Source organism: Neopsephotus bourkii, unplaced genomic scaffold (assembly GCF_033783945.1).
Source record: "Neopsephotus bourkii isolate Nb327-2 ecotype Australia unplaced genomic scaffold, CSIRO-AGI_Nbou_v1 NB_1630, whole genome shotgun sequence".
NCBI classification, from domain to species: Eukaryota; Metazoa; Chordata; class Aves; order Psittaciformes; family Psittacidae; genus Neopsephotus; species Neopsephotus bourkii.
The window spans coordinates 8,849,467-8,921,555 of record NW_026902105.1 but is presented as its reverse complement, the minus strand read 5'-3'; the positions used below and the strand labels follow the sequence as shown (position 1 = coordinate 8,921,555).

At 41.0% G+C, this 72,089-nt stretch overlaps 1 protein-coding gene and 1 long non-coding RNA gene across 3 annotated transcripts in view; one reads left to right on the top strand and one right to left on the bottom strand.

The window, feature by feature from the left end:
- Positions 1-19,626: 19,626 nt before the first annotated feature.
- LOC133223055 (uncharacterized) lies at positions 19,627-59,026 on the bottom strand. 2 transcript variants are annotated; one of them, XR_009728452.1, is made up of 3 exons: positions 58,798-59,026; positions 27,925-28,075; positions 19,627-20,741 (listed from the first exon to the last, which is right to left on the bottom strand). It is a non-coding gene; the product is annotated as an uncharacterized LOC133223055 (long non-coding RNA). The 2 variants fall into 2 exon arrangements; XR_009728453.1 differs by lacking the exon at positions 58,798-59,026 and adding an exon at positions 41,878-41,972.
- Positions 59,027-66,414: 7,388 nt separating this feature from the next.
- RAD21 (RAD21 cohesin complex component) overlaps positions 66,415-72,089 on the top strand; it is an 18,794-nt gene continuing 13,119 nt past the window's right edge. Inside the window, exons 1-4 of the mRNA XM_061373428.1 lie at positions 66,415-66,588; positions 68,335-68,464; positions 70,656-70,755; positions 71,715-71,821. Of these exons, the coding sequence (XP_061229412.1) occupies positions 66,445-66,588; positions 68,335-68,464; positions 70,656-70,755; positions 71,715-71,821 (481 nt within the window). The 5' untranslated portion in view covers positions 66,415-66,444. The remainder of the gene's footprint in view (positions 66,589-68,334; positions 68,465-70,655; positions 70,756-71,714; positions 71,822-72,089) is intronic.

Genomic DNA, 72,089 nt, shown 5'->3' with positions numbered 1-72,089 from the left:
TTCAAGATCTTCTAGCTCCAAACCCTCTGCCATGGGCAGGGACACCTTCCACTAGACCAGGGTGCTCCAAGCCCTGTCCAACCTGGCCTTGAACACTCTCAAGGATGGGGCAGCCACAGCTTCTCTGGGCAACCTGCGCCAGAGCCTCAGCACCCTCACAGGGAAGAACTTCTGCCTAATGTCTTGTCTAAATCTCCTCTCTTTCAGTTTAAAGCCATTCCCCTTTGTCCTGTAACTACTTGCCCTTGTAAAAATCCCCTGTCCAGATTTCTACCTTTAGATACTGGAAGGCTGCTCTAAGGTCTCTTTTAGACCCTGAGATCTTTTTCACGCAGCAACAGGCCTAGCATGAAACACATGATTTTTTTTAAGACTCATTTTATTTCTTTGAACACAGTCATTAGAAACAGCAGATGCTGTTGATCACACCTGACGTGCTTTGGGGAAGTAAATTTCACCTCACTGTTTGTATAAAGTGAGGGTAGCATTTATTAGCTCAGCTGAACTGCTTTACCCAGTGGAAGCTGGATTGCCTAAGATGCCATAAATTGCAGGGAATAGGGAACTAAAAAGCTGAAGTTGTATTCCCATTGGATATTGCAAACGAAACTGCGCTTCATTATCCTCCCAACAATAATGACCATCTTCCCAAGCAAAGTGGCTTTGTATTTCTGATTATAAAGGGAAAAAGACAGATTTTTCCATCATATTTATGTCTACAACCCTTTCTTCTGGGAAAGCAGATATGATTTCCAGGCACATTCGTAATTTACATTTAAATCTTTTCCATTAGGACATTTAACATATATTCATATAGAATGGTATAATTGTAAAGTATTTCCTTCTGAATTAGTTCCTGGGTGCTGTGTAAGGAAAAAATATTCTGGTTTTGCTATTCAACTTCAAATTGATTTTCCTGATCATATCCAAAACAAATAGCTTGGGGGGGGGGGGGGGGAATGACAAAAATCATTCTTTGGGCAGAGCAAAGGCTTTCTCAGGTATCACAGTTTCATCTCTACATTTTCCCATTATTATTCTATTACTTACAATTTCTCTCCCATCACTAACACTCTCTGGTCTGTATCATAATAGCAGCTTCTCCCCCAAGAGGCTTATGTTCAAATGAAGATAAAATACACTGGAAAAATCAGAAATGAAGCTTTATTTGTGTGGAGTTTTTGGGGAAGAAATATTTGCTGTATTTAGATACAGACATATATCTGAGCATGGACATGAAAACATCTCCCCTGACATGTATAATGTTTTCTTGTTTGGCGTTATGGAAGACTGACTATGGCACAAACAACAACTTTGTGACCTGGAGCTCTGAGGTCTTTCTCCATCAAAATGGACAAAAAGGACTGATGACAGCTAGGGAATTGAAGAGCAAGACCAGCGTATCATTACTGACAAAGAATATCCGTAGGATAGGAGGCATTATCAGAGAAAAAACTATTTTGCACTGGTGAAAGGAAAAGAAGTTGAATATAGCAGAGTGTGCAGGGGAAGTTAATATCCATGGAGATGAGCGATATGTTTAGACTGACAGCTGGGAAAGACAGTTTTGACAGACATGTATTAGATGAATTAGAGTAGGATGATGCAAGTATATATGAGATTTTTTTAACCTTCCTTTTTCACTTCCACTATTTTTCAGCTAAGCATGAATTTCCCTTACAATCTCAACTCCTCTTGAAACATTTACAATCTCAACTCCTCTTGAACAAGGCTTCCACCAGGCTCTGGAGACTGGGGCAGGTGAGGAGCTAGAAGATGTTTTCTAAGCAAGGCAGAATACAGGTTTTCATCGCTGCTTTCAAAGGCTGGATGAGTTTGCATTCAATCCCCTGAAATCCGAGACTTGTGGCAGACATCTTAGTGATTTGGGGAGGATTTTTTGTGTAAGCTTGATGACATGCAAGTCTTCCAGGCTCTCTTTGGCTCAGCAAAGGGTGCTAACTGTGGGGTACAAACGACCTCTTGAAGTCCAAATCCTTTGGCAGCTCAGCTACAAATTTGCAAGTTATTTAGAGACATTTCCTAATAGGATGTTGTCAGCTGAGTACTTGGAGACTGCAGTGACAGCACTGAGCAAGCTGGGCACGAGGAAAATGAGAGTCCACATATGAGACCATGTGAACATTGCGAAGTTTGGCTTGAAGACTAAAGAACCAAATGGATTTCTCAACATTTCTTCAAACCTGATTCTCCTAATGTAGCAGTTATCAAAGCCAAGAGTCACACTAACATCACCAGAGAAGCTCTGTAAAGCTTGGCATGCTATGAATTGCTGATTTGAGCTTTGTAACCCAAGAATGTATTCACAAATAGATTTTTGGAAATAGAAGGACTTAACTTCAGGTATGAGAAAATCAGAAATCCCATCCTTCCTCTAGGCCTGAGTGCTGGGCTTTCATCAAACATGGGCTAAGACATGTTTATCATGGGGAAATGACAAAATTTGACTTGCCTCAGTGAGGATGTAAGATCTTACTCTTACCCTAGGCCAAATCTAGATTGAATTGCTTAAATGCCTTCATTTGTAAGTAGAACCTCTGGGATCTAGGAAGCAGAGGTGCATTCACTGTTACAGGTGTTTGCTTTACTTGTCACATGAAGACATGTTCCCAGACATCCACAGGACTCCTGTGCAAGCACCAGTTTGGATCCTGCGTGTGCTGCTCTTAACCTGATAGACAGAAAGTCTTTTTGAACTGAGGGATTCTGTACAGCTCTGGAGAAAGGCAAGGCAGCAATAGCTGGAAATCATTACACTTACGCCTTCTAGAGGTTCTTAAAGTCAAAACCCTCCCTGAAATGTAATAACACGTTTAACTTGGACTGAGAACAGAAACAGAAATAGAGGCATACACCAACTTGCATAATATTATGCCCATTTAATTGAATTAATTTAGAGACAGAAATATGACAGGATACTACACATCCAGCTATAGAGGATAGAGCTGTTGCATGCAGAGCAGGAGGCATCATAGCTTTTCTCCAGCCCACCTGCCTCTGCCCATCTCTGCTGGCTGCTCCGTGCTTGCTCAACCCATCCCTGTTGTTCCTTGCTCTGGGCTGAAACTCTCCTGCTGGAGCTGCAGTTGTGTCCTGCTGCTCACACCAGCATCACCAGCGTTTCAGCCTGCAGGCTTTCCTGTGCTGCCTCCTGCATTGCAAATGGGCTTTTGCCACTCTCCCCAGTTCCCAGTGCTTACATTTGAGATGTCTGAAATTAAATTTCTGATTTTGTGTCTTCTAAAGTCATTTATCCAAACCACTGCACATTCCTACAGCCCAACAGGGATGGAAGATGCCTGTACCCTTTGTGACACTGCTCCCTGGGGAAGAACAGACCAAGTACCATTCGGTACCTTCCCAGCTATTCCAGCTTCCCCTGCTGAGCTGTTAAAACTCCCCTCAATCCTCACCATTTCTTTCCTGGCCCTGGGCACAGCCAACTCACAGATATGCAGCACTATGAAAATTAAATTAAATTGAATTTAATAGCTAACTAAGTATCACCATGGGCATTTTCTGACTGCATAGTACTGGGAGGGGGACAGCTGCCATGTAATCAGCAACACAGCAACAGCCCTTTGATCAGACATCAGTGACAGACCCAAAACTTGGCTTTACAAGATGTCATAGACATCAGACTTCTTTCTGTTTAACTCGATGTAAGGATGGATAGATTCTCCCACCTTCATTTTGCTGATCCTGAACATCTCTCTTTGGATGTGGTAAAGGAGTGTGTAGGTATTCTTTTAAAATACTAAAAGCTCATAGAAGTGTTGAAAGTGTTTTCTGCTTTTAAATGTCTGTGGTATCTTTAATTGGGTTTATATATGGCTTTATCTTCTTTCAGTACAATGTCCATACAGGCTCTTCTTTTTCTCTGCCTGTAACTGATGTAGATACAGTCTGCAAATAAACCATTATCTGCAATAGCTCTAACATTTGGCAGAGTAGCTCTAGGAGGAAACAAAGAAAGCATTTAAAATAATGAGCAAGTTATAAAAATTAATGCTTTTCCCTTGATCATTTGAGCACAATAAATTACAGATCATATTACCTGGAAAACTCCCACTCCCATCTAATAAAGGGTCATAAACCTGAATTGCAACTGGCCTATTGCAGATCGGTTGCTCAGGGTGATAAAGTTCTGAATATTCAAAGTCAGCATTTCGTCTACTGCTGCACTCCAGAAAAACAAACAAGAAGATGAAGTGCCCTAAGAGTTGTTACAGCCCTGACTGATCTCTTAATTGTGGACACAGAGAGCACACAGGGATTTTGAGGTTCTCCTAAGACTCCAGATGTGGACCTCTCCCATGTAGAGCCTGTATGCCACCTTCTGCGGGAAGTGGGGGAGCTTGGGGCATCTATCTCTTGGTCTCATCACCACTATCTCAAAATACCCCATTACTTCAACTCCTTTACTGAAAGCTCTCCTCCCTGCAGCCCTTCATTTTTAATCTAACTCGCAGCCCTTCATTTTTAATCTAACTCCTCAGGACAAAGTAAGCCACAAGGTTCAGAGTACATCTGAGCCTCTGCAGAATATAGAAGTGGGAGAGGTTAAGAAGAGAGAGAAGGGGATGGCACTGGTTGCATGAGTTGCTCCCAACATGCTGTTTGACTAGAAAAAAATGAACAATTGCAAACTGGTTTTTGCCAGCAAGGGAGATATAGGATCTGTCTGAAGAAACCCTGTCCACATCCTTACTGGTGCATTTTCACTTGTCTTGAACATTCCTGTCAATTTTCCTTTGGAAGTCCCTTTTCATGTTACCACAAGTTCAGGCTTCTTTGGTCATTTCACCTCTTTTCAGACCTTGTGCAGCTTCCCTTTACTTTGCTTAGATCAAATTATATGTGCTCCCTCTTTTTTCCAAATTCTGGGCCTGCAAGAGAAAGTTTTTGCACATTGCTTCTTCATTCCTTCTTTTCTGCTAGGATTTTTCCATGGCTTCAATGCCTTCTCACATAAGCAATCTTAGAAGCCCTGCTGTTTTCCTGTATTGCATCTCTCCCACTGTTCTACAGTGCTTGCACTTGAATTACAGGTTACCAAGGTTAAAAGTCTCCATTTTTTTGTGTCAATCTTTCCAACCTTAATCTGGACATAGAGCCCATGTTAGAAAACTGCTGATTCTATGTTCGCTGTGCATACACATTTCAGGTCATAAGGTTTTTTTTCGGTCAAGGGCATTGAGAGTTGTGTTTCCCAGATAACATTGGTGTGCAAAAAAAAAAATAAGTCTTTATTAGATTATCATAGAAAAATTAGGTATCATAGAAAAAAATCTGTGATCTTCATTCATTTTTGGGGCAACTCTACTGATGGACTCACCATGAATGCTTTGTTATTACATTACTAGTCTAACGACAATAAATATAAACCTGGCTTATGGTTATTTACAGATAACCTACATAAACTCATCAAACCTCATAATTTTAACACAGGTTTTCCAAAGTGTCATGCTGGGCAACCAGGGGATGTGCATGGTCTTGTGGTGTCTTTTGGTGCAACTAGAACAAATATTCTGTTTGCCAAATAGGAAACTAACTTGCACACTGAAGCTTAATAGCTACACTGCAGTGGAACAGCACAAGATGCTGCATTTTAATTGCCTCTTATCCAGGAAATGGCACAACATAATGAAGTGCTTGGATTCTGGCCATGACTCCAGTCTCCTGTGTGGTTCTGTCCTTAAAACTCGATACCAGACTTCAGAAGCTCTTTCTCGCTTTCTATCTTCTAAAAACACTTGCAGGTTCTGTTTTAGAACAGCTCTGCTTTCAGATGTCTGTGGGTGCACAGGGCACAGAGAGTGCACAAGCATCACTTGCAGACAGTTGATGAGCACATGTGTCATGAAACTGCTGATGACCTATGCATAGTTGGAAAGTTCCTCTTTACCTTTCTCCTTTCTCTTCTACACTTTATGTCTCATTCTGTGGTACATTTTGCATACACTCATCCTTTCAGTGAGGATATTTTGCAATACCCCTTGCTGAGGTTCCACAAAGTGAAAAGCATCCATCTCCATGTGCCAGACAGGTTCCTGCTCTTACAGGGTGCTTGGCTGTGGGACAGCTTCAGGCAGCACTTCTTTTACTGGCTTTCTTCATAGAAGACTTTTCTTGTCTGCAAGTCAAGGTCTTTTGCCTTGGCCTCCCCAAGCCTTTTTTGGCCTGGAGACCAGATCAGTGTCCCTGTGCTTGCAGGCACTGGTGAGATTTCCTTTCTGATGCTGTAACCTCCCTTCTCAGGCATTGCACAATGGGAGTTGTACACTTGAGTCTGCAGCACAAAAAAAAAAAAAAAGAAAGTGCAGACCTGAGACAAACCCTAGTTATTAATTAAACCTCACAGTGGCTATGGGAAGCAAGTGGTTATTACCTTACCTGAGGGACAGGGAAATTGAGGTAGTGTCCCCAGGGTCACACTGTGGAAGAGACTAATGAATAATCTTGTTGCTCAGACCTGAGCCCTCATTTCCAGACCATTTTTGCCTCTTAAGTTACATTATGTAGAGCATCAGAATTACAGTGTAGAATTATATTAATAATCACTGCTCAAAAATGCGGCACATCCAGCAATAACAGCTGGGGGAAAAAAATAATAATTTCTTTTTTAATGTATTTCCTTCTGTTCCACAGTGTTTGATATTAATTAAAAGAAACCCCTGAGCAGTGCAGAATAATAAAAACCTCAGCCAGTCACAGCTGACAATGTGCTAAAACTTTGTGTGTTAAACTTCCAGGCATGGCTTCTGGTTTAGGCTGACGGTGCGCTCTGCGTTGGCCTGTTTTTAAGATCCACATTTTCTGGCAAATCAACTGAGTCACCTGAGGGGGTCTCAAATCCAATCAAAGAGCAAGTGATTTCTTCAAGCTTTGCTGTCTTATTATTTCTTAGTTCCCTGTCAAATAATTTATATGGAGCTTTACCTACATTATAGTTCACTGGTGCGAGTAATTTCAGGGGGGTTTGGCAAGATAAACCTCCAGTGAAAAATATCCTTAGTTAATAGCTAGCATTAAAAAAAAAAAAAAGACAGAATAATTTTATCATTGTTACAAATTGTGAGTTAATTTTAAAGCTCCGCTGAAGTTAAAACAATATTATTTCAGGTCCCAGGCCCATCAACAGCCGTGGATGTCAAGTGATAGGGTGCATTGTCTGCTGTGAGACTATATGGGTCTTGATAAGGCCGGTTGGTCAGGAGAATGCTTCATCTCCTTTATTATTACTTATTATTTATGGTCAGCTTTGGACTCGCAACTGATCTGGAGCTGTAGCATACGCTGAGGGCCTGTAGATGAGCAAACTTTCCAATGGACCATCATCTCATAAGCAGTCTGACCCTCCTTTCATAAAGCTGTGATCCAAACTGAACCAAAAGCTTCTCTAACTCAAAAAACTTTGCCCTTCTCTCCACCTTACTCCTCAATGTGGTCCCATTTCACAGATTCACTTCGTCTAGGAGAGTTCATAACTGTGTGGTGCTCATTAGAGTGTAATTGCCTTGGGAGACCTGTGACTCAGACCTTGCCTGCACATAAAAAGCAGCCCAAATGTAATCTCTTGTGATGCTCTTGGAGATGTACATGTGCAGTCTCCCCCCCACTGGCTTCCAATAACCTTCAGTCTCAAGGCAATGTTCATGCAGAGCAGCCCTGCATGTCATGGATCAGAGAGGGAGATGGTGACTTACATTTTCTCTTTCCAGAGGGAGCTGGTGAAGCAGTTTTTGGTAACAGACTACAGCAGGGTGGCACAGTGCTGAACTGCGGCAGAAGGCGGCCCCACACCAGCAAAGGACTAGCTCTGCTGGTCAGTGGCATGGCCCATGGGGAGGCTGTCCTCATTCAGATACATACCGTGCAGCCCTTGAGGTGAAGAAATTAGGTTTTTAATAGCATAATCCCAACACAGGAAGATTCTGACCCAAATTCAGATGAAATTGCACTCTCCTGATGACTTCTGAGAATTTCAACGTTTTAGAAGTCTTGTTTTTCTCTCCAACACTGATTTTTTGAAAGCTGCTTTATTTAATAACAGCATTTACAGCCTGTCAAAGGGTTCAAATATGCCTGTCTTCAGCTTCAGAGACAGATTACCCTTAAATCATGAGGCCACAATCACTTCCTTCTGGCTAAGGCGTTTTCCTGGCAACGGGACTAAGAAGCCTTTCTCAGCCATCAGGCTCCCAACAGCCCCATTGACACTGTGATGTGGATTTTGTCCTCTGGAAGGTCAGAGGAAGACTCCTCATTATTACTTATGAGTCACTGAGTTACTGAAATCTCTATCCCATTTCTGCATAATTCTTTAAGCATGATTTAAATTTGATAGAGAAGAGGAAGATGTCCCATTTTCCTCTCAGTTCCTCCAGATATAAAGTTCCCCCTGATACACAGTTCCCTCATATTAGGCCTCTGAGAAAGAGATCTGCTTAAAAAAGAGATTAGTAGTTCCTGGAGAAATAAAGCCTCTTTCCTCCAGATGATATAATCAGTAACTCATTCTAATACTTAAGTCTTTTTTCCCAAGTGGACCAGCTGCACCAATCCATTTCCAAGATCAGCCTTACCCACAAACATGACAGATGAATGAAAAGACAGGAAGTGGTTTTTCTAGTAATTTGAATTTTGCACACACTATTGTTCATGAAAGTACATGTGAACTCAAGGGCAATCACTTACATCCTAATTCACAGATGATGTAGACATAACTAAAAGCGAGAACTAACTACACAGCAATATCAAACCCAGCTGTTTATGGGCCTGAAACAGAGAACCACTCCTTGAATGAAGCTTTATTTGCATATGCATACATTTCTGAGGTGATAAACAAGGCCAGAATAAAAGACAGAAGACCCACAGGAGTTGTGCTTCACTCTGGAGTGGCAGCTGAAGACCAGGTGAGATACCCGAGTAAGCGAAGATGTCTGTGTTTAGGTAATACATTGACATCCTTCATATTTTAATGGATAATCATGAGTTATTTTATATATCCATGTTTCCACTGCTGAAGACAAAATCCTTTAAGGTTGGGTTTCTTTACCTCTACATCATTTTTCACCATCTTCCATTAAAATAATTGAGAAAAGAAATTATAAGGGAGGAAAGATGCATAGCCAAAAGTTTCTCATATTTGAGGCCTGCAGTGAATTATTTGTTCATGTGTCTCATTTGAGCCCTATGATTCTTTAAGCAGCCAAATGTGTCCAGCAGTTAAAAAATCAATAGACTCCTGCTGAGGAGTAAGTCTTTTTCCATCCCCTGCGCTGATTTGTTCTGTAGCCTCTGACAAGACCACTTTCCTCTTTGGCTCCCACTTTGTCCGCTTTTAAAACTGTGTGCAGTAACAGCCCAAAGAGTGCAATGGGAATTCCCGGTGCTGGGGAACAGATTATCCCTCCCCACTTAACAACACTGCGCACTTCTAGTAGCTTCTAGCAGCAGCAGATTAAAGATATTTGCCTCCCTTGGTCTCCCTACCCTTGCCCACTTTGGCCAGCACTTTCTCTGGAGAGCCCTGTGAGATCCTCAGGGCACCATAAAGCAACTGAGATGCAAGCTCTAGAACTTGTCTTGCAGTGAGACCCCTTTTCCCTGCCAAGCCCCAGTGAAATTAGGAGCTGAACAGGCATGTGCCAGCAAAAAAACCTGCTACAGAGCTAACCAGGACCTATGTTTATATTATCACTGTAATTTAGAGCCAAATCTGTACTTATGTATATGGGTAACTACAAGCCTTACTGGCTTTATAATCACAGTATTTCTGAGAACTGTGACAGCTGTGTGAAAAAATGAAATCATTTACATGGATCCCTATGCAAGATCATAAACCAGGTTTCTTCCAGACTTAATACTGCTTCATAATGTCTAATGGTTAGCACCCATACTGTTTGGGTTGCAAGAATTGCAAATTTGTCACCCTTATGGCTTCCACCAACAGCAGGGTAAGAGCAGCAGTTTTAATTAAAGGTTATATGCAAACATTTCTCACCATTTCTGTGTGACAAATGGTCCTCCTCACCCTGAGGGTTTCCCTGCTGCTGGTCAGAGCAAAACGCTTCCCTTTGCAAAACTGCACAGGTTTTCTTAAAACACACAGGAAAACAGCGGTGATTCTCACAGCTTCATCTTGGACTTCTGTGTGGGAAGGAAATTTCTTTCTCTCACCTCTATTTTATCTGTTTAGGGCTTCACTCTAGAGATGATTCTGTGTAGAGCTAAGGCATCTGTATCTTCACATCATTAGTCTGTAATTGCTTTAACACAAAGACTGTTTTCTTCTGCCTAGCACAACAGATGTTTCAACATTAATATACTCAAAAAACAACCTAAATCTTGGAAGTATTTTCTTTTTAAGACATTTTACAGCATTATGGCATATAGTGGTATAAAATGTACAAAGCTATAACTGTGCAAGCCATGTTAATGGTCAAATAATGTGAGAAATCTTACAAATAAATACGTGTCTAATTTAAAGGCTCTGGATATGTCTGCTGTCTATTGTGTTTCTTCATGGTGTTGTGGTTTGGTTTTCTTCTCTCATATTAGCTTTCATTTCTGATTCTTACTTTTCCATGCAGCCTGCTAAGATAGACTGTTCTTCATCTTGCCCTGTAGCTATCTAAACCATACTCTCAGCAGGCAGTTGCTATAAAAGTTGATGTAAATTTGTTCCATAAACTGAAAGAAAGTTTTGAAGTGATCATATCAGCATATTACAGTAGATAAGTTGGATATCATCTGTCCCTCGTGTCATTCTGCTCAATGCAAATTCATTACCACGTAGTCTTGGATCAGCACAGATGATCTATTTAGTACAGTTTTCTGTAGGAAAAAGCTCAGCATCTCTACGAATCCTTCAGATTCTGTGCTGATGTGGGATCTGGTGATAGTACCTCAGTGGGAATCTTATCTGTATGAACAACTTAAAAGTCTTTTTATTGCAAGGTAGAATAATGAGTTTTAACAACATTAAGTAATTATTCCAATTGCTAATGGCCCGGAAAAGAGGAAAAATACCTGTTTACAAAGGTTGTTCATATTCTGAAAGTTGGGAGAATGGCTTTGAAAACCACTGTATATAATTCTAGACTCCACAAGAATGAAGAAACAAGGAACAGGGAGAAAAAGGCTTGGGGAGCAAAATAGCACCTTCCAGTGCTAGGGCAAAGGAGACTGAGAAGACAAAGCCAGGATCTGCAGAGTTGCCTAGCAGGAAGATGAGAGACAACGGTCATCAGATGGAATAAGGGAGACTTTGCTTCATCGTAAGGGAAAATGTTTTCTTCACAAGGACAGTCAGCACTGGAACAAGTTACGCAGGCAGTTGTTTGCAGCATCTCCTTCCCTGCCGGTGTTCAGCTAACCAAAGCCCAGAGCAATCCAGACTGAATTCAGTGCTTTCCCTGCTTCAGGAGGGAGATTGGGCTAAAAACATCCCGAGGTCCTTTCCAGTCTCATTCAAGTTTGGGCTTGGCAAAATGGTGCCTCAAACTATCATTTATGTATGTTATGACTTGTAGTTTGTGCCATGAAAATACAGGCATGGGACCTGTAGACTGCAGTACACAGTTATGGGGGAACAGAGCTGGCAAAAGAAAAAGAACATTGTTTATTCCTTACCGAAAAAAAGAAGTCAATGCCGAGCATCTTTATCAAAACCAAAACACTGACATTCCAGCCCCTCTTTATAAAAGCTGGAGTAAGTCCAATGGAAGAGAATGAGGGAAAAAACAATTCCAAATGCTATTTTTGTGAAATATGGATATTTTCCGTTCCCAGACTCCACCCTGAACTGCTCTTCTCTGTCATAGGGTGCCATGCAGCCCAGCTGCTTGGTGAAACAGATGGAGGTGGAGACATCTTTGCCTCCAGCTGGCCTGGCCCTTCTCAGCACACTCTGTTGGGGTACAGAAGCTGGAACTGATATTCTCCTCGTCTCTCATGTCCTTTCTGAGTGCTGATCCAGAGAACTATCGAATAAAAGGTCACCACTTTTTTCTTCTAGTGCTTTCTGCATTGTTCTTTAATCCAGACCAAAGAAATTAATATTATTTTTTTTCATTTTCCCTGGGCAAATTAAATACATAAGTTTACTTTGGACTTTTTACAAATAATGTGTTGAAAATAATTCCCCTACTCATAAGCCCCAGAGAGGATTGTGTGGGCAAGATCCTCAGCCAGCACAAACCTCCAGGCTCCATTGCTTTACATGGAGCTGCACCCCAGCTGAAGGTCTAGTCTGAAACACAGGTATCTGGTCTGTCAGTCCAGCTAAACCATCCTCCTCCTCATGCCAAGGCTGACACCACCTGACCTCGCTAGAGTGAAAAAGTTCACAGTCAAACGCTGCACATACAAACCCCTTGCGTAATGTACCCAGATGTCTGGAGCCAAACAGTGGGACATCTGTTTTCATCAAGCAGCCTTTCACACTTACTGGATATACTTGGCTGTCTTGTGTTGTCATTCAGGTGCTGTGTTTCAAATATATGCAGGCAGTAATGTATTTATTTCAGTGCACGATTATTTAACTGCAGGCAGCTGTGACATCCAAAGACTGGCATGCACAATCCTCTGGAGTGCCACATCCACATTTATTGAAAGTTTCCACACCAATATACCCAAGCCACTGGTTGCATATGTTTGGAGCTCTGCACCTGTGTATAACTGCACCAAGATATCCCCAAAAAAGAGTTAAGGGATTTGTTGCATTACTTGCTTTTTAGTGATTGAAAGGTAGGCATATGCCCATATGGGCAGTCCTTTTCTGTTGCTTTCAGAAGGAGAAAGAAATATCACATTTACCCTTCTTGGCACATCAAAACCAGCAAAAAGGAGCAAGATGTATGTTGAAGAAAATTATTGCCTATTCTTAGCTCTCAGCACACATTCAAAGCTCAGAACTTCAACAGTTCTCAGTATAGCAAAAAAATCCCAATGTGAATCTCTCCTGATAGTTGTTAAGGTCCCCCTTATTCTTCCAAACTATACTAAATTTTCCATTGCCTTATTTTCCAATTTGCTTGTTGTTCACTTCTAACACCCTTGTTACATAAGTTGTTTTTGCCTGAATAACAATAGTGAATGAGGTTGCAATTCTGTTAGAAGATGTTCCTAAATGGTTTGTTTTACCATCTCTCCCAGTCTTTTTTTCCTGAGCTTTTCCATTGCCTTTGCCTTCATTTGCCTTGCAATCAAATTACTTGGGTATTTAGCACGCTCTTCATCCTCTTAATTTGTATATGCTATGTTTGAACTTACAAAGCCTTAAATGATTCTCTAAACAACCCTTTGCCTTCCACAAGTGTTATTCCAGTTGCAGCATATTACTGCATGCAGTCATCAAATGAGTAGCAGTTCTGCTAATCATTTCAATTAAGCTGTTTCCACATCTTTCTCCTCAAAAGTTCATGAAACCGTGATGTCTGCCCAATTGTCAGTGGTGACTTTAAAACTTGCCATGTAGACTGAAGAAAATAATAATTTCTCTGACTTGTTCACTGTTCATTTATTAGAATGGCTTTAAAAGACCTTAAAATAATTAAAAAGAAAAAAAAAACATTTATTGTAATGGTTTAAATACACATTTAGAGTTTATGAAATGTGTGGAAGTCACTAATCACCTTAGGTATCTGGATGGACCTGGGAAAATAGCAATAACAGATCAGTTTTCAGATTAATCAAAGAATCCCAGAGTGGTTTGGGTTGGAAGGGACCTTAAGGGTCATCCAGTTCCAACCCTCTGCCATGGGCAGGGACACCTCACATTAGACCAGGATGCTCCAAGTCCTGTCCAACCTGGCCTTGAACACTGCCAGGGATGGGGCAGCCACAGCTTCTCTGGGAAACCTGTGCCAGTGCCTCAGCAGCCTCTAGTAAAGAACTTCTTCCTTTAATCTAAATCTGCCCTCTGTCAGTTTAAAGCCACTATCCCTTGTTTTATATTACTACATGCCTGTAAAAAGTCCTTCTTCATCTTTCTTGCAGCCCCCCTTTATTAATATTCCTTCTTATATAAGGTACATTGACGCCAATTAACACAGAAGCGAAAGAAAGTGAAAAGACAGAGAATCAGACACTGTGCCTGACTGACAAGTGCAAATAGGTCATTAATCCTAAAATGTGGTGCTTACAAAATATCTAGCTATTGTGATCCCAGTCTGTTTTTATTATTCTTGGGAGAATACACCATTATGTCAGCAATGAAGAAAAAGAAGCATGGTTTGTGGGTTTGTCTACGGAAAGAGCAGAAAGCAAAAGGATGTTACAAAAGGGCTACCACAAGCTGCAGCTGTTCGGTGCTGCCAGATTTAAAGACCCAGCTCCAGAAGCACAAGCCAAGAATAAGAGCCACAAACAAATGTAGTTTTGCCAGCAAGAAAGTCAACAGGTTTCAACTTACACTAGAAAAACACTCCCAAAAGATTCTTTCCCTTGCGGTTTGATAGAACCGCAGTGTTATATGTAAGGATGCAATGTAATAATGTTACCATTTTCTCCTTTTTGACGAAAGCCCTCTGTTGAAGAGTGGAATACGTGTAGAAGTTGACATACAGATAACTAAGAGGCACAAATTTACTGTGCCGGTTGACAAAAGGCTCCAGTCCAGAAGAGCACAGAGCCCTCCAGCTCCACGCCTGGTTGAGAGCCACATGGTGCAGAGCCCAGTACTCTGTGCCCTTGAATAATCTATCTTAGGAAGTCTAACAAGCTAGATCATTCCAAGGCACTTGCTGAAATCTGTTCTAATAGCTGACAGCTCAAGGTGTTACTGTCCCTTGTTCCTTATTTATTCTTGTTTGCAACTTATCTTCACTCTTCTTTTAATTTCAAAGCAATTTTGTGCAGAATCTGTATGGATGTGCAGAATGGCGTGAACCAGATAAATGTGAGATGAGAGCTAGAAGTACCAAACACTTCCTGCTGCCCTCTGGGTCACAACATAGATGTGTACTCAGCTTAAAATTGTTGCTGAATTCTTAATAGTTCCTCCTCACTGTGCCAAACTGTCCTGTACACCAACGGGGTGACAAAAAAGTGATGCTCCCCCTGCAAATAATTTAAGCCAGATACACAGTGGTTTGGAGTTGCCATGTCTCAAGATGCTGCCACATACTTCCTTCTAGCAATAAAGAACCTATTGAGTAGTCAATTTTCCCGTTTTTATAGCTAAACGGAAGGGGAAGAATACAAAACTGGTAGAGCTGAAAGATGGCACTGTATATTGGGTGCCATGTAAATGTGGGCTTGTGTCAGGAATTATTTTTTCTCAACCAAGCACAGAGGGCAAAAAGCCATTATTCACTCTATGCATACAGCTCACAGTATGAAATCACTCCTAGCAGACTGAAGACAGAGCTGGAATTATATCTGGTGTTTCCATACATTAGTGGTTAATGGAAGAAGCCCAGAGGTCCGTTCCTGTGGAACCCAGTCACACAAGTGAGCATTGTCAGAGGCAGCTTTGGTGTTGACGGGGTCTGTCCTGCACAGGCACAGTGGAGGCGCTCCTCTGTGCAGCCCTTACCCTGAAGTAGTATGTGCTATATGCTCCATCCACTCACAGACTGTCAGCCTACACAAGGTCAGTGCTACATAAGCATCAAGGACACAGCTGCCTACTACTATAATGTACATATAAAAGATGATTTTTTTTATTTAAAAAGTCGACATCTGCCCATTTGAACAGAGAAATTTAGACTTGTGTGTAATTCAAAACCTCCTTCAAGCAACAGAAAGAAAAACAAGCATATTTTTTGATCAGAAAACCTGACGATTTTGTCTTGTCTTTAATCCTCAAGATGTTATCATAGCCCAAACTAAAAAAATAATTGACATAAATAAAGCATTAAGATTTCTTTCATTTTTAAGGGTAAGAACAGTTTCAGTCAGAATCAGATGAAGGGCATTCACATTTTTGGTGTGAGTAGGACACAATTGGCAGGCAGGGATGCCATCAGAGACATCCCACCACTGCTGCCTATCACCAATTGCACTCTCAGAGGATATGACCTCTCCAATCTGCTGGAATAGTCACTTGCATAATTAGTCCCCACATATTTTGTCAAAACTCCTACTAAAATTTACAGACTGGGTTATTCTAACTGGGGTCTGAACTGGATGACAGGGTTTTCACACACTGAATTTGTATCAGCAGGTCTGGAAAGGCAGAAACTTTCAAGGTGGGATGGTACTTGGCTGCTCGTACAAGCAGAGGGGATCAGACTTAGTGGTCTGTGTTGGCTCTGAGCAGGCAGGATACTGCCTTTGCTTGCAGGAGCCTGGGAATAGCTGACCTCCTTGCACCCTGCACTGGAGCACAGAACAGAGATGACCTGGCCTGGGCTCAGCAACCTAACATCAGAAAGGGATGCCAAGGAGCTGCTTCATTTGGCCTTGGAGACCAAGTGTGATGCTGAGCTGTGACAAAGAGACACAAACACTCCCTTGAAGACTGCTTTGCCATCTTTCACGCACAGTTGCATTGCAGCATGTTTTACAGCCTGTGCGTCTTCTGAAGACCTTGTCTGTTCATTGGCTACAGTGCCATAACATATTTACTTCTTGTAAATGATTAGCACATCTTGAAAGTATTTTTCTAAAGCTGTCTCTTGCACATGCCTCTATGCCTAATAAAGCTCTGTGTTGTTTATGTTAATGTTAAGCGTGCATTGCTGTCTGCTTAACTGTGAAAAACAGAAATGAAAAACAGAGAGGCTCCTGTGACTTTGCCAAAAGGTTTCATGTAAGTATTAAAAAATCAGCAAGCAACCAACACATCCGCATGTTCCTAGTCAGAAAGCACAGAGTTTTGCATGTAAGTGGTTATTTAATAGAGCGAATAAATCAATCCTCCCAACGTCTTTCATCAGATTAACAAGATTCAATAAACCTCATGTGAATTACCTGTTTCCTTACATCAGGTGTTTAAAGAACTGAGCAAAATTAGCACTGAAAACATGGTTAAACATCAGTAGCAAAACCCCATGTTCACTGTCCATGAACAACATGTTTTAGCAGCTGCTCCTTAAAACAGAACTGACATAACATTAACCCCACTATCACCCTTGCTTTCTTTCATCCTGGGCTATAACTGCTTTCACACTCAGCCAAGTCAGTTTGCAGTGTTTGGTGCTTATTTCCTGTGTGGTGTTAGCAGATTTCAGCAGGCTGCAGCAAGGCACATCATCTCTACATGCCACTTTTGAGACCCGCATTCAAACAAATTTGAGACACTGACCATGTTGTTTCTTAGGTGGTTGACAACTTCTGTAAGTGCTGAAAGTGCCTGTGAGTTATCTGTGCATCCCACTTGATGGCCAACTTTGACGTCCTGATATGCGGGAAGATGCCCTGTCCAGACAAATGGGGGACTACTAAGAGGAGTACCACTGGGAGGAGGTCCTGGGGCACCAGAGGTGACTGGGGCAAGCTGCCTTCAGTGACCTCTGTCTAATGTTTTCATAGAGATGTTTTGGAGTTATTGCTGTATACCACATCTCTGCAGAGTGACTTGATCTCACCATGTCACACCAGTACTCTTCCAGAAATGCCAGCATGAAGCATGAAAATATGGCACCAAACACAGTATCCATTGTCTCTCATATCTCTCAGTGTTTATTCTCGGCTACCTACCCAGCGCCGTGCGTATCTCTGCAATGATCTTTCACCACTCTCTAAAAAATGTCAACACATCATAAACACACCATGTGGTGTTCGGAAAATGTCCTCTAGTGTATCCAAGTACTTTATCACCTCTACACATGGACAAAATTAAGCATCATCCTGGGCAAATAAAAGCCTTATGCTAACATAACATCAGCCAAGGAAATGTGAAGGCAAGACTAGGAAAGCAGTACTTCAGCACTGCTTCTGCATAGAGGGTTTGGAGATGTGGAGTGTACTGCCAGCAAGACCAGCGCTACACACACGTACAGGTAAACCCTGTGGACCGAGGCAACCAAAGCTGCATCACACTGGTTTTCCCCATTCCTTTTTGAACAGAGGACATTTGAAATGAAAGAGGAGTAGTGGTAAGGTTAACTGCAAAGTAGATGATCCATGAGGGTAGAAAAAGTAGTGTTATAAATAATGGGTTGTTGAATTCTTAAGGCTCAAGCACTTGTTAATCACTTCTAGAATACTTTGATATTTTGTGTATAAGACCAATCAACCTGCAAACCATGACATTACCACTCTGACAGACAGCAAGACCAGCAATGAAAAGACGAATCCATATGCATTTTGGAGGCTAATAAGATTGCTTTCAAGAAATGCATGAGTTTCTTTAAAGTAGGTAACAAAAATTACTATTAGATGCAACTATTTAGTGTGCACAAAACTGATGATCAGTATCCCCACATGCTTAGAACACAAGGTTTTTCATATGTTTTTAAAATATATGTACTTTTGCATATTTTTGCATATGTAAACGTTCTTTACAAAGCATCCTTTAATAACATGAATGAAACATTGAAGATGTAGAAGCATTAAGTATTAAGCACTACAGGATTTAGCAAAGAACATATATAGTAGTTCTAAAGATGCCTTATCTAACTAGTAGGCATTTTTCTTATTTACAGGATATGTCATATTTGGGTAGCAAAGGGCAATATTATCTCACCCAAATGCCATTGTGCTTAATGTAACCAGCCACACTTCAGTGAGGCCATAGTCTGTTGTGTTGATAACCTTCTCTTAAAGGATATATCCACCTCTTAAAGCCTATACACTAAAATCTGACACGAGGATGAATACACCATTTCAAATTCTCTAATGAAATTCAGAGGTCTATCATCCTCTGCCATATCAAAACTCTTAAGCTAAGAATGGATCTTACCTTAGTTCTGCCCTTAGACTGTGGAGTTCAACCATCCAGACTATAACACTAGGTTTTGTTTATTATATTAATTTTGCTGTTCAGTCTTTACCATTTTTGTTACCATGATAGCTGCATTTCTAAAGAAATTTGATTTTTTTTTTTGTTTCCCCTATATAAATAAATATTTTCCCTGTTATAATTTTTATGCTGATTTTCATATGAAGTAAGGATCAACAGCCAGGTTTTTATTATAGAAGATACACTAATAGGCCTTCTGGTTTATTTTAAGGCAAAATCTTTTGCAAAGAAAAAAGCAGCATTACACTGTAAAGGAATTAGAGAGATCTGTGCAAATACTTTTACTACTTTAATTGCAGCACATCAGAGGAGATGCACTATTACCATCACTGAATAATACTCATCTAGCTTTCTCTGAAGCCAGTAGGTAGACGACTATTGCCATCAGTCAGAAACAAATTGGGCTTTGGTTATGTACCTATTTAAGTAAATTGCTTGTTAGCTTCTCCCATCAAAACTGCAGTTAAGTTGAGCCTACCATTGCCAAACTGAGATAAAGCTCACATTCATTTACAGAGGCAACACAGAAGCATAACAATTGCAGAACATGAATTGTTTTGGCTTCTCTGCGTCCTTCATCCACCTGCAAAGGCAATGCTGGGCATGCACTGAGTTTGCAGGTCTCGGAACAGACGTTTGCCTGCCCTGCTCTGCCCAAATTTGTCTTGACCTGCCTGGTTTTCCTGTTTTCATTTAGTTTTCTTCTGACATGCAACCAGTCCCAGTACTGGCTCAGAAGATGCAGGTTTCTTGGACCTCTACAAAAGCCCCAAGATCTGCAAAAGTATCCCAGAAGCGTGAGAGCATGAACAAACTCCAAGCACCAAACTGCCTGCTTGTCCTTGCTGCCTTCTCTGAGAAATAACTGAGAAGTTGGTCCAGAGTTTCTAATAGATTTTATCCTGAAGAATACAATATGCTTTTTCCTCAGCACATTTACCAAATTGAATATAAAATTTGCCCATGCCAAAAGCTCTTAAAAAGCCCTGCATGCAATAAAAGGGTTAATAATTCAGCTTCTCCTGTGCCTGCAGACATTAGTTTTTATGGCTAGATGTTAAGTTTACAGTTACATACATTTTATATGCACTGATCTTTACTGCCTAGACAGTTCTGAATTTATGAAACATCCTCAGATCTTTTAGCTATTTCAATGTAGAAATGGAAGTTAAAGCACTGCATGGTACTAACATAGTTTGTTGGGGTTTCTTTTTAAAAAAGGCAAATTACAAAGCAGTAAATCCAAGACACAGTTAAAAATTTTAATTTTCAGGAAAGAACATTGAAATGAATGAACACCTGGAGTGACACGTACCCCAGGGAAATCTGCAGACACTTAGAGATCTAAAAATTGGACAACATTAAGTGAGTGAGGAATAACCGGAGAATGAGACAAAAACCCCTTCCTATACGTACATACTTCTTAGACAGTTTTTCTGTAAAGCAAACTCTTCTCCCAAAGTGAAGCTGCAAACTCTGATATAAACATCACTTCCCCTCCACCCTCGCTAAAATATTTCTGTAATTTCCAAACAATGCCATGTGTTCTGCTACTAAATCGGATCAAGAATCTCACGCAGCTTATCCCCAGTGTTGTTGTCAGAACCGGTTCTGGAACATATATTTCATCAGCGGGGTCTGTGTCTTGAAGTGCAGTTTATTATTCTGGGCTCACGGCAATGTTCAGCACTTTGGATTCAAAAGCTGCTGACGGTTCATTTTCATTTCTCAGCCTCTGCATTTCTGTGTTTAAATCCAGTTGAGCTCTGGCAAGCTGACGGCTCGGGGAGCACACCTTCAGCTAAAGGTACAGAGGAAAAGATTTTTATTAGCAGAAGAAAACCATCAAAGTAAATTACACCATAGGTCTTTAAGGACAGATAGATACATTTGGGTGGAAACATTAAAGTAATTGCCATAAAACTCATCAGAAAAATAGCATTTTCAAGTGATATAGCCTTCTTTGCTAGCTACAGGGCAGCCAAAGTAATCCTTCACTGGAGAAGCAACCGCTGGATGTATATTTATTAGCTACCTAAATAATTTGAAAAGGAAGCAAAAATAATTAGGATCAAAAAGGGAACAGTCTGAAAGCTGAAATATACCATCAAATGCAAGCCTGCAAATTAATGCAGACTTAATCTTGTAAAGCGGTGCCCTCTGAATCAAGCCAAAAGTCACTTAAGCACACTTTCCAACCATAAACATGTCACTCAGGACCCATCAGGGTATAACCACAGACAGTTGTTTTAATGTGGCACGAAACAGACATAGTACCCAGCAGCTTGCAAGACTGCACCCTTTATGCTCATTTTGTATATCCTTGAGTGTAAGATTTCACTGCATGTACCTTCCAATATACAGAGAAACATAAGCATAGAGATCCAGAAGTCTGCTTCTCTACTTACATACTTATATAATGACTATTATAATTTAACTATTTGTATAGCCCAATTTAGAGAGACATTTTAAGCTTAAATGATACCATTATGGCTAAAAGCACCTCCAGCCCACTCATCAAGTCAAAAGTACTTTTAAAATTAATTCCTCAACCTCTATGAAAATTTTGTCCCTATGAAGGTTTTTTTCCATCATTCTCTTTTTTTCTCTAATGTTTTCTTATTAGCAATAACTACCAGATCTTGCAAAGCTGTTAAAAGAGAAGTAAATGTCATGGAAAATGCTGGACTCTTCCTAGGGATTATTGCATGCCTTTAATTTCTTAGTAAATTCAGGTTGATTTAGGTGTAGGCAGGAGTCCTGCTGCAAGGATAAAAGTTGCCGACGCCTATTAGCGTCTCAGAAACTCAGGGAGGGGGTACAAGAGTTAGGAGACATAAAATATGAACTAATTCCAGCATTCCCAGATGTTTCCGATAAATGCAAAACAAAACCATAATGTGATTTCATTACAGTCAACATCAATTCCCATTTTAATCCTATTACATGATCAGTGGATCGTGATAGGTGATCCTGATAATTCTGTCTAATGTTTTCCCATTAAGTTCTTGCTTTCAGTGGTTTATATTTTGCCAAACACAACCATTTAGGCTATATTTTCCTTCTTTACTCTAGCTGGTTATGTTTCTGTTTTGATTTTGGGGTGTTGGTACAGCCAGTTCAGCTGTTTCTGAGAAGTACAGAAGGGGAAAAATGTCAGTAACTTTGCAAGAGCTTGAAATAATACTTTAGGTGCTTTTTTAGTGTGTTCTTTATATTTACATATAGCAGTAGGGAAAGGCAACTTAGCAAAATTTGTGCTGTGTCCATGAAAAAAAAAAACACCATTCTGAGCAAATGACAATATTCTAAAACACGTATCTTTTTTGTATATATTCTATATACATTTTCTATATATACATTTTTATATATTTATATGTAAATACAATATATATATTTATATATATAAGGTATTTGTACACATGATGATTGGCAGAACTTAATAGATACTTGCTGAAAATATCACTGGGCATCCCATTTGCGCTGATCATGCTTTGTCCCCTCTGAAGCAACTTATAAATACCAGGTGTGGCAAGCACACTGTCGGGAAAAGATTCATAACTCAGTGAATTTTCACTGCAGAAATCACCCTCTGACAAGGGAAAATAAACAGTTAAATTGTGGGCAGAGGGGAAACCTTCTTAGCTCCAAAGAATTTGTTCCTCTGATTCTCAGCTGCTCCAGTGCAAAGCACACTTCCCTGTGATTCCTAACCCAAATCCTCCTCCCTCTGTCCTGGCCTCCTGGTTTTTGCCAGCCCACATCACTCCTGGGTGGTCCGCAGAGAGCCAGTGCAGAACTGCAGAAGCCAGCTTTGTTACTGCTCTGCTGGAACAAGTTGACTCAGTACTATATATTCCAATAGAACTCAGTCCACATTGATAAATTGCTGACTTAGCACTCCAAATGCACTGCATGCCCATCTGTGAAAATCAGAGTAAGATTCACGTCCAGAACCAAGAACTGAACCCACAGCTCATGATCTACATTACATGATCCGCATTACAGTAGTGTAGATCATGATTAACACCCTGATCTCACAAACCCCCAAAGTGTCCTTCAAATCTTTGCCAAGCAGTTGGTCTAAATGTTACCAGTTACTTCTTGAACTCATCCAGTGAAGTCTTATGCTGTGTAACTTACAGTCTTTGTATCAGTGCTACTGCCTGTCCTTTGTGGATCTACTAAATGGAATTAAAGTAATGTAATTATTTTTTTTAAGTGTTAGAAGAGTACATTGTCTGCAAGACTAAGTATTCCAAGTTAGGGAATATGAAGATTAAGGTTGCTCCTTATAAATTGTCACTTGGGGAGAGATGTCCTGGACTGATGAGATCTAACTGTGCCATCCCTCTTATCTTGAAGTGCTCCCCTGCAAGTGGGTTTGATGTAGATGACATGAGCAACAATGACTGTAGTCTGGAAGGCTGTAGCTTCATAAACACATGATGGTTACCTGAACTGACCACCACTTTCATCAGTGATAAGAACCATCAGAGATTAGCATATGTCTGCAAGAAGAACAGGGGGAACATTTATTTTAGCTCTTTGGGAACACAGGAATGACTGATTCCTGTCCCTTTAACAGAACCATAGAATGGGAGGAATGTGCAGGGCTCAACTTGTCCAACCCCTTTTCTCAAGCAGGGCAACCTATGGCCAATTGCACAGTACCATGTCCAGATGTTGACCAAAACCTTCCCAGAGAAGCTGTGGCTGCCCCATCCCTGACAGTGTTCAAGCCCAGGATGGACGGGGCTTTGAGAAACCTGGTCTAGTGGACAGTGTCCCTGCCCATAGCAGGGGGTTGGAACTGGATGAGCTTTAAGGACTCTTCCAACCTAAAACATTCTATAAATCTATGGATTTTTTTAGTATCTCCAAGGTGGGAGATGCTAGCACCTCTCTGGGCAACCTGTGCCACTGCTCGTTTACCCTCAGAGTGAAGAAGTGTTTCTTCATGTCTGGAGGGAGCCTCCTGTGCTTCAGTTTGTGCCCATCGCCTCTGGTCCTGTCATTGGACACCACAGAAAGGGACCTGGCTCTCTCCTCTCTGCACCCTCTGTTCAGGTATTTATATACCTTGATGAGATCCCCCTTCTCCAGTCTAAACAGTTCAGCTCTTTCATCCTTTCCTTATAGGAGAGATGCTCCAGACCTTTGATCATCTTCATGGCCTTTCATTGGACTGTCTTCAGTATGTCCATGTCTCTCTTGTACTGGGGAGCCCAGCACACTGCAGGTGTGGCCTCACCAGGTTCAAGCAGAAAGGAAGGATCACCTTGACCTGCTGGTAACACTAAGAACAGCAATCTGTGAGACTGCACCATATATACCATAATCAGGGAAAGCAAATTATAGCTCTGCCTTTTAAGGGCTAAATAGTTCTGATTTTGCTTTTTCCTAAATTCTGTGTTCTTCATTTCTCCATCCTAATTTTTGAAAGCCATCATCACCATGGCTTGACTTCGCGAACGAAGATTTGGGAAGGGCTTTACCCATGCTTACTACAAGCACGCTGATGACTAAGAAGGCCAAAGTGGGAAAGGCAATTCCGGCTACAAAAAGCACAGCAGAAGGTCTCCTTGGGTGGAACAGGTGGGGCACGATTCTTCCTGCATTGTCTTTTCTCCTCGAGACTAGTTCTTCGTGAGCTCTCAAAGGAGTCAGCGGCATTATGTATGGTGTGCCTCCAAGTCTCCCGATTGCAGGCCAAGGTGGACCACTGATGGTAGTCAATATGGCCAAGGCTAAGGTATTGTTTCAGGGAGTCCTTATATCTCTTCTTTGGGGCACCTCTCTTGCGGCTACTGGTGGCAAGTTCACCGTAAAACACGATCTTGGGGAGGCGGTGATCTCTATAACCCAAAGTCGTAAATTGTATGTAAATATTTAATTACATACGTTTAATTGGACTAGGAATGCACTTTTCTCCGATGTAGATTTATGAAATTGACCATAAAAAGGGATGCTACTTGACTATCCTTTTTTATGACAGTATAAAACACTGTCAGTATTTTGATATATTGAATATTATTAAAGTTTAACTGGAGTCTATAACTTCTTTATTAGAACTTTTCTTCAAATAATTGCTTCAAATTAAATGTAAAGTATTTTCTTAAATACAATAATGCTATGGATATTTCAATTTCTCAGAATGCTGTTAAAAGGAAAGTTAAGAGCAGAGCGATATACCAGAGATACAGCATTCACTGACATAGTGGAATCACTACTGAAGAAACCTGGATTTCAAAGGGTCAGTGTAAGTTACTTCCTATGTTTTGCATGGAGCATATTCTTAAACATAGAATTAATGACATAAGCATGAACAGTATTGCCTAGTGGAAAGTTCCAGTTATGGACACCAGTAGAGGCGACCTTCTTACGCCATGATTCTTCCTTCCAAGGCAAGCTGCCTCTGGACACTGCACTTCAGGCCAATGGAAAAGGAGTGCTGGAAGAGGAGCCTTGGTCAGTCCCCTGTGGCACGTTCAGAACTATTCACAGGGCCCTCACCATGCACTGTGCTGGAGTTTGCACCCTGAAATTCCCTCTCTGCTGCATGTGCCGTGCCAAAATCAGCTTGATCTGCCAAGATGGGGAGGTCCCAGAGCTTTTGCTTGGAAGAGAGGCTGAAACCTGGAAGCAGCACTAGCAAAGGAGCTCCTGCGTCAGCTGCTTCCACTTTAATCAAACCTCTCTCTGTGCCTGGACAGTAGTTTTTCACCATAGCTGGCCTCTGCCTAGCTCACCAGTACTGTGATAAGCTCATCAATTAGCTTAAATGAGTAAGATGATTGCCAGAACGATTTCATTTCGCATTAGTGAATTCTCAGAATTTCAACATTTTTCTCACTGCATCTGCTGGCTACGATTAAGCTTTTCTTAACAGCTCAGCTACCCTGAAGTCAAAACAGCACCTGACAATAATTGTTTCCAGTAGAAGATGGGCAAAACTTAAGTTTTAGCTTAAACTAACTACAGAATCAGCAGGGATGCCACAGCTCTGGTCAGACTTCATCTGCTGCTAAATCCACCCCTCCCTTACATTAACTGAAGCAGTCCAGGTAGATATGTGTGGCCTCACAGCACAAACCAGCACTGCTCACTGTGGGACTGTGCAGATACCTGAACTACTTCTAAATAAAATATATGGGTAGGAGAAGCCATACTGATGCATTATAACAAGGCTCCACAAGGATTAATTTTACTCAAGACTGCTGATGCAAAACACAGCACTCCTGCAGTTTGCTTCCAGCCCTCAGCCTCCCTCATTTACAGCTCGCCTTGGATAGTTTTTATACCACACCAGAATATGGCCCTGGAGACCAGCATTTACAGAATCTCTCCACTCTCATCTTGCCTCTGCATAGTACATGTGAAGGATTGAGCAGAAGCATTAAGGGGTTGGAGCTCTGGCCCTGAGGGACAGGGATGGGGACCTGCTCTTTGGTGACTAGGGAGGAATCTTATCCATTCCTCCTCCCTGTACTGAAACCAGCCCCAGGGGAGCCCAGGCCATCATGGGTGGGAATCATGGCTCCAAACCCACATGCTTCTGAAGTGTTGTGTGGTTGTTGCGGTTTTTTGTGTTTTGTTTCATTTTAAATCACAGAAAGCTGTTAGGGTTGCAATGTGTCCCATCAATCAGCACACCACGCAGAGTCTATATTAAACATCCTACCAAGTCCCATAGGAAGCGTGAAATTTCTGATGACAGGAGATAAGAAAATATTCAGCATGTTTTGATAAACAATTTATATGGTAAAGGACTGGAAGGTCAGTAAGCAGAAATTGTGCTTTATGTTCCTTGCATATATATTGCTTGATGATTAAGTAAAAAATATCACAAATACAGATATGAGTGAAAAATATGACTATTCCTAGGCAGAGACAGGAAAACAGAGGGGTTTGTTATCCTGTTCTTTTTAATCCCCATGCAACAGATTCAGAGATGGTTGTGCATTGTTAGAGTTTGGAAGAACTGCTTTTCTGTCTCCTATGGGTATTGTTGATCTTTTGCCTTACTATACCTGCAAAGCTTGTGTAAGTTACTAATATAATACATTTTTTACCCATTCTTGGACATCTCTAGTGCAAAAATGCCTGAAGAGCTAGTTCATCCTTTAATTGGCAAGTGCAAATTAGTTACATTTCCATCCTATTGACTGCCAAGGGATTTGATCTTGTCTTCAAAACACCTGCAGGGATGGAGGATGCCTCAGTAGACCCAGTAAAACTGGTTGTATAATTAGTGCTGAAAAATCTGTGGTTCATGTATTTCATGGGGTAGAGGTATGCTGCCTTTCTGGACAATAATTCATCAAAGGGAAGGGGAAAGACCAAATTCAGACCTTCTGTGTAGGGACTGTGCCTTGCCTCAGCTGAACTGACTCACAAGTTTTTAGTAATGAAGTTTCTGTTATGTTGATCTTAAGAGTAGTTTTTGGCAGAAAAGAAATGAAAAATAATAAAGAATTTTTAATGCATAGGGCAGGCAACTGGGCACGAGGCATTTCTGGGCTCTTTGCCTGGATCTGTCATTGACTTGTTGATTATATCTTCTGGGTCTGTTTTAATCTCCTAAGGGGAGAACAAAAAGGCAATAATCAGAATATTAAGAAAATGGGGAGGTTTGATTCATTGTAGCATAATCTGTAGGGTCATGTTGAAGGCTGGGTTAGGAGACCTTCAGTATATTTTGGCCCTTTTCTATATGCTTTTTCCTATTTGTCTTTACTATATACTGGCTATAGTTCTGTGACCTTCAGGGCAAATGCTCTATCTGGCTGTATGTGCACAGTGATGGTAGCAGTGCAAGATACACATCTGTGCTGGCTTTAAATAATATGTCTCATTAAAGATGATATTTGTACAGGAGAAGTCACCAGGCTTCTCTGAGATGCACAAAGGTCCATGAGGACATGGTGGAGATGTTTTTGGTGCTTGAGCTAACTTGAATGCAATATGCAGCACAGATTTACCTCTATATAGGAATATCCTACAGGGATAGTATGAAGAGAGCATCCACCTCATGGTGCAGGGGACAGAGGAAGGGCTGTTTACTATTTATTGATCCTGACACAACCCCCTCTTCTTGGTGAATTTGTGTGAATGAGCTTTGTAGATGCACACCTGTAGGCAACAGAAACAGTTAACTAGAAAACAGCAAAAGTACACATGGAGAGGCAGTGTGTGAAGGTCTCCCAAAAGCTGCTCAGCTCTGGAAACTTGTAGTCCTTTTGAATCTAAGACTGCTGATAAATTCAGAACAGCAAGAGTACTCAGAATGTGTCCATAGCCATCAGCACACAAAAGCCCGAACCCCAGGTTTTGCAACTCAGACCACAGCCAATGAAGATGGCAGCTGCTACATGCAAGCACAGACCACAAGCTACAGGGGTTATATATGCCTGAGAAAGAAACGGACTTCTGAACACCTTCCTAAAAGACATTGGTGTATCAATATGGCTCTCTGCTTCTCAGTAAACATCCAGGATTGGCCTACCTACTGCTACTCAACATGGGTAAAATGAAGGATTGAGGGGGATAATTGAATAGATGGTACCAAGTTACCTGCTATTAATACTAACAGCTTGATTCTATTGTTCATAATAGCTTGATTTATAAACTGGGTTTCAATAAATATTGATGGTAGCCTGTATCTCCCCCTGAGTGTTTCCTCTAGCTGGAAAAATTACGTTTTTTCCCCCTGTAGAGACAACGAGACAATGCAAAGAAAATGCCATACTATCCTGGCAGGGGATGGGGAGGAAGGGATGATGTGGAGGCAGGAGAGAGGAAGGCTTTTAAAGAGGCAGAGAAGGAGAGTCCAGCAACATATCCCAGCTATCCTGGGGCCACTGGGGTTCCTCATGACATCCAGGTGCTAATAGAAGTATAATACGTACATTAACAATAATGGTGGCATTATATGACCAAGATCCTTAGACAGACTGTGCTACAGGCTGTTCTGCCTCTTTCACTTGGTGAGTAAAGCAGATGCAAGAGAGTAGTCATGTAAAGATTACTAAGTATTCCTGTCCACTGATAACTTTCTACAAATACTAACTCCTTTTTAATGTGGTTTAATTTCTGGAAAGAGAGCACCTCAGTCCACAGAATTTTTCTCCCATTAGCAGTATTAATCCGCTCCTGAATGGACAATAAAATGTTTGCCTTTATGTTCTCCAGCCCTGTTGCTAAGAGCTATACACAGAAACAAACTGTTCACATAAATTTTCACATTTTTCTTAGCTAAAATCCCAACAGGAAGAAGAAAAAATAAACTGCTGACATTGATAAAGAATTTGAAAAAGCTCCTATGGTTTTTGTCATTCCAGACTGGCAGTTCGTAGTCTGGGAACATTATCGCAGCTTCATTTCCACAACAAAAAGGCCCCATTCTTTTCTTGAAGGTTTGACCGTTCATCCTGTCCTCGGTGTTTTGCATCAGAAATGCACTTGTGTTGTCAGCCTTCCTGTCAGCACTCACTTACCGTGGCTGCCAAAGAAAAGTCTCAGAAAAGACAAGTGTCTCACAGGTTACTATAGTTTCTTTTGTGCTCTTAAAATTTGCAGAGTTCGGGCACTTAAAAACGTGATTAACGTTTGCATATATGATAAATTTAAAAGTTGGGTGAACTTTTCACACTGAATGTTAACAGTTTCCATTGTCCGTTCTCCAGTAAACCTGAATAGCTGATTATTCTCACTCTATGGATTTTCGATGGGCTGTCATCCTGCTGGATTGTACTAAAGCATTTTACAGTCACAGAACAGGAAACAACCATTTGAATTTTTAACGTAAATCCCGCAAAAAAAAAAAAAATAATTTTCCCCTCTAAAGGTGAGAGAAAAGGATTTCAGTTATCACACTCTGGTAGGTGACAGGTGTACTGCTAATAATGCATTATGGAGTTATTTCACCATCACTTTTATAGTTGTTAAGTTACAAGTCATGAAAATGTATGAATAATCCACTTATGGTGCGTCAACACAGTCCCATAAGCAAATCAAATATGGTCTTGGAAACATCTAAAGGTACAACAAAATTAATGGAGTTGAGGATATAGAGATGATACAACCAGAGATCTCACATAACAGTGTTCTTCCACTGAAGTACCTCAATTAAATTCCAGAACAGACTAATTGTTAATGGAAATCATCTTATGGCTACTTGATGTCCTACAAGAAGTGGGTCCAATGGTTATAGTGCTCTCTAGTTTAAAGCATACTGACGTCTATATCACAAAACTGTATCTTACAAGTGTATATCACAAAACCAATCACAGTTTTGTGATACAGAGTTGTGATATACTGTTGACAGCCTGGTTTGCAAATGCAGCAGCAAATCCAGTAACTATCGCATTAGCCTCTGGCAGCAGAATTTGCAGGTCAGAGTAAGAAAATGTCCCGGAATCTGCACTCCATATATTCTATGTTGAAAACCTGAACTTCATTCTCTGAGGCTGCCAGGGTGATACCTAGCAGTTCATACAGTCTTTAAAAATGCAGTTGAAGCTTTGTCTGTAGGAGGACATTGCACCACCTTGAGCCCTTAGAATGGGAGACAAGGCAGTACCACTGAGCTTTGTTGACATGTCTTTTTAAAGATTGGTGCTCAAGAGAAAAAAAAAGTGCTGCAACATAGTATTTGAGAGTAAACACCTCGGCGTTTTAATAACTGCAAAAGGCATTTTTGCTGGAATGCCACGAACATTATTGCTGTAAGATAGAACAAAGGACAATCCTATAAAATAGTACATAAAAAGACAAAGACATTGCTTCTCCCACTGCTTATTTCAGGGCTAAAATGCTGGCTACATGTTCCAGCTGCACTACTTTAATGTTCCCAGCTGGCTTCTGCAGCATTGTGCTTACTTTGTCTCATAAGGGAATAAGACTATTCTTTCATCCAACGCAATTCCTATAGGCAACAGAAAAACCCAGTCTCCCTATTACGTTTTTGCTCTTTATCTCCCTGGCTGAGACAACAGGATGCTTTTGCAGATCACCAGCACCAACAGGAGATTTTTGGAAAGCAGTGTATATAAATCGATGTTAAATCAATGGGACTTAATAAGTTTAGTTCAGAAGCCTCACCCCATTGCATATATTTGTGATCCCTCTAATTTGTATGTGCTGGTGTTAGGTGTGAGCATCATGATATCATTAATTGCATTAATCTGCCTGCCAGTGTCAGAGGTAGAATGAAGAAACAGGAATGTTTCCTCCTCCCCAAATGGTAAGGAACCAAATGGAAAGAAATTGAAATGAAGACCCCAGGAGTAAAAAAAACCACCATGTTCTTGGAGGGATAGATTATCCAAGGTTTTCAAAAGAATTACACATTCAGACTCATGAAGCAGGTGAAATGATTCAGATTGGCAGAAGGCATGGTTATAAAAGAGAAGGTGAAGATGAGTTTAGCAAATTTGGTTTAGATAACAGCAAAAAGATTCTTGGAAATGGGATCAGAGATGGACAAATATTTTAGCAATGAAGATAAGCTGTAATGGGTAGGCTTGTCTGGACTAAAATTATTTTATTTAATAAGTGTATAGATGGAGAGACAAAGGCAGAATGAGAAATCAAGGACAGTAGAATTCTGAGCAACAAAGGAAAATAAAGAGCATCCTTGGGACAGCTATGGTGTCTCATCTGAAGAGAGTTTGACATGAGCAAGGTAACACCGAAGAAGGTATGTCAGAGGCAGAAATGCACATCAGAATGAAAAAAAGAGTTGTAAGCAACAAACTGTTGGGGAGGACGAGTTAGTCCAAATAGAGACTATAAAGGTAAAAGGAGGAGGGCTGAGAGTGAAAATTTGAAGGGTGCCAACAGATAGTGGAGAGGGAGTGGGAGTATCTACCAGAGGAGGTGCTGAAGAGAACAGTCTTTGAGGTAAAAGTAGAAAGCAGAGCACACGCTCACCAAAGGATAAGGTGGAAAGGAAGATGTGGCAATATGACAGTGGTCCTGAGGACTGCATTAAGGGGAGTCTGAATTGGAAGAAGTTCTCAGGTTTGGCTAAGAAAGAGTATCAGTGAAGGTTACTACAGTGGATACTAAATCTAGATAATAAAGACAGTATGAGGAATACTGGCCAGGAATGAATGTTTGGAAGTCTAATTGGGCATGGGAAAAGCTGAGGGTGGAAGTGCAACTGTGTTTCCAGGCTGGCTAGAGAAGACAGAGAATGGAAGCACAGCAACAGAGAAACAGATGAGGAGTAAGAGAACAAGGAGCAGGAAAACTGTGTCAGACAGGGAACAGAAAGGTAGCACCAAAGAACTCTTACCCTCCAAGGCACAGAAAGCAAGAGGAGGTTGGATTTAATTGTGAGACAAACAGATGAGGTACAAAAATCAAGGTAGTTTTAATTGTCTTTAAAGGGATTTTGCTATATAATATTAACAAAAGATTGCATACTCTGAAACTGCATACAGAAGTCTTACAGATGTAGTGCCATATATTAAACTGATGCTATAGCTGACCTTGGTTCCTGAAGGAGAGACAAGAGATTAACTTATATGGAAACTTTCCAACCACTAAAAGTGCTATAGAACTAGACAAAATATCATGAAATCTGTCTCAGTTAAGGGGCAATCTAACCATTAACATTGAGATGAAAATATTTTGGAGAATCATTAGGGTTGATTAAAAGTTTTACATGTCTTGTGAATTATAGAATGAAACTCTGTGGGGACTCCTATTTATGTCCTGGTTCCAAGGCAAGGTGCAACAATGATATAATGTGTTGTATTTGTACTTGGGTGCTATACCCATATTGCCATGAAGGCTACAGTCCCCTTCCAAAATTCAGTAAGTAATGCATCAGACATTAAGATATCCATCACTTCAGTGCCAGCACAGTGTGCAGCTGCTATTTGTCACATCCTCATCATACATGGTGGAGTATTAGCAGTGCTAATAGCACTGCATTAGTTGAGTATAGAAAAAGTTGCTGACCTACACTAAACCATTGACTAAAGTTGTCATATCTTAACCTGATATATAAAAGCAACTTTATATATCCAGCATTAAAAATTAGAGGGCACACTCCTTATAACCAACAAGAAGATCCCACCTAACTTTACAAGAAATTGTAAAAAGAGCTTCCTAAATGTGTTGTTTTCTCTTGCTTGTGTAGAAAAGTACCAACAATAAATGATGTGAGGAAAAAACAAGTTTTAAAAAAGACCACCTGCCACTGTATGCTTTAGAAGACTTCAGTTCATTTAATAGTGCAATGTTGTGTCTCTTCTACGGGACCTCTTGCAGGCTTGTCTTGGTAAAGATGTTAAACAAACAATACATTTTTAAGTGATCTCCTTTCAAGTCAATCAAACAAAAAAAACCTGAATTTTATCTGCTTTGAAAATGAAAATTTTTTGCAACACAAAATCAGCAACACATCATTCTATTTAAAACACCATGGTAGGAGGATGCTTTCAGGCGGTGGGGGCTTTTCATGGCTTTGTTTTTTCAAAGATTACTTATTCTTTATGGTTTAAGTACAGAGACTGCCTGCCTTCATCAGGTTGACAAAAAGTTCACAAAATCTATGCAAACCTATATATTAATATCCACTTATATCTAATAAGAGGCAAGAACTTTGGTAAAACTTCTACTCAGAAAGTCAGAATCATTTGCCAAAAAATGTTTGGTTAATCTCTTTAGCACTAATCTATCCTAGGGAGAAATACAGAGAGATATAATTTCCCTACTCTAATCTCTCATGTAAATGTTGACAGAACTTCTAACTTTCTTTTGAAATGTTCACTCTGAGGAAAGTTAAAGGAAGTATAAGAGGATTATAAAACGTGGCAGATGAGATTTGGCACAAAATGCTTGAAAATCAAAAGTATATATGACTGATGAAAAGATGTGACATCCTTAGATGCACCAGAAATGTAGAGAGAACAGGATGCATTGCATACAACAAATCAAAACCCTGTAGCTTTTCCCATGATTCAGAAACCAGTCATCTCAGCTGAAAAATGTCCCAGGCACCAAAAAGCCAGGACAAATCCATGTTGGATTTTAACAACTGGAATTCCTTAGTAGTGGTTGATTATTTGTTAGAAAATCAGCTGTGGTCCAATTGCAAGTCCTTGTGGGATTATTCTTGCAAAGAAAACCCAGCACAACATTTGACCATGAAGTCAGCGGTGTGTGGTGGTGGCTCTTCAGGAGCCAAGATCCACATGGCTACAAGGCTGAAACATTTTCTTACTCAAAATGTTAGTAAGGCACCTGTAACTGATGGTTCATGGTAATTTTGAATCTTTCATTGCATTTATTTTATGAATCATCATAGGATTTCAGTCTTTTGAGTACTGGAGACATTACCCCAATGCAATTCTCCCCATAGCCTCACTGAAGAAGGAGGAGGAGAAGGTAACCTTAGAGCCACAGACAGACAGACAGACACTGGAATATCCCTAGCAAGCCTTGAGGACACGAGGAAAGACGAGGCAGAGCAGTGCAGAGCTGAGCAAAAGGATACTGTTCAGGCACCAGCACCTAATGATCTTGACGCTGTTGCTTGGTGGATAAGTTCAGAATCACTCATCCACTGTACATTGTTCTGTTGTCCATCACAACTGAAACACTTGTGTCAGCTTTGTTTATGCAAACAGAGTCCTCTAGCGGGAGGACAGCAAACACCAGACAGTTTCTGCAAGGATAGTTCAAATAGCTTAACACAAAACTCTCGTTCAGAGTTGTGAGAGCTCACTGGACCCAGATGGCTAGCGGTGTGGCTTTTTCAAGCCCCCATCCCTAGCTGGTACAGGATACCATACACAGAAACACTGTGCACTAGCTAAGCCTGGGATACAGGGGTTTGTGAAGCTGAGGGCTATCATAGAGAATGGCATCTGGGTATTGGCATCACAGAGCTGGGAACAAGGTCATTTATTCCAAAGAAGAGGCAGTGTAGAGCCAGAAGAGTGCCATGTCTACATAATGGTTGCATACATGTGATATTATGACAAGAGATATGCGAGGTTTGCCAAGCTTTCAGAAGCAGCGTGAGTCGGCATGTGCAGATACTGTGTGGATGAAGGCAATCTCACTGTGATGCTGTACAGCCCCCCACTGACCAATGAAGTTTTAAAAACAACCTTGTCCTACTATGCAAAGATTTAAAGCATAAGCTCTGACATTAATCTGTCACATTATCATAATCTTCAGTATTAAATAGTTGGCATTTAACTTCAAACCTACAGGGATTCCCCAGAACTTCTTTCATCAGTAATAGCTAAAACATTCTCGAGACGGCTGGCACCTGTCTGGCATATCTAATGTATAGTGGACCTGCTTCTTTACTGTATCAGTTTTATACCAGTGTAAAACTGATATAATAGAGAGCAAAGCCTGAGGCTTCTGTGTTTGAACTGCCAAACCTTAGCTTTAGTACAAAAGAATATAAATCAGTGTATCTGTTCCATATTTCTTGTCTTCTCTCCAGAAGCAAAATCGTTTTGGACAGGCGCCCCAGGGAGCAGAGAAGACCACATTTGTGATATCTGTTGCATCTTGGATCAGAAGATTACAGTAATCTCACAATAAAACAAACTCCAAACAATAATAAATCTCCAACGTTTCAGCTGTGTGAAGAAAAGCCCCCTCGGTGAAGACTTTCAAAAGAAAGAAGAGGTGACGGAGAGGTTAATTTGGAGGTAATTCATCAGCAAATTTGATTCGTGACTGGGAGCAGCACTACTGAAGAAAATGCAATGCACTTCTCTGATGGGATTTGAACTCAATCACTAGCAAAGGTCCTGTCAAGAAGCCTATAGCAATGGTCCATGATTCTTAGGAAGCATGTTGATGTGAGCATTGCACATGTGCAACAGCATGGCTCAGAAGGGTACTAAATGTTGCTTTGCCCTCTTCCATCACCATTCCTCTTAGCCCAAAACAGGCTTTTAAAATTGCCTTCATGCCTCCCGCCAGCCCCAAACTTCAATTTTCTCCTGATTTCTAACAGAATATGCAAATACAGACTTAGATATGAATTCATTTCCCAAAGTCAAGTTCTATGAAAAACAGGTAGATGCTTAGTGAAGACATTATTTTTCTTCATTCTTATTCATGCTGCAAAAAAACAGCACACACAACTACAAAGGCCTCTCTCTCCCTCTGAGCAAACATACACTGATACTTGAATGGTTGTGGTTAAACTGATGGGTGAGCTGGAAGTACAAAGTGCTGGCACAAAACGGGCTTTGGAGCTGCATTTCTCACAGCTGCTACATTTTCCATAGCAGGCATGAAATAAACTCCTTGAAGATGCTTCCTTTCTGAAATTGTTACTGGCTTTGAGAAAAACAACACATTTCGAGGTTTCTTTGCACATTGTAAGGAAACACAAACAGGTTACAAACAGCATTTAAAAAATTCTCTGGCAGTCACCTTTAAAAACCTGCAATTTTCTGTAGAAGGACTCTGCTGTATTTTCTCCCATTAAATCCCTTCTGTTTCAGGTCTTCTCAGTGCTCTGTCTCTGCTGTATGTGAAAAGGTACCTTAGCAATAGAGTATCACGCAGGGGGCAATTCTTCTATGATGTGACATACTAATACAGTACAGTTTTAGGAATCATCTGAGCTGGAGTCAGATATTAGTTTATATTTAACGATGTTCCTAAAAGGTGACATTGTTCTAAGAAGAAAGAAACCAAACCCTTAAGTTACAAAAAATACCACAGGAAAAAAAAACATGGAGATATACTTTTTCATGGAGGTATACTTAAAAAATACGTTAAAGGACCCAGGATATGGAAGTTCTGTACTTGTATGTCTTTTCTGATAGATGTTCAAATCAAGATCTAGCTGAAGAAAATAAACCTGCTATAAGAAAAGTCCCTTTCTACACTGAGCTGTCTTCCTCAGCTACATTTTTGATTGCCTGTCATGCAGGTCTTCCTAAAATATAAGCCTGCACCCAGTGCTATCACTGGGAATGACTCCTATACATTCCAAAGGGACCTTTATGTGGTCGTCTATGGTGCATTTATCTTCATATTTGTTATCTAGAAGTTGGTCATCTAGTTCAAAACAATTCCTCAGAGAACCTCTCCATCCAGTGGAGGGAGAGAAGTATCTTCACCAGGCAAAGACATACATCTCCAGATGTGTGTTTGGTACCAATAAGAAATGCCTTTTACCGTTTGGTACCTGTGTCAGAGCACGAAAGGTGAAAACAGCTTGCTTAGGAAATCTCAGCCTTTATGTGAGTGAAGGTTAATGGAATAAAGCTCACCACAAATGTTCTGTTGTACTGAGGACATAGGCTCAGATTCATTCCACCTTTCTTTAGGTACACTTCCAAGGCACTTATGGGAGGAGTCATTTGCCTTGGGGACCTTCTATAGAGACTGGAGAATAACAGGCGCATCCAGAGAGTGAGCCAAACCACAGGGCTGCCCAGAAGAACATGAAAAAGGAGCTCTCAGAGTCTATTCGGGTCACCCAAGATCTACTAAGAGACTACAACAGGAGCCAAGCACAAGCCTTTTCCATTTCAGGCAACCTGAACAAGCAGTTAACATTATGTGGGATGAATCCCATCTTAAACCCCACCAAATTGTGGATTTCCACATGTACAGTACGGCACTAACTGCAACATCATACTTTGCTGTAAGATAAACAATACCCAATAATAGGGCAAATCCATAGCTGTCTGAAATAGTAGCTCTTAGAGTGTTTTTTTATAGCAGAGCATACCAGATGTTGACTTTATGGATGTGATAAACTCTTTTAAAATTGTACTACAATAGAATTTCAGCTGTTAGCACAGATTCTGCTAAGTCATCTGTATATGCCCAAGGAGAAAATTTGTCCTTAATGACTATACTTCTGCTTATTTTTAAGTGGCAGCTTAAAAACATCAGCCAGCATGAAGTATTGGAGCCAAGTGGTCTCTTACTGTGTCTATTAATTTCAGTGTAGAGTCATTTTAGCTTTGTATTTTTGCTATTCAGATGCTTGTGCACCATATTCCGCAGTATTTCTGCTTGCAGTAGTGTGGTACATGGAGATATGCAGAGATCATGTGTCAGAAAAAAGCTGCTGAACTGTTTCTGGACCAAAACTTGTCCTGGAGAGCATAGCAGTCAAGTATGCAAAGAAAGTGTCCAAACTAGCACATCAGGAGTCTGGCTAGCCCTATAACAGCAGCTCTCATGGTTTAGCATTCTTGTCCACCGCACAAACTCTGCTCACCTATAACACCACTCTCAGGGGTAACAGACTCAGCTGAATGCAGAAATACCTTTATTTCACCAATCTCCACTAGTCCATGTCCTACCCTGAAGTGCAGCTCCTTGGTTATTTCTGCTATTGCTAGTTTAGCTGCTGTATCTCAGTCCTGTTGGATCATGGCACAGTAAAGTCAACACTGCTGCTAAATTAGGCTGGCCACTGTGCAAAGACCCAAGGCCAGGTAGTCCAGTCCTTCAGCTTATCTCTACAAACCTCATTAGGTAAAATCAGATACTCCCCCATCCTCCTTCTTTCTCCTTCTTCTTTGACTGTATCTCCTTCCCAAACTACCCATACAGTAATACAGGAAGTGCTCACTGCGAGGCACCCTCTGTTCATCCATTCCTTTTCACCACTAAGTTTAAAATAGGATTCTACTGACATCTGAGGAAAGCATAGCAAATAATATATAAAAAGAAATTATGAAGTAGTGTAATTAATATAAATGAACTGGACTAAAAGCTACTTCTCTCCCTACACATGGAGCAGAGGTTTCTATGCTTCTAAATAATATTCTTACAATGTTCACATTTTATATAAATTGACTTTGGGGTTCTCCCTGAGTCACTGTGGACATTTTCCCACCACCAGTGACTGTCAGGTGCTTTCCTATAGTCTGATTTTCTTATGTGCTAAGATAACGATATAAAGGTAGGCTTACCTTACTCTGAAGGAACAGTAAAACCAAATTTATAACAACATGTGGTGTTTAACTGCTGGGAGTTGATGATATTGCATACATGAAGTTTACTGGAAAGTGCAGAGCTAAAGGATTTCTGCATATTAGTTATGACATCTCTGGGAATATTTAGATTTTGAATCAGAACTCAGCTGGGTTTCAGTGACATCAATTTTATCCCAAAAGGAATATTATCACATTGCAGGCAAATACTGCTGGCTTGTTCCTATAAGAAAAACTTCATTTTTATAAAAAATGATGTGCTGACTAGGTGAACCTCTCTGCTGTGCTGAACGATTGTATAAGGTTTATGCAAATCCTTATTCTGAGGATACATAAAGACCTCAGAATAGGATGTGAGGGGGTGTGTATACATATACAGCTTTCATCCTCAAAACACTATGCAGTTAAAAGCAAGAAAAAATCTGGGATTCTTGTGCCCCAGTTAGCCTGTTAAGTGTTCACACTAATAGATATAGTTACTAGCCAAAAAAACAGTTCTTGGTGTTGAGATTCCTGTATATGGAAGTTAGAGATAAGCAGGGTTTCTTGAAGAGAAACTACAACAAAGGTAGGTAAGTAGGTAAGTTGTCACATACTAGTTTTGTTTCCAAATCTCAGCTAAAAGCAATACATCTCTATCACAGTATCACAGTATCACAGTATGTTAGAGATTGGAAGGGACCTCAAAAGATCATCTAGTCCAATCCCCCTGCCGGAGCAGGAACACCTAGATAAGGTTACACAGGAACGTGTCCAGGCGGGTCTTGAATGTCTCCAAAGAAGGAGATTCCACAACCTCCCTGGGCAGCCTGTTCCAGTGTTCCGTCACCCTCACTGAGAAGAAGTTTCTTCTCAGGTTTAAGTGGAACCTCTTGTGTTCCAATTTGTACCCATTTCCCCTTGTCCTTTCATTGTTTGCCACTGAGAAGAGCCTGGCTCCATCCTCGTGACACTCCCCCTTTATATATTTATATACACTAATAAGGTCACCCCTCAATCTCCTCTTCTCCAAACTATAGAGACCCAGCTCCCTCAGTCTTTCCTCATAAGGGAGATGCTCCACTCCCTTAATCATCTTAGTTGCCCTGCGCTGGACTCTCTCCAGCAGGTCCCTGTCCTTCTTAAACTGAGGGGCCCAGAACTGGACACAATATTCCAGATGAGGTCTCACCAGGGCAGAGTAGAGGGGAAGGAGGACCTCTCTCGACCTACTAACCACCCCCCTTCTAATACACCCCAGGATGCCATTGGCCTTCTTGGCCACAAGGGCACAGTGTCGGCTCATGGTCACCCTGTCGTCCACCAGGACCCCCAGGTCCCTCTCCCCTACACTGCTCTCTAACAGGTCGTTCCCCAACCTATACTGGAACCTGGGGTTGTTCCTGCCCAGATGCAGGACTCTACACTTTCCCTTGTTATATTTCATCAAGTTATTCCCCGCCCAACTCTCCAGCCTGTCCAGGTCTCTCTGGATGGCAGCACAGCCTTCTGGCGTGTCGGCCACTCCTCCCAGCTTAGTGTCATCAGCAAACTTGCTGATAGTACACTCAATTCCCTCATCTAAATCGTTGATGAATATATTAAATAATACTGGTCCCAGTACCGACCCTTGAGGCACTCCACTAGATACAGGCCTCCAACTAGACTCCGCCCCATAAACTACAACTCTCTGGCTTCTCTCCTTCAGCCAGTTCACAGTCCACCTCACTACCCGATCATCCAGACCACACTTCCTCAATTTAGCCGCAAGGATGCTGTGGGAGACCGTGTCAAACCCTTTGCTGAAGTCAAGGTAGACCACATCCACCGCTCTGCCATCATCCATCCACCGTGTTATTTCCTCATAAAAGGCTACGAGATTGGTCAAGCATGACTTCCCCTTGGTGAAGTTATGTTGACTGCCCCTCATAACCCTCTTATCCTTGATATGCCTTAAGATGGCACCAAGGATAAGGTGTTGGAACAGAGGGATCTCTATGTTGGAACAGAGGGAGCCACAAGTTAGTAAAAATAGTTTATTTATTCCACGTTAATCAATTTAGATGGGTTTAGCAGTTTTAGTCTTCCTATGCCTTGAAGCAGAAAATTGGAGCCTGGCATAGTACAGATACAGTTCTACTGATCTGTGTTTGTCTTCTCTGTGAAATTCTGCCTATAGGAGAGCAAACTTTTAGCCTGAATTTGAAGGGAAATGAGGCTTATTCAATTATGGTCTCTGTCGATCCTTCCCTATGTCCTGGGTTTAGCAGTAGCAGTCATTTTTCTCTTTCTTGGTAGCTGGTGCAGTGCTGTGTTTTGACTTTCCAGCTGGGAACAGAGCTGATAAAAATGATGTTTTGGTTTGGCCAAGGACTTTGTGGGCCTCATGCTCTGCCAGGGAGGAGGGGAAGCCGGGAGGAAGCAGAGACAGGACACCTGACCCAAACTGACCAGAGATGTATTCCATACCACAGCATGTCATGCCCAGGAGGGAACTGGGAGTTACCCGGAAGGGAGAGTGGACTGCAGGGTTGGAGGAGGTATCGGTCAGTGCTTGGTCGGGCTGTGGGGGCGAGTTATCGGTCGCCTGGTGATGGGGTGTTGTATTCTCTTCCCTTGTTATTACCTTTATCATTATTATTACCGGTGGCAGCAATAGTGATTTGTGTCATATCTTAGTTACTAAACTGTTCTTATATCAACCCGTGGGAGTTGCATTCTTTCTGATTCTCCTCTCCATCCCTCCAGGAGTAGGGGGAGGGCAAGAAGGGGGGGGAGTGGATGAGCAAGCTGTCTGGCTGGGGTCAAACCACGACACCCTAATAATTTTTGAGCCAGATGGACAGTTTAAAATCAATAAATAAATAAACTACTAACTAATGACAAGGGGACTGAAGTCTCTGCAGTCTGAAGTTCCTAAAAGCGTACAGAAAAGAAGCAAATAAAAAAGAAGGAAGAATTAAATACTGCATCCCCAGTGGAGAAGTGAGCTCAAGCTACCTGTTGTGTCTGGCCTGCCAGGCAGCCCCTCAGCAGCGGTACATCCAGGGAATCAGCACCCTGGCAGCCCAGGATCCACCACAGTACACGTCCTCTTCCCTTGTCCCTGGGATGAAACTAAGGACAAAATGGGGGGGAAAAAAGGCTTACAGGAAATGAGGGGGGAATATTTTAAGAAAAGGCAAAGTGCTAGAGGCCATGAGGGAGACTAGTGCTCTCCTAGGTGAGGGTAGAGGGAATATGTAGCAATACAGACAGAAATCAATAGGAAATTAGATTTAATAGTTCTGTGGCTCATGTGGCTTCCTGTTTATTAAACATAATCACCCTTGTATCATACATAAGCATTTCCACTGAACCCAGCTTTTACAAAAATACCAGAAAAAATGATATATGATATATGATATATATACACATATACAGGTGTTTATCTGTATGTATTTAGATCTTATTAACCCTGTTTCGTCTGAACATCAGGGACACAGATATTTCTGATGGCAATAAGAAAGGCACATTAGGTAAAGGGAAATGTGAAAATTCTCTTCTACTACCTAAGATGAAATCTGGGACTGCATAATTTCAATTTGAAATTACTACTTGCAGCTTTCTTTTTTTTATATATGTGTAACTATTACTATGAGCCTGAAAGCTCTTCCAGCAAATTCAAACTGACTCTAAAACACCTACGGTATCACCTCAGTCAAGAATTCCTTTATTTTTTGCATCACCTCAAGAAGGCAAGCTTGAAAAATGTTCCACAGTGTAACAGATGAGTTTGCAGACCTACAAAAACTCAGCTTGGCCCTGCCAATTTGTTTTACTGCATCCTTTATTATTGTGCACTGTGTCTTACTGCCTTCGTGTTAATGCTCTTTCTATTATACAATGTATGGTCTATATTAAAATGTGTTATCACAGTATCACAGAATAAAACACTGACCAGTAATAGATGTAAAAAAAAACTGCTGGAAGCCCTGTAGTGAAGAATAATGGGGTAGACAATTCAGAGACAACCTGCATACAGGAGTAAATATTCCCTTGTTTTCAGTACACAGTAGTGGCTTTATGCAATGTCATGCAGGCTTTATATTACTGGAGAAAATTGTGTCTAAATGCAGGGATATTATCTACATAAATACCGAGTTTTTTACATGCCTTACTTACCCCTTGACCTGAATCTGACCATAAGTGCCATGGGTCACTCTTGCATTAGATGCTTCATGTTTTCTTTTATTACTTTTATAAATACTGCCATATTGTCTTCTAATTGCATTGGAAGTTCAACCGTAAGCTTCTGCTAAAGCCTAAACTTTGCAGCCTATAACAAAATAAGGACAGGCTATGTTCTCATCTCCTCCTCAATCTTGCCCATTTATTGACCTCCTTTTAGGCTAGAAGGCCTAGCCTACTAACTTAGACCAGGACAAGTTAAGCAAGACAAACTCCATTAGAAACTTCAGATCCCAAAGACGTAAATAAAACTTTTTCCATTGGTCTTTCTGGATAGTGGCTGGAGGCATTAAAAACCTTACTGTTTCCTGGCACCCTGGGTCTCCAGCAGGCTAATGGTGCATATTTTCTCTTTTATCACTTGTCTTCCTGTATGCCTTGCCTAACTATAACTCAGACCCAGCTCCTTCTGTCTTTTGATCTCAGTTTGATTGCTTTGCTCTTTTGCTGACTAGATTCTCACAGCTTACATTGAGCTGTGACTGAGAAAGTGATTCAGAACTAGGCCCATCAAAGTGTAATTTCGGAGCAAATATAACCACCCCCACCACTGGATATGATTTTAAAAAGGTTACAACTCAGAAGAAATGACTAATGTTTCTTTTGATCTGTAAAGATAATAAAATAGCTTAAACATATTTCAGCTATCTGTATTTGAAAAAGAAATGCTTTTCTTGAATAGATATTTGCTGCCAAGATTTAAGAAATAAAATCACAGGTATTAGGAATGTTGAGTAGGAAACAATCTGCCAGTCATGTTATATTACCCCATTCTCACACTAACCAAGAAACAGGTAGGAAGTTCTTTTCACTCTTGCATTTCTTATTCTAGAGTCATAGTTTTCTGATGCTTGGAAATTTTAACTTCTAGCTTCAGTTTTCCTGTGAAAAGACTACATGAGTCATCACTGTCAGTTGGCTGAACTGAATCTTCACCTTCTATGGCATTTACTTCTCTTGCCAAAAAACCTCACCGTATCCCTCACTATCGTATCCCTCTCTGCCTTTGTTAACTTAAATACATCTGTCCCTTTTATTCTCTTGACAGAAACAGGTTCCCTGTTCTCCCGGTTCTCTCAGTACACTCACCTCACAGTACTGCAAGTCAAGCCTGTGTTTCTAGGAATGGAAAACAGTAAAGGTGATATTTATACCAATAAATTATATATATATATAGTACCAGCCCCTGAGGGCACAAGTACAGGATCATCCACACTGTCAAAACCCTAGCCTGTTCCCTGCTACAGGTTTAGCCCACGCCATCCAGCATCCCTCTGGACAACACAGTTTGGGGGACAGAGAAAGTTATGACCACTCCCAGTAGATGCTCTGGGATGAATCCTGGACTTCTCTTTTAGCTGTGGCAGTTGGGAAGGCGGAATGCTATTTATGAGCCGTTTATTTACTAATGTAGATATAGCCCCACAATTTCAGATGTTAATGAGCCTTCATTTACATTCTGCCAGTATCTCCACTAGAGATACTTTGATACAGTTGATGATTGCATTTGCTGTTTTCATGGACACATTACATGGATGGCATCACATCAATCGACCTTTTGCAGTTGAGGCCCTTAGAAGCTGATTTTGTTTACACTGCCATTTAATTACAGCTGAACTAATTTCTGATCACTCATTTGAAAGCATTTTTCAATTACCACTTTTAAATAACATGGCAAAGCAAGTCTAATACAGTACCATTTCTGACTGGGTCTGTGGTTGTTTCGTGTGCCAGATTCTTGTCAGATAACAGGCTCAGAAATCTCTAAATTTTACCATTTGTTCTCCAATCCACACCAGAATGACAGACGAACACTTAAGTGAGTCGCATCTATGTTTAAATTGAAACCTGAAGGGAGAACTCTGGCAAACTTCATTCCCTCACTTCAGGAAACTGCCTTTTTTTAACAATCATCAAAAGGGATGGTAAACTTCTTTTTGTATCCCTTTTGCAGGCTCTAGCATTTAGCAATCTGTTCCACTCCAAACTGCCTTTAACATTTTTTCTGAAGACGTGATTTCTAGTTACTTATTTCAGAACATTTTATGCTTTACAAAGATGATTGCTATTCACTTTGTCCCTGTTGTTTGTATAACATCTCATTTCATATTCTGTGTTGGTTGTTCTAATTTTTTTCCTTTCTTTTGTGTAAATCCCTTATAATTACTGTATAGATGCTTCAGTTGCTTTTTACTATTTATATCCAATTTTTTAGACAGATGAGACACTGTCCTTTTTATATCTGCTTTTATTAATTCACATACTTGCTTCTAGCTAGCAATATTTTCCTACTCTTTAACCTATTCTTTTTTGTGTTTCTGTACTTTTTAATCAAGTTCTGTTTAATTTGTGCTAAAACTGGATGTCTTTTCCAGTCCTCCTAATACCTCCCCTTCTTCACTTATGTAACACTCCCAAAAGGCCAGTATCCCTGGTGCTCAGTACTGTTATCATAGATGTTTTCTAGGAGATGGATATCCTAAAACCTTTTTTTCACAGAGACAATCCATGGCTGCATTATATTTTTATGACTATGCCACAGAATTATAAGACAGGTAAACTGCAGGAGCCCCTGCAGGTCAAGTCCAACCTTGCTGCTCAAGGCAGGGCTAGCTGCAGGGATAGATCATGAGGTGTGGAAGTCCCTACAGCAGGAATAATCAAAGGCAAGAGAAGCGTGATATGAATGACCTCCTATTGAAGGCACATAAGAATTAGCAGTTCATCCTAACACATAAAGAGAACACCCTGATCAGAGACAAAGAACAGTTGAATAAATAACAATTCATGAAGGTGAGATAGCATGAAGAAACTCATCACTGAGATGCCCTAAAGGGGAAAAAAAGGCACATGCAAAAATCAGCACATAACTCCCAACCTAAGAAGAGACCAGAAGACAAGATGAGGTCTCAATAACCAGTGTCCTTGTCCTTCAAACAGGACTCAAGGACAGAACCTTGGTCTGTCCCTGATGCCTGCATGCTGCACACACCAGCTGGGTATACATGTCCTGGTACTTGTCTGTGGGAGTGTGATACAGGATTGGGCAAATCAGTATTGTTTTAGTGTAAATGACCTTCCAGTCCCATTCTCAGGGGGCAGCAAGAGTGTGGTTGCTCCATAAAGGGAAACAAGCCAGGAGCTGAGGGTGACCACACATGGGCAGGGGAACCCTTCCACCACCATGGAGCAAAGCAAGAAGGGCTGAGTTCGCAGGAACAGGGACTGGTGACAGCCCACTGACAATCAGATGAACACCAAGTGATAGGTTAGGTCCAAGACAGCCCAGAAAATCCTATTAGCGAGTCAGCAAAGGACAGAGCTGGGCAAAGGCTTACCCACAGAATAGCTCAAGCAGGACTGAGCAGAAATGGGACTTCAGGGCCCCTTCGAAGATGGTGGGCTCCCAAGTAAGGCTCATCAGGGCAATTAAGGCTTAATGGCCACTCAGAGCCCTGAAATCTTTCACTATGTGAAACGTTGCAACATTCTTTCTTATTCATCCATTTAACTTTTAACAATGCCCCAAGGTCAAAGATTCACAGATCCTTCAGTAACCCATTACAGGGGTAAATCTTGATCATAATAAAGCTTTTGCTGTGTTTAAATCACAGAATCATAGAATAGTTAGGGTTGGAAAGGACCTTAAGATCATCCAGTTCCAGCCCCCCTGCCATGGGCAGGGACACCTCGCAGCAAACCATCTCACCCAAGGCTCTGTCCAGCATTGAACACTGCCAGGGATGGGGCATTCACTACTTCCTTGGGTAACACATTCCAGTGCCTCACCACCCTAACAGGAAAGAATTTCCTCCTTATATCCAATCTAAGCTTCCCCTGTTTAAGTTTTAACCCGTTACGCCTTGTCCTGTCACTACAGTCCCTAATGAAGAGTCCCTCCCCAGCATCCCTATAGGCCCCCTTCAGATACTGGAAAGCTGCTAGGAGGTCTCCACACAGCCTTCTCTTCTCCAGGCTGAGTAGCCCCACCTTTCTCAGCCTGTCTTCTTACAGGAGGTGCTCCAGTCCCCTAAACATTCTCGTGGCCCTCCTCTGGACTTGTTCCAACAGATCCATGTCCTTTTTATGTTGAGGACACCAGAACTGCACACAATACTCCAGGTGAGGTCCCATGAGAGCAGAGTAGAAGAGCAAGATCACCTCCATTGACCTGCATGGCACCTCTCCTTGTCGGCTCCTCTATTACTTGCAGAAGGAAGTTGTCTTCCATGCAACTGAGAAACTTCCTGTGATGCAAAGGGTTAACCAATGTACAGGAGGGGTAGGTCAAGCTGCTTGCTTAAGTGTTACTGCTTGCTCATGCTTATCATACTTGCAATGTACAAGGGGGTAGATCAAGCCACTTGCTTAACAATGTTACCACTCATTCAAAGCTTATCGTACTCACTGTATATGCTAGAACAAGATATAAGGATGTGGCAATTGTTAAGAGGTAGGGGCCGTGACTTAATTCCTGTCCTTTGGATGCCTAGGCCAACTAAAATTGGCTCTGTACTTTGGACAATGACCAAGCCTCCAGGGAGCATGCGTAACGACTAGAGGTGAAAAGTTCAGGCTCGAGGAAGACTCCTTTACTTCATCTTGAGACCCTCCCCCACGACCACCAGGAGGCACTGCACAGGCACAAAGGACTTCTTAGCTCATAAGATGAAGGGGGATAGGACATGAATATGTATAGGCGTGTTGTGCAACCTCATGCATATGTATAACTTCAGAGGATAAATGCAAAGGAGAAACAACGCTGAGGTGCACATGCCTTTGGAGGAGCTATCCCCATGTGCCTTAGTGCTGAATAAAGCATACCTACTTTACAACTTTAACAAGTTGTGGAGTCTATCCGCGCATCACCTGGATTGCTTGTGCTGGGCTGTACCGTCACTCCAACAGATATCAGGGTGGTTGAAGTCCCCCATGAGGACAAGGGCCTGCAAGTGTGAGGCTGTTCCTATTTGTCTATAGAGCGTTTTATCCACAGATTTCTCTTGATCAGGCAGTCTGTAACAGATCCCCACAGTAATGTATCCCATCACTGTTCTCACAGTATCACAGTATGTTAGAGATTGGAAGGGACCTCAAAAGATCATCTAGTACAATACCCCTGCCGGAGCAGGAACACCTAGATAAGGTTACACAGGAACGTGTCCAGGCGGGTTTTGAATGTCTCCAGAGACGGAGACTCCACAACCCCCCTGGGCAGCCTGTTCCAGTGTTCCGTCACCCTCACTGAGAAGAAGTTTCTTCTCAAGTTTAAGTGGAACCTCTTGTGCTCCAATTTGTACCCATTTCCCCTTGTCCTATCATTGTTTGTCACTGAGAAGAGCCTGGCTCCATCCTCGTGACACTCCCCCTTTATATATTTATATACACTAATAAGGTCACCCCTCAGTCTCCTCTTCTCCAAACTATAGAGACCCAGCTCCCTCAGTCTTTCCTCATAAGGGAGATGCTCCACTCCCTTAATCATCTTAGTTGCCCTAAGTTCTCCCTTTAACCCTGACATATAAACTCTGTTAAGTGATCACCTGTCCCCAGACAGAGTTCCATACTCTCCAGCCTATTTCTAACATAAAGGGCAACTTCCCTCCGCCTCCCCACCTGCCAGGCCTGTCGTTTCTAAAGAGCCTGTAACCTTCCATTCCAACACTCCAATTACAGGAGCCATCCGACCATGTGTCTGTGATGCCTATTATATCATACCCCCTCAGACATGCACACATCTCTAATTCTGTTTGTTTGGTCCCCATGCTACGGGTGTTTGTATAGTGGCATCTGAGCTGAGCTCCAAATGAAGCTGGCTCATTGGCTGGAGCAGCTGGAGTATCTCTACATTGCTCTGAGCATTTACTATAGGTGCTGGCAGCTGACTGGGTGTGTTGGAATGGAATGATGCCTCCCTCCCCCAGTACATCTAGTGTAAAGCTTTCTTGACCAGCCTGGCAAGACTCCTACCAAAACCACTCTTCCCCTTCATTATCAGACCAGCTCCGCCAGCCTCCAGTAGACCCGGCCTCCCAAACTGAGTCCCATGTTCTAAATGCCCAAACCCCTGACTATGGCACCACCCTTCTAACCATTTATTAACCTGGCAAATCTGCCTAGACTTTTTAAGGTCCTCCCCTTTATCCTGGAGAATTTATGAAAAGACTATCATTGATTAAAAGAAAATCATTGAAGCCTGCAACTGCTGCTTCTTGTTCTTTCACTATGCCTGCCCACTCTTTTCTAAAGCTCTCTTTAAAGAGTAGAAAACTGCTCTTAGAGTCTTCTCCTCTGCAGGCTGAAGTCCACTTTGCTTTGCCTCTCCTCTTACACCATGTACTATTAACTCCTTCACCAAATGGTTTAGTCACCCTCTGCAGTCTGCTGACAACTCACTTGTTTGGGGCAGGGCCCACCCAGCTTTTATAAAGTGTTTGAGGTGTGACCTCACTGTTGTTAAGCAGATGGTAAATAGAGAAAGTTGAACAAAGAATAAATAAGTAGAGGACAAATGGAAATAGATGCTCCATTTCTTGAGCATTTCTCCCTAGCTTGCCATAATCATCCCTGATCTGTTCCAAGTCATGTAATTTGTCCACAGAAAAATGAGAACCAGAGGAGTCTCTTGCGGTTCATCAGACTACAAATGTACATCAGACTACATCTTGGTCACTTTTCAAGGCTGCTGTAATGCTCAGTATGTCTACAGCTTTGCTTATGACCTTGGTATATGAAAATCTCTAACATCTTCCACTTACATGCTTCCAGACACCTTCAGTTTATTCTATATGTAGCTGTAACTTACAACGTTTATTGATCATCTATTAATTACACATGAAATATTTATAAGTGTACTCTTCATATAAAGTATGATTCATTCACCAACAAAAATGTATTGTTTCTGCGGGTTATATTATATAAACCAGAACTTTATTACTAATAGAATGAAATTACAGTATCCTGTAAAAATCATTCAAGATTACAAAGAGAAACTACGCTGACATGTTTAATAGTATTAGAAATTGAATAGTACAGCTATTATATTTTATATATAATATATATGGGTTTGTATGGCTGAAATGCATTTGGCTTTTTTGTTACCTTGATCCACTGCATTGCTCTAACTTCTATCATAATTCTCTATAAAACATGGAACCCACTTGGTTTAATTATTTGTTCTACTTAATCAAAGCCATACCTACACATAACAGTACAATATCCAGGAGAAAATCCAACAGACAGTCCCAGGCAATTTATACTGAAAAAATGAACACTGTGCAGTGTAAAGCAACTCAGACAGAAATGGTGAAATGTACAAACTCACAGAGGAAAAGTGCATAGCTGAAGAAAAAAAATCAGTGGGAAAACTGCCTTTTTATTCCTAAAAGATTTTAAGACCTGATACTTACATGGTATAAAATACTGTATTTCTACCAACTTCCAGTACTTGATTTAAAGGCTGGCTGATTTATGCCACTGGGCAACCTTGCTCAACATCCATTAATGTTACTCAGAACATAGCTTGACTCAAAATCTCTATTCCACAATTTTTCCCCAAGACTTCAGCCTTGCCTACAAGGTTACCTTGCAGTAAGAATACTCTTTATAGTCATGTCACACTAATGGGGATGCTTCATTCATGTTCAATGAGCTGACTTTTACTTTACCATGATGCATTGTTTCTATGGAGAGAATTGAATTTATTTTGCAAGATATACTCAACTTGGGGAAGAGGTATGCTGCTCTTTTCACTCCCCTTTTGAACACCATGCTTTGGGGGCTGGATTCTATGAGGGCTTGAAGGACACTTAACAGAAGGAGTTAGGTTGGAAGTCGATGTAATTGAGTATGGAATTGAGTTTTTGAAGTATCAGGATTTGTTTCCAGATGTTTAAAATTGCATCAAAGTATAATTCTGATATAATTTTCTATACTCTTTCATAAAGTCTTTGCTGCACCAGCAGCGTTTGGGAGCAAGGTATGACTTGTACCTTCTATCTTCTGTATGTCACCACTGGATCACAGCACCTTTGGGGCCAGGAACAGATACTAACAATGGTTTTCAAATCTGCAGCTATGTACTGCAGCCGTAGTGTCAAGAGAGAGACAGCAACAGTGGGAATGGCTGTTGAACCAGCTTCATTCTGTGCAAAACTGTTTCCAGACTTGTGAAAAACACCGATAGGTATATTTGGTACAGTTAGCCCTGTATCTGTAGTGTTACCAGAATAAAATAGGTACCCCAGTGATATGTTCAGAGTCTTCCTCAGAAGCCCAGTGGCATAAGAGCTTCTTTGTCTCTGCTGAAATGTGTGGCTATTTTCCTTTGAAAGCTCAGCACTCTGCACTGCTACTGGCAAGTTATGAGGTACAGACAGCAAGAAATCTTGTGATGAAGACAGGTGCCATTATTTAGTAGATATCCACGTGTTTTAGGGCTTACCAGGACATAACAGTTATGCTGTGTATTGCTGTACATCAACAGAAAGCTCACCTTATGGTTATTACCTGCACTATGTCCATCAGTTGAGCAAAAGGTGGGATTCAGGAAATCATAATTTGGAAAGCCTACAAGTACAGACTTACCTAAGAATCAGATTTGTCTTCTTTGACAATTTTAACTCAGAAGACTTATACCTACCAATACAATGTAACTATGCTGTAAGTGGATAAGTAAAACAATAGTCTTGGTGCAAATACACCTTTTATGCTAACGCACGAAAAATAATGATATTAATTGACATCACAGGAGTCTCAGATGTTGGATGAAAGGGAGGAGGGTAAAATTGAATTGTCTAACCACAACTGGAGCAACAATATATACTTAATACTCTCATTATGAACTCTAAAATTTTCCAATACATCTAATTACTCTCGTGTGCCAAAATCTAATTAATTTGCATTTTATCTTCCAGAGATGTGCTAGCCTCAGAGCCACAGTTAAAGAAGGCTTCATGATTCCTAATGATTTTAATTAGATACTCTTTCTAAAATGTTCTCTATTTAGTGAAATGTATGATGGGTTATAATGGGTAGGAAATAGTGTAGCTCCTTATGCATTGTATTTTGTGAATGCTTTCAGACATTATCAATAACAGATAATTTTCATTTACATCAGCAATACACACCTTTTTTCTCTTAACAGCATTTCAGTATTGAACTACTTCCAGAGCAAGTATTATGTGAATATCACAATGTAGATAGAGGTCTGATGTATACTTTTATTTCTACAAAGTTTACATTAACCTCAACTAAAATGACAAAGAACAGGTATGCATAAAGTTGGTGGATGTGACTGAAGATCTACTTAAAAATCAGTGTTTCATCCATATTTCTAATGCTTGCCTTCAGCTACTTCCTTCCCTCCAGATCTGTCCCTGTGGTCTTTTCCCTGGAACATCTACTACCAGCCAGTTTTCTCATCAGTTTCATCCTTCAGTCAACTTCAGAAGTTAAAAATGACCACGAATTGCAGATAGCACGCTGGAAGAGACAGACAGAAATATGGGGGAAGAGTGTAACAGAAGACAGGAGAGAAGACAGATTGCAACTAAGCAGCAAGTTGAAATCTTCAGGCCCAAAAAAACATTACTGGTATTTCCTGGTTAAATGTGAAACCTGTTAAGTTTCAGTACACAAGAAAAACTTTACCTGACAAACTGCAATTAACCCCCCCCAAAACAACAACCAACCAACCAAGCCCCTCCTCCAAAAAAAACCTCAACCATACTCAAAACCCAAGAAAACAAACAAACAAAAAACCCTAGAACAAAATAAATCCCAAACAAGCAAAACAAAGCCAAAACCCTTCAAGAAAATTATGATTACAAATAGCTAAGCACATATTTCAGTTTACTGGAAAAAAAATAGGAAGAGAAAGGGGAAGCTTTCAGAGCTTCCTCCTAGAGTAACAACAAACTTAAATCTTTTAAACATTGCTCAGCAGCAGCGGGCTGATGTGTAGTTGAGCCAAAAGGCCAGTACAAGGATGCTGAGTCTACAGATCATTCGAAATTCCTACAGCATTTCTGCTGAGCTGGGAAAAAATCCTTTTCATTCTAAGAAACAAAATTACAGAGACCTTGTGAACCCCAATGCTAACGAGTTTACTTGTACTGACTTCATGGTGCATGATTTGCTATGTCAGATCAAACAACATTTCACCAATACAGTACTAGCAAATGTCAACAGCAGAATTTCCATTGCAGTTTCAGAAATCCAAATGCTTCTTTGCCTCAGTTATACCTCTTTGTGTTCCTCAAACGAAATAAAGTGGTAGGAAACACCACTGACTCACTACATAAAGAATTCCTAACAAATATAAAGCCTTTCTGCCTGGAGCTACCGGCAAAAGGATGCACTGTGAACAAAAGGACAAAGTGGCAAGAATGTAATGTTTTTGTTTTCTTGCATCTTTCATGTACTTCATGTGGGACCTGTGCCACGTGGCCCATACTTGAAAATAGGAAGTCTAAAGTGTCTACAAATCTATACCAACTAAAGCGCAAATATTTGTCTTGTAATATTCAGAACGAAGAATGCTGATTCTGGGGTGGCAGCTGAATGCCAGTTTCAGAAACCATTACACCTATGGATCACCTAAAGGAAGTCATGGCTTTCAGTTAAAAACTTCTGTCCACGTGCACTTGCCGGAGATCCCTTTCTAGCACCTTCTGCTCTTCTGTATAGCTGCAGCAGAGCTGACTTGCTGTAAACAGGGCCTGAAATTGCTCCTCAGAGAAGGTCCAACATACTGGAGAAACTTTGGATTATCTGCCTTGAAATGCTCAAGTTTTCAGAGAACACAGGTTCTAATAAAAAGTGATGGTATTTTTTATTCTGCTTCACATTACAGAAGCATGACTGTGACTGTCCTGAATTTCTTCTTTCTTGGCTCAAAAAAACAATTTATCTGGCAACTGTGTTGCTAGTACTTTGAAGTGATTAGGCAAAATAGCTTAAACTGCAAGGAAAATGTGTGTGTGACTTAAGAGAGCATCAGGTTCTCAAATTTCAAGGGAAAATGTTTATCAGGGAATGGTTACTTCAGTTATTCAAAAAGAATTACATGCTGTCCTTTCTCCTAAAGGAAAGTTATTTATATATGAACTAAGTTGTTCTGCACTTGAAAATCATGGTTGTGATTCCTGATAGATACACTTGACCAAAGCTGGAAATTAAAATAGGCTCTTTGCCTCAGTTTCTTTCTAAATGCCACTGCATAATGCGATCTGCTATATGCTAGCAGGAGTGTACATAACAAACTTGTTTTTTTAAGGACCATCTGGAATGCATGTGTCTGAGCAGAGCCAGAAGAGAAATTAAGCAAAGTACCAAGTGCCGCATACAAATCAAAGAGCATGCTTCTTTTCTTGTGGGGAAAAAATCGGGGCACGAAGATGAGTTTCATTATCTGTCTCAGGCCAGGATGCTCAGGGCAATTTCCAATCTGAGTAAAAAACTAAACAAACTTTAGTAATGGAGAATATTTTCATGAAAACCAAAGTGCAAAAGACTACCATTGAAAAATATTTGACTTAGTCATAAACGTTTGAAGGAATCATGCAAAAGTTTAATATATGATTAATAAGGAAGACAGCTCATTTGTGTTTTTAAAACTGACAGGTCAGTGGATGGAGCTCAATGGACATGAGCTCCAATACACTGTGTTTTGTTCTTCCTTGCTTACTGTACTATAATTGTTTTAATTTTAGCAGACTATCTGAAAATGATGCTGAAGTTAACATCAACTTCCTCATGAAGTACATTCGTCTCCACAGCAAAAATGTAACATTTTTATATTGGTCAATTAACCTTCATTTTGGACCATGCAAATGAAATGTCTTGATTTTAATTTTGATGGAATGAAGCATTCTGGTTAGATGAAGCAGAAATGTATCAAACTAAAAGACCTTGGAGAAAATAAGCCGTATTAAATTAGACTGGCATCCTTATAGAATAGACTCAAGAATAAATTAAGAGGACAAGCTTACAGACTGATCTTCACAGTAGTCACAGACTGCCATGAGAAACAGATGTGATAACAATTCAAATCCTTTAGATTTAAATTGAGCCAAATTTAGACGATAAACTCCCTGGGATTTGCATAAACTTGCTGCTTTGAAGTATGTGCTTTTAAAGCCCTGTAATGACTAAGTATGGAAAGGCTAGAAACTAAAGTTTGGAAGAATTGCAGAATCTGACTATGGTGAGTTATCTGGAAGGGACTGGACCTGTGTACTAGCTTTATGCTTTTATTAGATGGTGGATGTTACCAAAATCTTACCTTTAAGCACCTTAGGTTAGGTTTCAAAAAGGTTGTCTCTCAGAGACAGAATTGCCAACTCGGTCTAGAGCATTAAAAAATCTGAGACAAATTTTTTATTTTATTTTTAAAAAGGGCAATTATTAAGGAAGTGGCAGTGACAATATGAAAAAAAACCACCAAAAACAAACCAAAAGCAAAACCAAAACAAAACCAAAACATAATTCTCTCCCACTGTTAATTTCTACCATGACTCAAAGGCAATCTGATGTAGGGTTTATAGACCAGCAATCAGCACACACCGGACAATGTGAGCTAGAAAAGAAATTTTGGACAGAAGTCACCAATACTCAGTGTCTGCCGAGATAGAGAAAGAAAGATTTCTCATTAAAATTAAAGTAATTGAGATAAGTATTCAGCAGAGCAAGAGACAAAACAAGGCTATGCTGTAGACTTCTCAGTAATAAAGTGGGTTGAGGTATGAAGTTTCTCCTATTCTGGGCTTTGCATGGCAAAGCTTTGGCAGCTGAGGGCTACAGAGGTGTCTTCTGTAAAATGTCAAAAGCTTCCCGTATCCAGTAGAGACAATGACAACTGGCTGCAAGAGGAACCTGCTGCTGACCAAGGCTGAGCCAATCAGCAACAATGGTAGCACCTCTGGGATAACACGGTTAAGAAGGCTGAGAAAAAACTGTGCAAAACCAATTGCTGACAGAGAAGAGTGAGTGTATGTGAAAGCCCTGCAGATACCCAAGTCAGTGCAGAAGGAGGAACAGGGGGTGCTCCAAGTGCCGGAGCAGAAGGTCCCCTGCAGTTCGTGGTGCAGCCCATGGTGAGGCAGCCTGTGCCCCTGCAGCCCACGGAGGTCCCTGGAGAGCAGATATCCACTTGCAGCCTCCACGCTGGAGCAGGGGGATGCTCAACAGAATCTGTGACCCACTGTGAAGCTTGCACTGGAGCAGGCTCTTGGGAGGACCTGTGGCCCCATAGAGAGAGGAGCCCACACTGGAGCAGGTTTGCTGATAGGAGCTGTGACCTGCAGGGGATGCACGCTGGAGCAGTCTGTTCTTGAAGGATGCACACCATGGAAGGGACGCACGCTGGACTGGTTCATAAACAATTGCAGCCTGTGGGAAGGACTCAAATTGAAGAAGCCCATGGAGGACTGTCTCCTGTGGGAGGAACCCCACCCTGAAGCAGGGGAAGAGTGTGAGGAGTCCTCCCCTGAGGAGGAAGGAGAGTCAGAGACAACATGTGATGAACTGCCATAACCCTCGTTCCCCATTCCCCTGCACTGTTGTGGGGGAGGATGTACACAAAATCAGGAGTGAAGATGAGCCTGGGAAGGTGTGAGGAGGGTAGTTTTAACATCTGGTTTTATTTCTCATTATCTTATTGTGATTTAACTGGTTACAAGCTAACTCCTCCAGGTCAAGCCTGTTTTGCTTATGACAGTAATTGGCGAGTGATCTTTCCCTGTCCTTATCTCAACCCAGGAGCTTTTTGTAATATCTTCTCTCCCTGTCCAGCAAAAGAGGTGTCCTGGATTCAGCAGCAGCAGTCATTTTTCTCCTTCTTAGTAGCTGGTGCAGTGCTGTGGTTTTGACTTTTGGCCTGGGAACAGCGTTGATAACACCAATGTTTTTAGTTGCTGCTTAGCAATGTTTAGCCTGACCAAGGATTTTCTGAGTCTCGTGCTCTGCCAGAGAGGAGGGGAAGCCAGGAGGCAGCAGAGACAGAACACGTGACCCAAACTGACCAAGGAGGTATTCCATACCACAGCACATCATGCCTGGGTTGTAGAACTGGGGGCAGTTACCTGGAAGGGCTTGATCACTGCTTGGGTCTGGCTGGGTATCGGTTGGCAGGTGGTGAGCAGTTGTATTCTCTTCCCTTGTCATTTCCCTTATCATTATTATTATTGGTGGTAGCAGTAGTGATTTGTGTTATACCTTAGTTACTGGACTGCTCTTAACCAGTGGAAGTTACATTCTTTCAATTCTCCTCCCCATCTCTCTGGCAGTAGGGGGAGGAAGGGGGGAGGACTGAGAGAGTGAGCTGTGTGGCTGGACTTAAACCACGACAAGAGGGCAGTGACAGACCAGCTATGGTAGGCACCTGGCATCCAGCCAGGGTAAAACCACTACACCAGCTCACACAGTTTTGTTATTACTTTACTGCGATGGTGTTTGGTTTTGTTTTGTTTTGTTTTCTCTGTGAGTGCTTATTTCCCTATAACAGCAAACAATGCATCTTTGCTGGTCCAGACTTCTGGTGGATTTCACATAACCCAGTGTATCACCACTGTTAAGTTTCTATACACTGGTCCACTGGCCTATAGCCTACACACTCCCTGGTTCAATGCCTGGGTCACTAACTCATTTCATATGGGGATAGAGGAGGGAACAAATAGTGGTGATAAAGCAGATGTTTTCTTGCAGATAAAAACTCTTGAAACATTACTGTACCCCAGAGAACTCTGTGTGGGGCATATGGAGAGGTAATGTTTGTTCCAAATAAAGGTTCTAGTGAGACATCATAAATGAAAATGGATGCTGAAATCAGCAAAATTGAATCTGAGGAATGAGAATCAGGAGACTGAGCCTGTATGTTTTTACACAGTATTTGTTGATGTTATCATCCACTAAGATATGTTATCAATGTTTGAAATAACAGTAATGCTTCTTAAAACTTTAGTAGGCACATTTTCTTGGTATTCTAATAGTATTTTTGTAAACTGATGCTTCATTACAGACAAAATACTATTTTGGAGATGTGATTTTAATAAGTTTTTTGTATTATGTGTCTCTTTGGGCTAAAGATTGTTTGTTATTGATACAGAATTTTATGTACTTGTAGCTTCAGACTTGCTGGTGCCTCAGACACAAGACCAGAAAAATCCTATTCATAGAATCATAGAATAGCTTGGGTCAGAAAGGAACTTAAGATCATTCAGTTCCAACCTCCCTAATATGGACAGGGACACCTCACACTAGGCCATGTCACCCAGGGCTCTGTGCAAGTTGATCTTGAACACTGCCAGCCTTGTTTCCCTTTCCATTCCTTTTACCTAGTTATTGACCCTTTCTGTTGGAAGCCCAGCTGTAGCCACAGCTCTCTCTCTGTTTAGCTATCATCACATGTGGCTGCCATACATAGATAAGCAAAGTTGAAGTAAGAAAAATTTCTCAGACCTGTTGAAATAGTCCAAACAAAGAAAACACAGTGTGTGCACCTGTTCCCAACACATGCAACAAACACCTCCACAGCATCAAAGAAACACCTGCAGTGTCCTAGATAGCAGGAGTACGCTCCAAATCTCAGAAAGACCTTGTGTTACCCTCCTTAAGGAAGCAGGCTGCATAAACGGATGTTTTAAATGAGAGTCTTTTGTTTTGTTTTAAACCAACTGAAAATTCAGTCACCTGCAAGGTAGTGCTTTTTGTTAGCTGGGTAACAAGAAGCACCACAGGCAGACAGTCCAGGCTCCACAGAGGCCCAGACTGGACAGGAAGGTTGTGCTACACATCTCTGACAGAACAGCGACCACAGGCCGGGCCCGACTAGGCAGCACCAGGGGGTGCACAGACACACGGGCGCACCGCGGCAGGCTGCCCGACACTCCGCAAGACCCAGCCCAGGCCCAGGCTGCCTCGCCGCAGCAGCGGACGGAGACCGACCGAGCCGGGCTGGGCCTGCAAACAGTGCCCGCATAATCAGCCACGCGCTTCCATGGCAACCGCCCGCACCAGCCACTTCCGCCCATAGCAGCCAGAGCGAGGCGGCGCAGGCGCAGCATCCCCGTATCAGTGAATAGATGTCGCTCATCCGGCCGTTCGTCATCCCGGTAAGCGCATGCGTAGTGCCGGTGGCTCGGCGGCGGCCCTCGGCGCGGTGGGGCGGGGTAAGGCGCAGGCGCAGAGCGCGGAGGAGGGGGCATTTTAACAGTAAACATCCTGTGATTTGAACGGCCGCTTTGGGCGGCAGGAAGGGCCGTGGCCGCCATCTTGTTTGTTTGAGTGAGCGGCTCGGCGCGGCGGAGCGCAGCGGTCACCGGGCCAGGCCTCGCCAGCCGCCGCACCAGGGTAAGGGGCGGCTCCGGCCGCGCTCGCTCCCACCGGTCGCCCCGGCTGGTTGCCGCCGTCCAAAACGGTCATGGCAGGGACCTGCAGCAGCCTGGCTGCCGGGGCGCTGCCGGCCTACTCGAATTCGGCTGCTGGCCCCTTTCGGCCGAGCCCTCCTTGAGGGGTGGGCGAATGGCAGCAGACGCGGAGGGTTCGGGCTAGCCTGGCAGCCTGGAGCGCGGCTCTGGGGCTCCCCCCGGAGGGCCCGCGTGGTGGGGTGATCTTCCCTTGGTCAGGTGTAGTGGGGCACCGTCTGCGGCCTGGCGGGGGCACGGGCAGAGTTCCGTGGGCGAGCACAGTCCGCTTCCAAACGGGGCAGAGTGGATTGTGCGCGGCGTGGTGGGGCGGGCTGAGAGCCTGGAGCGATCTCCCTGTTTCCAGGGAAGAGCCAGTTCATGGGAGATGAGGGAGTATTGAGTTAGGATCCCATGGCCGGAATAATCCTCGGCTGCGGGTTGGCAGAAGGGATGGTGTAGTTGCCGGGCTGCTGCAGACTGGAGAGTGGGAGAGAAGTGGAGTTTCATCGGCCCGTTTGTGTTTCTGATGTAATTTAACTTCTCACTTGGATAAAACACGCTAGTGAATGCTTCTGCAGCCCTCGTTAGTAACATAAACCGTTTTCTGGCACTCTGTTGATCTGCAAAATAAAAGGCCCTTTAAAAATGCCTACCTCTTGAAAAATCAAGATCTTACTCTAGCAGCTTCTGTGGACATTCTTGATGTAAATCTTGCTATAATATATATAAGATTTCTCTGATTCTGAATGAAAGTCTGTTAAATATAAAAGTGTCATGTTTCTGTCAGTAACAAAGGAAGTTGGGGTCACTATGACTTACTGGCACTGTTTCAGTGAAAATAGCTTTTTGTTAAATTTCAACACATGCAAGAAAATACTGTAAATTTGGAGAAGTTATCATTTAGGCCCACATTGTGTGAACCTGTGCAATAAGCATACGCTTTCATTAATCTGTTCCTCATTAAACCTTGTTATATCAAGAATGGTGAAACGTCAAAACATTAGTAGAGCCAGGCTTGCATTTTATTTCATGAGGTTTCATTTGTAAATACTTGTCATTCTGTGAAACTTGGAAACACAAAGCATGCTGACCTGAAGTTGTAACTAGAGAGGAAGTGGGGGGGGGGGGGGAGGATAAAAGGCAGGACAAAAAGTTAGTGAGACCTACAATAAACTTAAATTACCACACAATTAAATCAGTTTTGTCTTGCTATCAGGGTCGCCGATACCATGGGATTTCCCAGAGGAATTAGAGTATTTGCCTCAGTTAATACATGAGTTTCTTTGTTGCAAAATGTTAGAAAGTTTTTGTTGTTTTTTTTTTATGTTTGGGCTCTTTGGGTGAACAGTACTGGAAAAGATGGAAAAACATAATTAATTCTATTCTCACATTCAACTTATGTACATTTAGAAAGTGTGTTAATACATGGTTTCTACAAGTGCATTAGTTAGACTTGGAGTTGCAGAAAATAGGTTGGGACAATTGAGATAGTGCCTAAAATGGAAGATTCTTTTCCACTGGATCAGTGGGCATAGTGGATCTAAGGGCCAGGGGAGGATGCATGCTGGGGTTTAGATGTGAAATGGAGGTGGGAGGAGGGAAGTGTTCACAGGGTTCACTGATCTCAAGCTCTGTGCAATAATTCTGAGTGATCTGCCTTTGAATTAGTAACTTTAATGGGATGCTGGTTCTAGCAATTTGATTGTATAAGTGCATGGTATATCATAATGCAGAACAGTGAATGCAGTTCCTGTAAAGGGATGGTGCGCTTCCAGCAGTTAAGAGACCTGGTAGGGCAGCCTCAGCCACAGGATTTCAGACAAAAGGTTGGTGGAAAAACCAAGACCTGGAGACAAATGGAAAATGCTGTATGTGTTTATCAAAGGTATGTCAAGTTGGACTAGTTCAGTTTCATCTTTTCAATAATTAATTTTGTTGACTTAAGAAATGGAGGTGACTTGTCATTGAACTTCAGTAAAGCTGCAGGTGCCACAAAGATTAAAATTCAGAAAAATGTGAATTAATAGAGAATTATTAAGGTGGTTGAAGGAATGGATGAAATAAAGTGGCGCTGAAAAGAGGCATTGAGCTAGGAGTAAGAAGTTACTGGCAGTTTGTGAAAAATGGGTCCTGTGATGAATTTTAGGTTTTTTTCAGTGGCACCAGGTGCTCAGTGTGCAAATGGAACCTACTGGTGAGACAGCATTAGTTAAGAGCCCACACCAGGGAGGCTTTAGACACGTAAGAAGGACTGTGAAGGATTATGAGTTAAACTTTAAGAACTCCAAGTACAATTGCAGGGTCAGGGTAATCCTGCTGGACTTCTGAAGCTTGGCAGAGCCAGCTCAGGGCAGCTTCAGGTGCACAGGGTGAGCTCACTCTTCCCACGTACCCCAGGGCTGGCTTGGCTTAGTGAAACAGAAACAGAGGCAGCATAGGAAGAAAATGTGTGTAGGGAGGAACTAGGAGGGAAGAGAGACTGAAGGATGGGCTAAGAACAAATAAATGACTGGCTGATTTTTACACTGTAGTATGGAAGTTGTCTGCTGATCAGTGGATGAATGTGGCTCTGGAGTAGCCTGAGCAGCAGAAGTAAGTGACAATAAAACAAGACTGAACTTAACCTGTGAACTGGCATGTGTATACATAGCCTGACCTAGCCACAGTAACAGGCAAGTGGGTTTAATGGGCCAGAGTGAACCAGCCAAATAAAATGATGATGGATGTTAGATCTGTTGTCTGCAATATTATTGTCATTAACCTTCTTTCTGCATGACTTCAAGGATGGGACACAAGGTATGGGAGAGTGCTTTTCAGAGCTCACATAGGTAAATAGCTGTTCTAAGGTGCAGAAGGATTTCAAGACTTAATATTTGTGAACTGATGGTCAAGATGAAGTTCATGGGTAGCATCTACCCAATTTTCTTGCTTCTTCAGCAGGATCAATTACCAGATTCTCTGATGGGAGAAGGAAACAGGCAGATTCTGGATCAGACCCCACGTACTACCTGTATTGTATTAGTTTTGCTTTAAGTGCTCAGTTACTTTTTGTATAGAATTTTTGTATAGAATTATTTTGTATAGAATTATTGCCTTTTTTATACTTCTTAGAAATAAACATATTGAAAATAAGATTATGCAGTCATTGAAAACCAGTTTAGGCAGAGGAATCTGAGGGAAATTGTGGTACATGGAAGCAAATTTGAGGTTAATTAAAAACAAAGTTAAAGTCTTTTAAAAGCACAATTTGGCACGATGAAGATTTGATCCCACCTGGTCCTGTGCGAGTACATACTGTTTTTGCCTCAGAGCAGTGCAAGCAAAATAGAAAAATTAGTACGTTCTTAAAGCAGACTTTAAGGTCCTGGTTCACATCCAGTCAGTTTCAAAAATTAAGAGTTATATTTTACCTTCCAAGCTTTTCAGAATCTATCAGCTACCCTTTTTCTTCTGAGGATTCTTATGAGTTGCTCTTGCAGCCAACGACATATGTTATACATGCCTGCATTAGCACTCTGTCACTCCAAAAAGCTCTTAGTTCCTTTAACATTCTTCCCAGCCTCAAATTATGCCAGAAAAATCTACTTCTTTTTTTATGCCATAGCATCTGCATACTGCCCTATGAATTAAAGATCAGACAAAACGCCTGAAATAAAGAAAAGGATTATCTGAAAAGAAAGAAATAAATCTGGGGACGGTGAGAGCAGGCTTTGGGGCCATTGCCTTATCCTCTAAACAAGAGCGGCTCAGAACTGTGCAGGTGGGCTTTGTACCATTTATGGTACCCAGGTATTACCATACAGAGCAGAGCATCCGCTGGAATTTCCAAGTGGCAGAGGCTGATATTGTGACAGGAAATTAGTGCTTCATGGAATAGCGGTTGAATTTGTTAGTAACAGTTCAGTTTAAAATACACTTTAAACTGTCTGTAGTCTGTTGCTGTTTCTCTTCGTGTGTTTTGCTGTGGTGGGGCTTCAATAATGTATGAACAGAAACAGATGACCTCTGTCAGAATCTAGTTATTTTTGGTTCTTACTCCCTCCAAAAGTTCAAACAGCCTGCACGTGTAGTATTATTTATTCATTAGTCTTCCAAGGAAGTTCTAGGTTTGATCTGTATCTTCTGTGCTGGGTGGTAGTCAAACCTGGGAAACATCACAAGCACAGGTGACCCCTTACTGTTCCTGTGCCTTCCCTTGATACCATGGTTTTCAGCTTCTGGTCTTTGATTTATTTGGTAAGGAAGCATATGTTTTGAAACCCATTCATGCATGGTAAGCCCCCTTATGGGGAGTACTTTGCCTTTTATTATCAGTTCTTTATAAGACAGAGGGTAATAATGTGTCAGATAAAAAGCTGTAAAATCATTAGCCCTGGTGTGATCCCAACACCTAATTTTTTGGGGAACCTTGCTTCCTTTTAGATAGTCATTTGTCTTATGGTTGCATTACCCTTGCTGTGTGGGATTTAAAGTGATAAGTTGTTTCTGAGTTGACCAAATAGTATGTTTCACATTTGACAGGGAATCTGGTATATTTTCAGGGTTACAGTTAACTGTATGTTTGAAGGTTTGTGAATCTATGCTACATATTTTAGTGATTGTAAAACATTGCTGAATAATTGCCCCAAACTCCATGAATCAAAGTACATTCTTCTGCAGCTGTTGTTTTTAATGGAGTAGTGCAAGGGTTTTTGTTAACTGTGTGTTTGTATTTTTCCCTGTTCCTCTTACTCAGGGGTAATTTACAGGCCTGCTGTTGCCAAAGTACTGCATGGTTGTGGTAGCAAGTTGAGATATCAGAGTGCTGTGCTGCAAAGTTATGTCTCTGCATACACAAAAATACTGAGGCCTTTGAAAATGCACAAGGGATTGTCTGCTGGCCTTTGATACAGTGTGGTGTCTTTCAAAAAACGTGGGAAGAAACACAATACCTTCCTTTAGATAACTTTTATTGACTAAGAAGTTTTCCAAATTGTTCTGTTGTGCTTCCTAGAAAAGCTTTCTCATGGCCATCTCTGTGCAGTGTTGTCCTTGGCCTCCACACATTCTCAACAAATAAAAATGGCTTTTAAACTTTGTTAATCTGCAGCTTTGTTATGACTCAAAGGTATCGACTTCGCCCCTAAGAGTAGTTTAAATCCTTTCTGTCTCCTGAGTTAACTCAAGCTGAAGGTGAATATGGCCTTTATTTCCTTTAAATCCTCTCCACTGTGTACATTCTTGTTTGTGAACAGAATCAGTGGCCAGTCTGTCATTAAGACAGGTAAGCTTGATAGTCAGTTCTGCTGTCTGAAAACTCTTCTGTTTAATGCAGCTGAAATTCACAGCTTTCATCATCTTGCATATTGAAGAATACTTAAGAATGGGTACAAGTATGGAGTATGGTATTACTGTAATCATCCATATATTCCTTCAAATCCCACTTGTCAAAACAAAAACCACCACCACCCCAACCCCACCCCCAAAAATAATTGTCCTTTACTTTCAGAGAGGTCGAGCTCTATTGTCCAGATATGAGATTAGCTTTGCTTCCACTGAACAAGTAACGTCAGTGCTTCTCTTGCCCCCTATGCTTTTTTTTCCTGGAAGTCACAATTGTGTTGCTCCTCTTTTTTTTTTTTGAAGCGTACCCTATAAATAACAACAGCTCTGCCCTACCTGCTTTGAAGCTTGTTTCTTCTACCTGTAACTAAATTGGTATGATTTAGGAATTAGCTTCTGAAGAATCTCTTTGGCTGTCATGTTTACCAACACTTTGTGTTTCCCTGTGTTCCCTATATAGTTGTGTTGGCCTGGATTTGGGAAATGCTGGATCTTTTTTTTTAATGGCTAGAAACTGGTGATCCTTGCACTGGCTCTGCCCAGATTAAACTGGCCTGCTTTTACTGTTATGTTGCTGTGCTTCCTCTGACAGTTTCTCTGTAGGCATGGAGGAAATGAAATGCGATAGTTGCATCTCTCCTTTTCATTTCTTTTCCCTGGTTATGGATATTGCTGAAGAAAAAGCTGTTTGTGGAGAATCTTCCACCTCTTTAAAGCAAACTTTGTTTTCTCAGCTTGTAGTTGAACTGAATCATATACTTACCTCATGCATGAAATCAGCATCCTCAGATCAGAAGACATCATGCTGTTCTGCTTTCCCGTGGTTTGATATGTTGGCATCTTACTAGCTGTAAGAAGGTAGTTACCGCATAAATAGGTAAAAGGAAGCCTGTCCTTCTGGTGAAGGGGAAAGAGGAAAACTAAATCTTCAGGAAGTTTGAAATAATGCAGGCAATTTTCTTAACATTTTTATCAACACTTGAATAAATATATGAAGTGTTATTAAAAGGATTATGAAATGGAGAGAGTCTTTTCAGAAATGAAGGTATAATTGTACTTTCCATAAGAAAATACAGTGAAATCCAGGAAGTTTAGTACTATGTATTTTATAACACTGAATGCTTTACTGAAACCACGTAGAGTATATACTGGTGTAGTATATTAGTAGCTACTGAATTAAGAGTGGAAAGGGTTGAAAGTGGAAAGTAGGAAACCACTGTGGACTGAAAAGTGAGACATGCTTGTGTTGTATGAGTTTCGTGTCATTACCATAAAGCTTAATATATTAAAGTTTGGTTTTGTTTTTTCCTTGTGGGATGGTAAACACTTTTAAATTATGTAAATGGACACTGGTTACTGTTCTTCCTGCTTTGTATTTCCTCTGCAATAAATATATATGCTATTACATGGTCACCACTTGTAAGTATTGGCTTTTTTAATAGCTTGAACAAATAGTCTGACCGTAGTGAATGAAAAGCAGACCTGTGCTTTTGCCTGCTGAGGATAACGGGGTGTTTATAGGGATGTTACTCTTGCAGATCTTCTACAAAAAAGAACAAAGCTGCCTTTCTCTTTGCAGGCTTGCACTTATTTTTGGACATCTGGGATCATGTTCTATGCCCACTTCGTCCTCAGCAAGCGTGGGCCGCTGGCCAAAATCTGGCTGGCGGCTCACTGGGATAAGAAACTGACCAAAGCCCACGTTTTCGAATGTAATCTGGAGAGCAGCGTGGAGAGTATCATTTCACCCAAGGTACCTGTTTTACACTGATGTAATGTTATCTTGTAGTAACAAGCGATTATGTGTACAGGTGGTAGTTGCTGTTTGGGTCACTGAAACAAAATTTGTCATGTTGTTACTGTAAAGGGTGGAAGGGTCAATTTTCTAATGCTGAAGTATCATGCAATTTAGTTAAAAAATGTTTTGCTTTGTGTAAATAGGAGACTTGTATCTTGGTGTACCATGTGTCATTTAGAAGCAAGTGTTTGGAAGAGAGGAAGGCCCAGGCTTTCTGACAAGTAACTTTTAAAGGCATTTTGCTAAGACTTTCAGTGCTGTTGTTACTGGGAGGAGTAGAAATAGTATTTTAAGATAACTTGTTTGCGCTCATTACTGAAGTTCAAAGCGTTTTTCTGCTTAGCTACAACAAAAAGATCTGAAGTATCATAGTAGCTTGTAATGTTACTGGTTACATGAGGGTAGTTTTACATGCAATAAAACACTATACTAGCGTAAAAGCTTTTGAACCTTTTTCTCTGGTTTCCTGGGAAGTGATTAGAGAGCAACAAAACTGAAAGAATATAAGACTTCTGGATGGCTCTTGGGATTTTCTTTTTATTTTTTTTCTGTCTTTTCATGAAATTTTCCATTGAAGAGCTAGTGGACTGATATGGTTGTGACTTTTGCCACTTAACAGGTGCCTGAATGGCTTGAAGGAACAGCAACTATTAGAAAAAGAAAACTTATTTTTATCCTTCAGTACAAACATTAAGTCTATAATGCTACTCTGGATTTTTAAGAACTGCAAAGTATAAGCAAAAACTGTATAGTACAATCACAGATACGCTCTTCTAGCAGTGATTTGCTTCAGTGTCAATTCTGAAGGGACTTAGAAAGATTATGATAATGTTTATGGCATCACTAGTGAGCTGCAGCATTCTTGCAGAAAAAGGAAAATAGTCACTCTTGCATATGTTTAACTCTGTGGAACACTTTCATTAGCTGAAATGTTAGAAAGACACTGTATACAGCGCAGGTTTTGAATTTTTAGAGTTTGAGGTTAAACCCCTATGCCTATATGGCTTAATCTTTCTAGGAGGCAATTTTCCATGTACCCTTCATCACAAGTCTCGTGCTCTTTCACACTAAAGTACTTAAGAAGAGTTCTTCCCTGAAATCTTTTTAATCGGTTTTCTGTTCCCACAACAAATAATTGATTACCTAGTAAAGCATTGAGTTTAAGGAGGAAAGAAACTAACTTGTTTTAATGTGGCGGTGCTTGTTTATGGATACCCCACATCTTCCACTGTTTTTCTCTGGTTTTCTCCTTAACTGCAGGACAGAAGATGGAGAGGTAACAGGTATCAGTTTTTAACCAAATTTTACTTGAATTGCAATTTATGACTGTCCTTTCCCCCACCCCCAATAAAAATAACAAAGATGCCAGAAAAAGATACCGTAAAATGGGGTTTGCTTTGTCACCGTTTTGTTTGGTTTTGTTTTTTTTTTTTTTTTTTGTACTAGACAGAGCTGTGTTTGGGAATTCCTGGAGTGAGATGCTATTAATTCATGGATGACCTGGCAAATATCAGTCAGTAATATGTAGAGTATCATCTTGAACTGTCAACTTTGTATTCATTTGTTCTTCAGTTTTCTGCTGATTTTTATATTTGGCTTGGATATTTGATGTTACTCGTGCAAAGCCAACTGAAATTTCATTATAGGGGAAAAAAAAAGTGAGGCCATATCTAACTCACTGATTGTGTAATATGTTTTCAGGTGAAGATGGCACTTCGAACCTCAGGACATCTCCTACTAGGCGTTGTTAGAATCTACCACAGGAAAGCAAAATATCTTCTTGCAGACTGTAATGAGGCTTTCATTAAGATTAAGATGGCTTTTCGTCCAGGTATCTGTCTTTAAGCAGTCTCTGAAAAGTAATGTTGTTTATATAAGGATAAGTATTAAGAAGGTATACAGTTCTGTTTTCCTGTCTCTGTAGAAAAATTGCGTGCAGTTCTTTCTACGTGATTAAGGAAGTTCTTCAGTGCAGTTTCAGTCCACTGTTTGGCTGAGTTGTATGCTAAAAAACATCTTTTGTGTTCTGAAAGAAAACTTTACTGCTGATTAATGAAATCTCAGTTATGTTTTTGGTTGTTGGTGGTGTATAAATAGAAATATGCTGCATGGTTTTTACCTTCTGTCACAAGTCTGTAAAAGGTCAGTTGCATGCACTGAATAGAAAAAAGCACAGACAGGAACTTTTTCCATTGAGAACAAAGAATGCCTAGCCATGGGTTACAGAAGAAATATAGAAGTAAGCTGTGTTTTTATTTTTACTTCCTTCATGTTTTAGTTTCTGGAAATAATGTGAACTGTATTGTGTGCAACAAAGATATTTTTCCCTTTTGTATGTGCAGCACACAACTTCTCCCCTTTGTAGTTGCTTACTCTTAAGATCTTTTTCTGTGAAGATGTGGAGCCATATTAATAACAGAAATGATTTTTCCATACAGCAGTTCATTACTTGGCTAACACACAGTTGATAGTTTTTTTTTTTCATTTTGGCCTGGGAAACTTTTTTCCAGCTGTGGCAGTGATGCTGCTGGATACTCACAGCTGCTGAATCACATTCTACCTTTTTAAGTTTGTGAGTGTAACAGATTTAAAAGCTGAACTTTTTCTTTAAAAGCAGTGCTTTAAAGGAAGACTTTTTTGGTTTTTTTTAAAGGCAACTCTTGAAAGCCAGTGCAACAGTAAATTTGAGGGCAGTGAAGGTATATCATTCTTTTATCTTCGTTTCCCAATCTCCATTTTGTGATTCAGGCATTGAACTTTGTGTAGCTCTCAGTGGCAGCTTGTTGACCATTGCAGATTTTTTTGTTTACTATTGCATTTAACTGCCCCAGGTGTTCATATAAATTTGTCCAATTTCACAAAGTAATTTGTTTTCCCAGTTTTTCCACTCCTAACAAGAGTGTGTGTAGAAGTTGAAGCACCTTAAGACAAAGCTAACAGAACATGGCATGCTGACCTGAAACAAGTTGAGGCACTTGTTCTCAGTTTATCAGCTTTGTGGTTTAGACATTTTCTTGACCGTGTCTGAGAATCATTCACATGTTTTATTTTAAGCAGCCAACAGCTAAAAATATTGAATAGCCCTGAAAGGATGGACTAGGGTTTCTTCACTCCTAGCAAAGTTCCAGGATGAGTAAACTACAGACTCATGCTTGTTCCTCGTCTCTCTAGACTGTGGCTCTTTGCCTGTTCATTGCAGAAGGAAGCATGATGGGCAGAGTGTTTCTGAAGTAGCTGTACCTCAGAGTTGCCTGTGTTGTGTGCACCAGAAGGCAGAACATAGATCTCAAATGTTCTTCAAGTTACGGAGGAAATTGAACCTTCAGTTCCCATGCACTTTCAAGTGTCCTGACCTCTAAGCCTTTGAATAAAAGAAAGGCTCCAACTACTGGCATTGTTCTTATGTGATACCTAATCTGATAGTCATGCTCAGAATGCCAACTGAGTAGTAGATTATACATCTCAGGAGGGTAAGAAAAGGTAGGTATGTGGTTTAGGTAATCCAGCTCTTCTAAATGCAGAAACCTAGCAGTTTGTGCAGGCCAGGTACAGTCAGTACTTTGGTGGGACTTTCAGAGCTCATTGAATTGACTGAATCACTGCTTTAACCAAAACAGACTGCTGTGTTGTTGCTGCTTTACCCAAACCAGTGGGAATAACTAGCTCATCTGGAGCATCATAATAAACTGATTATGTAGCAGGTTACCTGCATAGTATTTTGATGATGTGCAATGCCTCTTTTAGCTGCACAGCTCTGCATTGTGCTACACAAACATTATCCAGTGATTTGAGGCTTCCAGGGTCATACAGAACAGGACAAGGGCTTGAGGTTATATATTTTGAATTTAGACTGCATCTCAATTCTGACATTACCTAACGTTTCTTCATAGGTGGCTAGCATCAATTCAGTTCATCAATTTAAAGACAAGAAACTCGTACAGAGAAAACAGTACTGAAGGCAGAGGGGAGAATGCTGTCATTGTAAGGACTGGAAACTTATGTCTGAGTGTTCTTCTCTGCAGGGGTTGTCGATTTGCCTGAGGAAAACAGAGAGGCTGCATACAATGCTATTACCTTACCTGAGGAATTTCATGATTTTGACCAACCACTTCCGGATCTAGAGTAAGCTTGGGTTGTTTTTTTGTTTGGTTTGCGGTTTGTTTGGTTTTTCTTTTATTTCCATGCAAATGATGTCTGGTTTTAGTTAAGGAGTGCTTGGTTTTAAACAACAAAAGCCTTGCCAAACTAAGAAAATCCAGTCTGTAGGTAACTTGTATTCTTAAGCCTTTTGCTACACCAAGGAAGTGCACCATCATCTTTGCATTGATTTGAGCTTCATAGTAGCATGTAATTTTAACTGAAGCTAAAGCTGTCCTTACAGAAGCTTTTAAGAAACTCAGATACACATTATTATTTCCTTCTTTCTCTGTGCAAGGCATCACATATATTCTCAGGTTAAACAAGATTAGTTTTATGGAAATGTCCGTAGTGGCACTTCCAGTTTTTAAAACTTTTTAATACTGATTGGTGACTTGTGAACACAGTAACAAGTGTACAACTTGAATTGTTTGTTACCCTTTTGGATTATTCATAATGGAATTTCTGGGATACAATTTGCTTTACTCAATGTTCTGTCTGGTTTATATTTCAGATTAATTTGAAACTGCATAAAAATTCTGTGGTCTTCTGAGAAACAGACCTTAACACACCACAGAGTGTTAACTTGGCACTGCTACTAGATAGATTTATGATAAATTAATATACTAATAGCTTTTGACATTTGAAGGGGGGGGAGGGTATCTTTTCTTGACTATTAATTTGGCCTTTAAAATTGGTGATCCTGACAAAGCAAGGGGTAAGAGAGGTTCTTGATACCTCTCCCAGAAGCTAACACAGTTTGGATGATAGGTTTTAACTGTGAATCGTCTGACTGGTTTAAGTAGTGTTTTCTATTTAGTATCCACTATCAGGGTTTTCATTAATTGATTGAAGTGTGTAGTGTACTACTTAGAAGATCATTTCACATTTCTCTAAGCAGGCTTTATCTGTTCTTCGTTTTTAATAATTGGCTTCTCTTTAAGTGACATTGATGTGGCCCAGCAGTTCAGTTTGAACCAGAGCAGAGTGGAAGAAATCACAATGAGAGAAGAAGTGGGCAACATCAGTATCCTCCAAGATAATGACTTTGGTAAAAATCTTGTGCATTACTATGTGTTACTAATCTGGCTTTGGGAACTGTAAAGTTACAGTTTTGAAATTGCAATGGATTCCCAACAAAACAGGTCCAAAATGTTGTGTTTCTGTACATTTAAGTTTTAGTTTGTTTATGTCATTTTTTCCTCTTAATTTCAGCAAGCTTTTAGCTGTTTATGTAAAGCTGAAGAATCATAGCATTAGCTATGTTGAAAAAGACCTATAAGATCATCAAGTCCAAATACAGTAAAGAGTATTCAGTC